Source organism: Dipteris shenzhenensis, chromosome 19 (genome assembly GCF_047967505.1).
Source record: "Dipteris shenzhenensis isolate YYH24624 ecotype China chromosome 19, Dip_SZ_1.0, whole genome shotgun sequence".
NCBI classification, from domain to species: Eukaryota; Viridiplantae; Streptophyta; class Polypodiopsida; order Gleicheniales; family Dipteridaceae; genus Dipteris; species Dipteris shenzhenensis.
The window spans coordinates 28,796,527-28,868,615 of record NC_141614.1 but is presented as its reverse complement, the minus strand read 5'-3'; the positions used below and the strand labels follow the sequence as shown (position 1 = coordinate 28,868,615).

The 72,089-nt window shown below is 43.2% G+C and overlaps 1 protein-coding gene across 2 annotated transcripts; it reads left to right on the top strand.

Moving 5' to 3' along the window:
- Nucleotides 1-15,131: 15,131 nt before the first annotated feature.
- Nucleotides 15,132-68,735, top strand: LOC147890309 (uncharacterized). Of its 2 annotated transcripts, none has more exons than XM_087391077.1 (8): nt 15,132-15,974; nt 42,437-42,721; nt 66,882-66,941; nt 67,077-67,292; nt 67,444-67,604; nt 67,700-67,797; nt 67,959-68,083; nt 68,247-68,735. In XM_087391077.1, the coding sequence occupies exons 1-8, from the start codon at nt 15,669-15,671 to the stop codon at nt 68,403-68,405; spliced, it is 1,410 nt and encodes a 469-aa protein (XP_087247203.1). In that variant the 5' UTR covers nt 15,132-15,668; the 3' UTR covers nt 68,406-68,735. The 2 variants fall into 2 exon arrangements, with proteins under 2 accessions (XP_087247203.1, XP_087247202.1); XM_087391076.1 differs by having other exon boundaries at nt 68,244-68,734.
- Nucleotides 68,736-72,089: the final 3,354 nt, after the last annotated feature.

Here is a 72,089-nt window from a genome sequence, read left to right as displayed (position 1 = left end):
ACAGCACCTTTATGAGTCAACTCAAATATGTTGATAGTCTCCTAAAGAAGTTTCATATGGCAGATTGCAAGATTGTAGCCACTCCCATAGAGCAAAGTTTGAAACTTACAAAATATTCAAAAATGCCTACAGTCAATGACAGATACTACAGGCAGCTCATTGGATCTCTCTTGGATCTCTTATATATTTGACTATCACACGGCCAGATATTTGTTATGAAGTAAGTTCACTTGCACAGTTTATGGAAAATTCAGAACAGTCTCACTGGAATGCAGCCAAAAGAGTCTTAAGATACATCAGAGGTACAAGATAGTTTGGGATAGAATACAGAGAAAGTCATCCACAGTTGGATGGATACTATGAAAATGACTATGCCAGAGATCATGAGACTAGGAGATCCACATAGGGGTATGCATTTTTCCTTGGTCAAGGTGCTATATCATGGTTGTCAAACAAACAACCAACTATTTCTTTGTCTTTGATAGAAGTAGAATATAGAGCACTCACTACGGGTGCATGTGAGGCTATATGGCTCAGAAGACTATTGTTAAAAATAGGTTACTTTGATGAATCAAAGCCAACAACAATATACTGTGATAATCAATTGGCTCAAGCATTGGCCAAGAATCTAGTATATCACTCCAAGACAAAAAGCACATTGATGTTAGAGAGCACTTCATCAAAGAAAGAGTGTTACTTGGTGACATCACACTATAGCATTGTGATAGCAAAGAGAATGTTGCAGACATCTTTACCAAACCACTCGGTAAAGAGCTTTTTGGGAAACACCGACAAGCTCTTGGTTAGGAATCCCCTAATTGTCTATTTAGCCTAACAAAGTGGATGTACTCTACATCCCTTTAGTAAGGCTAATTTGTAAGCAAGTTCTCCGATTCTCTTAAGTAGTATAAATGTTCCGTAATATCTCTTTTGAACCACAAATTTGTAAGCAAGTTCTCAAATTCTCTTAAGTAGTATAAATGTTCCGCAATATCTCTTTTGAACCACAAATTTATCAGATCGACGATTGAACGGAAAGAAAAAGAAAGTTGATTGGGGCTCAACAAAGCAAGCAAAGATTTGGAAGGACAAAGGAGATACGTTTTTGTTTTCCCATATTTTCAATTTTCTTGCTCTCATAGAAGTACTCATATAGAGACAAGAAAGAATCGTATGGCGACGGAAGGGAATAATTGAATCTAAAGAACAGTGATAGATCATATTAAAATATCATGAAAAGGAGAATAAAATGTGATAGCCTATAACATCTAGGATAATTTGGGTGAGCTAATATTTTTTTATGATTAAATAAGCATGATTATGTGCATTGATAAGAATGAGAAGATGTATATCATGTGGTATGTTGAAATAAGAAATACAATTACTTAGAGGGCTTGTATCCTCATAGCCTGATTGAGTAGATGCCAATCCTAGCTTAGTTGTTGATAAAAAAATTATTATTGTGTGATACATATGATATGCTTCGATAAAGTGGTTTGTTAAAGTGAACTGAATTGGAGAAAATTAAAGAGAAGATAAAGCATATGACATTTTTTGCTAAGCGAGAGGGAAGGCATGATTGTTCACTAGGCAAGTTTTTTGCTCTGGTAATCTTTTCTTTTTATAGATAATGAAAAATAGTTAGTCTGCCATATAATATCTTCTATGTATTTTCTAGTAGCTGAAGAAAGTACATATTGGATCATTACTAGGAGGATGTCCATTTCACGAGTGACTAGGAACAAGCCAAAGTCTAAATCGAGCAATTGGGCTATGAAAAATGTCTATCTAAATTTGTTTCATGATAACTAATAAAAGATAAAAAATATTCCCATGCATTGCTAGAGCATGGACAAGCACAGGTTTAACAATGGAAGAAAGCTCCAAGTTAAAAAAATTCACCCAAAAGCATTGAAAGATGCTTACTTTACATTGTGTTTAAGGAAATATACATTTGGGATTAATAGTGCATCCTAGGTATGAAATCACTAGCACACCAATCTGCAAAATCTCTTCCACTAAAAGAAAACTCTACTATACATTTTGGTTTGATAGTACATTATAGGTACAGAATCACTAGCAATGATCTACAAAAACTATTCCACTAAAAGAAATCTCTTACTCTAGATCCCTTGCAATTTAAGAAAAAAAATTATTTATGCATAATTTGTACCTTTTGGCACTTGAAATGAGCTCAGAAGGCCCAAAAACCCTAGAAACGACTTTAAACATGGGTACCTTTCAATGATGTTTCAAAACCCCCTCTGGAGAAGAAGTGCATCTATTTCTAGCCAAAGCAGCCCATGCCAGCACTTCTTCTCCAGAGGGGGTTTTGAGAAATCACCAAAAGGTACCCATGTTTACAGTTATTTTCAAGGTTTTTGGGCCTTTCTGAGCTCATTTATGGTGCCCAAAAGGACAAAATATGCATCAATCAAAAGTTTTGTTTTAATTACAAGGGATTTAGAGAGTATATGTGTATATGTATTTACTTGTTTATTTATTTATTCATTCATTCACTCATTTATTTATTCATTTATTTATTTTAAATCTCATATGCAATCCTTGATATCCCAACCATGGGATATATGAAGACATTTATAGACACTTTTTTTTGTATGGCAAAATTATAGTATGATAGACCACCATTACTAAAATACATATGCAATCAACCTAACCTCTTTTCCCATAAGGCTTGAGGGTTAAAACTCATCTAGTCATACTCGCAAGAGTGCTGCTTTGACCATCTCTTACAATTTGGAAGACAAATATTTAACTGAGTAAACTTAAAGGTGAGTAATTTGAGTACATTGTCAAGCAAATGATGGTGGGAAAGCTTCCCAACAATTGGCTAGAAATGGATTTGGTATTATAGTAGATTATATTCAAGAACTCCTAATGTTCGATTAGAAGGAAGTTTGACAATCTGTAGGATGCCTCTTACATCTACATTAGATATAAGAAGACTGATAATTTTTAGGATGCCTCTTATGTCTACATTAGACATTGTAGTATCAACACAAGAATTGGCTAGTCAATATGGGGATACAATTTTTTCTTGCTTCTTATGTACTCTTAGCTATCCTATGCTATATTGGTTAAGAAGAGAAGGCCTACTAGATAAATTTTAGCAAAAAACCCAATAGCTACCACAAAATTATGTGAAAGTCCCTAGGGTATTATTGTTTCAAGCAATTGTGTGTTGCTTGATTATTATGAGTATGTGAAGTAGAAGCATGAAAGTACATATTCCTTTTGGAGGCGAGAGGCCTTCCCTTTATAGGGGAGCATTGTGCACCACCCAGGCAGTCATAGTGGGATGTCCTTATAGAATATCATTTTCATTATGGAGTTGCATTATATGCATCAACTCTCTTGGATGCATTTCTCCATTTCCTACATAGTGTATCAAAATGAATTTATGCATCAACTCTCTTGGATGCATTTTTCCATTTCCTACATATTTTATCAAAACAAATTTGAGCTAAAGGGGTCCATAATGTCACATAGCAATGTATAAGTGCTTTCAGAGGTTAGAATGTGTGATTTCAATTATATTCCTCCTTGTTTGGGGTGCCTCATTACTAGCTACCAAGTTAAATAAAAAACTTTGACATGTGATAGACAATGATGTACATATACCCTTTTGCTGATCACATAATAGTATATGTCACTTATTGCTACTGAGTCTCGCATCATAAAGAAAAAGAATTATGCTTTGTATTTGCTATTATTTCTCAATATCATACTGGTATGGGATGGTATAGATATTGAGAAATATGACAAATATAATGCTTGGACCTATACCAAAATAACATAAGAAATGAATGGATGCGGTATAGTACTTTCTCTTGCTATAGGATAAGAATAAAAATAATCTTTCATAAGATTTGAATTGGATAATTTCATTATCTCTTGGTTAATGAGAGCTAAGATCTCTTGAAGAAATGTTTTTGACCATGATGATACTTGATGAATATGCAAGAGAGTAGAGAGTACTCTTCACATCTCTACTCGTTGACTCAAAAAGTCAAATACACATCTAAGGTCTTGCAATCCAAGCAAGAGGGATGTTAAGGAATTGTATTTCCAATATTTCTTGCTATGGAAATTATTTTCTTTTAGTAAAGTGTGACTATGGCAAAGTATTCCACAGAAGCGCACCAGGCGCGGCGGGGATCCTAGTGGATGCTTTGTGGGGTTTAGTTGGGGATGCCTAACTACCTATGCTTTGCCAAGCTAAATGGCTGGTATTGTGGGTGATTCCATGTTAATACTAATGTTAGTATTATGGGTGATTCCATGTTAATACTAATGTTGCTAGTGTTGCTAGTGTTATTGCAATTGGTTGCAAGATGTGTATTTTGATGTCTCTATATTAAGCGTACAATTTTGTTGGGATTAGTTGGTGTGATGATTCATCGATTGATTGTAACAACTAACACAATTTGGTAGCTTGTATACAAATGATAAGTTGGATAACGAGGAACCGAGATGGTGAAGGTGATTTGGATTGATTGAAGTATCTAATGGTTGCCAAAGGCCATGGGCCATATTGTAAAGTAATGAATATTAAACCATAGGGCTAATTTATTGTTATTAATCATGGATGAGGGCATATTAAGCCTTGTGATGCTTTAAGCTCATGGAGCTATTTTGAGCACTTGCTCTAATTGTGGACAAGGGCTTCTTTTGGATGTACCATTATTGGCTCTTTGATTTTTGTAATTACAATTATAAATACTCTAGATAGGAAGCAAGAGCCACCATCTAGGGGGAGCTAATTGGACCCCATTCAGTGTTGCTCTCTCTTTCTCTTCTTTCTCCCACTTGTTTCCTTGTTCTTGGTTTCTATGGTTTTGGTAAATCATGAATTTGTGATCATGTCTAATTTCAATTTTTGTAATACCACATGAGCACCAAATAAGACGTGTCATTGTATGTCACACTTTCCAAGTTCTTCAAGCTTGACATATTATTATCAATTCTAATCATGACATTGGCCATAGTCATAATGATCATATGCCATTTTTCCTCTTAGTGAGACCTACTATGGTCCTCTAAATCATATTTTCAAACAATCCTCTATAATAATGTAACTACATGGTGTTTCTCATACAAAAGATTTATCTTTTCCATAGTCAATACATTTTAACAACACTACAAAGCATGTTGATTTTAAATTAATACCAGTAATAAACATGGCTCTTTGGTTCCATATAATTGTGTCACCAAAACATGTTACTTTGGTGGCAAAATTAGATGGCATAATGTTCAAAACAAGGCACTTTAAGATGCACAACCATCTCAACTCTTTACATGCCTAATACAAGCTCTAGATCTATGCCAGCAAACCATTGTGAAATCAAGTTATGATTATTTATGTAGGTGTAATCTCCCATTGACACATCTACCACTTTGATAATAAAAAAATTCAAGATCAATTTCATTCTAATTTCACATCACATTTGAGATTATTTGAATGACTTTGTTAGGAAAGGAAACGTTGAAGCATCTTTGCTTCCTCTCCAACCATATTTTTGCCTAATTTCTCTCCATCAACAACTTAATTAAGAGGGGAAACTAAGAACTAAAGAGCATATGAATTTCTCATTTTTGCACTTTTCCAAGCATATTAGTGGCATTTCCAACAAATTCTTTGAATATATCTTTTCTTGAGACTTTCATTTTGATAAAATTGGTAGCTATATTTGAAAAGTGAAAAATGTTGCAACTCTATGCTCATCTTACTAAGTGCATTATAAGAGGAGATGTTGAGTAGTCAAGGATCTCAGAGAGGGGGTATTGAGTAATGTAAATTGCACGCACAAGGTTGAGTGGTAGAAATTGTATGTCTTACTGTAGATCTAGGAAATATGCTTAAAGGAAATCCTAAGGGGGTTTGGTATATAAGGTATGCTCTCTATATATGATCTCCTATTTTCATTTCTCTATGTGTGTTGCCTCCTCACCTAACTCTCTCTTCCATCTTCTCCTCATCTTCTCCAAGATAATATCAAATCTTTGTGTGTTGAGAATGTAAATTGCATTATCCGTGTGTGCATAAGCATGTTGAAATGGATGTCATAATGTAGATCTTAGACTATTATGAATATGCTTAAGGAAAACCTTAAAGGGTTTATTATATAATATGTGCTCTCTTTGTATAATGTAAAGGAAGACCTCTAGTTTTTATTTCTCTTTGTATAATCTAAGCCTCATTGGTAAATAATCACTTGTATATAATCTTCAAATTTTATACTATTTATGGGTTTTCAAATACCTCTTTGTATAATGTAAAGGAAGACCTGTAGTTTTTATTTCTCTTTGTGTGATGCCTCACTTTCCCCGCATCTTCTCCAATGTTATGTCTGATCTTTGTGCACCTCTCTAGCATAAATATATGCTTGCATAATAGTGCACAATAGTGGGCTAGTACATGATCATTGCAGAAGCAATGGGGATGTATTGCTACACATTGATAGAGAAAAAATATTATAATAGTTTTTAAATAGCATGAAAATATTGAAGCAAGGACATTCCTTAATATATTTCTCAAGTTTCTAATCATATCTTCAGTTGTACTTGACAAGATTTAAAGGAGGATTTAAATTTTGTAGAGTACTAGTTTTTCTATTGTTGGATGTATTCGGAGGAATAGATATTAAACCTACTACATCCTAGTTGGGGATGCAGTTGTACATGTAGAAATAGACCATAGAAAACCATAATTTTAAGATGTACACAAATTTGACAAACCTGAAGATTACAACATACAGGGAAAGTTTATGTCTTCCTGTCATTTCTTTGGTTTGTTTCTCCTGCTACTTTAAATGTAGCACAGCCTCCTCCAATTTCCTCGCCTTGCTATAGATGCTTGGTGCCAGCAAGAAGCTATCCTTGGGAATGAATAATTTGGTAGCTACTTTGACTTGATGTCTCTTTTGGTGGTTTTGTTGCTTGCTTGATTCTCCCTCTTTTTTTATTCTATCTTTGGGCTCATTTTCATAGCTTTGCACCGTTCCATTTATGCCAATCTATGTCTAACTTGCACACTCAACCTGCTCTACATGCCTTAGAACTGCTTCATTTGTGTAGCATTCCCTTGGCTTATTTTGGATCCTCCTCTACTTTTCCTCATGCGTAACAAAGATGAGACCCTCCTTTGTCTCCGTGCTTCCAAACTCTTCACTTCTTCTTTGCTTTGAAAGAAGGGCTATTAGCTTTTCTCTTGTAGTTGATTTGGGCTCCTTTACCACAAGATGTCTCAAGCCACGACCTTCCATTGACTCCTATCTATCTATGCCTACCTTTTCCATTCCTTTTACCTAGCCTACTCTCCAAAAATAACTCTCTGTATATCCTCTCCATGCCCAGTCTTAGATGCTCTCCTTATTCAAGCAAAGCATCAGCCTACGTAGTACGAATCCCTAATAAAATTTCTGAACGTTAATAAAAAAATCCATCTTCACACTTTGGTCTTCTAATTTCTAGACTTGTGGATAGGCGTTGTGGTTGCTAAGGTAGAGGAGACTACAAATTAGAGCAAGGTGAGAGAGAGAGAGAGAGAGAGAGAGAGAGAGAGAGAGAGAGAGAGAGAGAGGGAGCTGCATCCTTTGTGTGGCGGGAGTCTCATAGTCTACTTGTGCAATGAAAAAGAAAACTGAGTTATAAACATTAGATGCCTTTCAAAACCTCTATTCTACTTCCCTTCAAGCAGTCAAAAGCTTTACAACTCGGGGTTGGGCCTCCAAGCAAATAGAGATCATACACCTGCAACACATCTAACCCCTCACACACACACCCAAATCAACAATCGTTATATCGGCTTCCATCTAGATATATAATCTATCTCCCATGTGACCCAATAGGCCCCCGCAGAGCCCCTGCAATGGAAGAGGGCATGCCCTTCTATAGCACTTTGTCCGTGAAATCCACATGGATTCCCTCATCCACTTGTGCTCTCGTTTGGATTTCCTTGGTCATCCTTATCCTGACATCCCCACCAATAGACATCATGGCCGTAGATCTCAATTTCCAAGCCCTGCTACGCTCTATCATCATCTCAGAATCCCCATCCTTTTAGCCTTGCGACTTGTTTGTTGGATCTTCATCCTTTGACTTTGCTTGTTTCCTTTTCCTTCATCATTGGTGTCTCATCTTTGACCTTTCACCTTGGCTATTTGCCTAGCCGTTTTGCCCATTTGGGTCAAGAGCTCATCATCCCTTAGCCAGACCTTCACTCTTCATCCTTTGTCCGTTGAGCTTCCTCCTTCATCTTCGTTCATCTTATATGGCTTCACTACTACTAATGTTAACACTCATTCCTCTTATACAACCTTCACTACTAATGTTAAATTAGGTGTTAACATTTGGTACTCTATTTTTAGTCAGTGTAATGACACATTCCTTCTTAACTATGCTATAGGTCGCATTCCTCTGACTTCCTTCTTCATCTATCATCAATCCCTTCCCATCTAGTGCCACATTCCTTAGTTTCTTCACCTTCCTCCTGATGCACACAGCCATAGTGACTTTATGCATGATTCATCCTTGCCGATTGTGGACTTGCATCTAGTACATGATGTTGATAGGTGGATTCATGTTGCTCTCCTCTTCACTAAGTCCTTTAATGGTCATATCCCTTCACCCTTCATGGGGGAGATGTATTTGCCTACTTCATCATTTGGTCTGTAAACTCCATCTCGGCCAAATTTGAATCCCCAAAATGTCAAAAATGGGTCCCAACACAATTGTAACCAACCATCAAGCTATTTGCATTCAACATGAACTCTCCCTTGACTTGTAATAAGGATTTTTTTTTTAATGGAATTACATTTTCTCTCTTGTGGAAGAATTCATCTATTAATCTGAATGCAAAGGTAGAAGCAAGCTTTAAGACTCATAATCGTGTACAATTACTTAGAAAAGTGATGATGTATCCCACAAAATAACACTTTTCACCTGGAATGTTGAAAAAAGAACTAAGACAAATGCCCTTCAATCAATTGTAACTTAGCAATGATATGTTGTATGTGCAAACTCTTTAAAAGATTAAGACATAGAAGAAACAATTCCCTAATGCATTGATTCCTAATTTGATAATAAAATGGATTCCTGAACATATTATATATTATTACTTTTACCTTTCTAAAATTAGTAGGCTTGAATTATAAAAATTTAGCTCAATATCAAATCCTTCATAGAGATAACTATTTAATAAGCTCAAAATCAAATCCTTCATAGAGATAACTATTTAATAAGATACATCTAAGTCTATTTCTTTAAGGAATGTTAGATGCCCTTTGACATTGTTTACCTTACATGTACTAATCTAAATGTGACAATCGTTTTCATTTAATGACTATATGAAGTACATGTTTTTATGTACTCATAGCTCCTCTGATGTTGAATTGTTTCTTTTGGACAAGTTGGGCTACATCAATCTAAATGGAATAGAACTCGGTAAGGACATGTAGGATAGTTCAAACAAGAATCCTACCAATTCTTTCTCATTTTGACATACAAAGAATTACCTTTTAATAGATATCATCACTTTTTGATAGATGTCATTACAAAGGTTTTTTAATAGATGTCATTATGTTGTAATCCATGCCCTAGCTACACACTACGTTGGGATGCATCAAGGGCAAGTTGGCTACATATATCAAACTAGAACAATACCTATAAGGTAGTGCAACTAATATTCGCACCAAGTTTGCTCCCGTTTATTCCTACAAAGCCTCACATTTCAATAGACATTTTTGCTTTTTATCCATACCCTAGAAATGTACAAGTTGGGCTATATTGATCCAAATGGAATATAACATGGTAATCATGGGGTGATCATATATAGTATAATGCAACCAAGAATCCTACTAATTTTTGTCCAATTTAGACCTACAAAGGCTCACGTTTTAGTCAATTTTGTCACTTTTAATCCATACTAAGTCAAGGGCAAGTTGGGATACATTGACTCAAATGAAATAAACTTAGTATGGATCTCCCAAATAGTTCAACCAATCATCCTACAAAATTTGCACCCATTTAGACTTACAAAGGGTATGTGTATGTCTACAATGGGTATGATACTTTGCCAACAAATTAATTTGATTAATATCAATATTTTTGCAAAGCTGATGTCGTTCATATATCATTTGCATGGTTGGTCATGAGTACTTCCTTGTTTTTAATGAGGCATCATGCATAAGTGTTAAAAATTGTGTTCATCAGTGGGCTTATATCATATGTCTATGCATCTACTAGGTATGATACTTTGAAGAGGATTGCATGTGATTTATGTGAAATATATATTGTTTACATGGTTGGGCATGAGTATTTCTTGTTTTTTAACCATGCATCATGTATGTGTTTAAATTTGTGTGTCAATGGGCTTCTTCCATACATATATGCATTAAATGGGTATGATACTTTATAGAGGCCTTAATTTGAGTAATATCCATGCACTTGAAAATTTTGATGTGGTTCAAATATCATTTGCATGGTTGGTCACACGTATTTCTATGTTTTTAACCATCCCATCATGCATAATTGTTTCAAAAATATGCATTGTGGGGAGTCTACCATTTTTATATGTGTTTAGGATATAATACTTTGTAGAGAGTAAAATTGTTCATGAAAATGCTTAAGAACTAGATTTTAAGCCATAAAGTTGAAAAAGTTGTTGATATTTTAAACTCTTGTAAACAACTTCTATATCGACATGTTTTATGACACTATGGTCCTTCATAGGCATCTTTTTGACATTTTTTCACTCTTTTTTAGGAACCCCTTGTTTGACATGTTTCTTCCACATTTATGTTGTTTTTGGCTCAATTGTGTGTGCTCATTTTAATACCATCATGATGCATGGGTGTTCTTGGTTACAAAAATCTAGTAATTGTTTGATTATTGATTTGCCTGTGTATCTTTTCGCCACCATTTTTTGCATTTGAGTTGCATGCATAGAGTTGATTTTGTAATTGTGTCGCTAATTTTTTGGTCATAAATTTTTTAAGATGACCTCAAGCTCATTGAATTTTGAAGAGAGACTATGCAAAGGAGTCTTATATATTCGTGAAAGCATACCTTGTGATTGTGCACGATGCAAAGTGTGACAATTAGACAATAATTTATAGCCATGATACATATTGAAGATTATGGTTGCTTCCAAGATTCGCCTCCTATTTCTTTGAATGACTAGATATGAATTTTTTTTCTATGCTTTTTTCTCTTAAATAGTACATTTTATTGACGATATTCTAGTGTTCAGTAAAAGTATTACTGAGCATCGTGAACACTTGAAAATAGTGGTTACAAAAATGTATCTACATTTTGCCACACCATCTCTGATCATACGGAAAGGAGATAGTTCTAGGCACTATGCATGAGCATGCTATGCAATTTTATCCCCATTTTCCTAGCCCTACTAGTGAATCATAAACATCTTCTAAGGGAGGTCCATGTTGCCTAAAGGAGGTGACTCTCCTTGCGTGGATGCAATGGAGAAGATGATGCATTGAATGAAGAAGAAAAGCCATGTGCAAGGTTAATTCATGCATACTTTGACCTACCTTTCATCGAGGCACGCGATGACTATCCACCTAGGATGAGCTACTATAGTTGATTAATCCCTACATATCCTCAATCTCAAGGAGGAGAAGGTATAAGAAAATGTGACCACAATGCTCTTGGAAGGGTGCTATATAGGGAAGATACATAAGGTTGGGAGGTATCTAAGAAAGTTTATCTCAACTTATGGAATGGCATGCCATAGCTATTCCATGGATGGAACATTAAGGATACCATGTGGCAAAAATGCATGGACACATGTGGGATTGGATTGGCAATGGATGTTGTGAATCCGTTTGGTCATCAATCTACATACTAATCTACTTGGCCAATGGTATTGGTGAACTACAATATTCCTCCATGGCTCACTATAATGTATGGGAAATTTGATGTTCGCAATTTTTGTACCAAGGGAAGCATAAGGCAAAGAATATGGATGCTTATCTAATTTATTTGGTTGAGGAGTTGCAAACTTTGTGAATGGCTTTCAAATGTATGATATCTCGAGCCAATTGACCAACAAAATCGTCAACTAAGAGGAAATTTAATGTGAACTATGCACAGTTATCTTGGCTTGCATGTTTTCTTAGGTACATTACAAAACATGATTGGTTTGGTTTTCAACTCATGGATCACAGATGTTGTATAATGGCTCACATTTGTCATTTTCAGGACTCACAATCTCAGGACATTATGCTTTCCCTTCATGTGGAGATAGTTTACATAATTGCCACTTCAAAAAGCTAGGCAAGGTTGTGTATAAAAACCACAAGACATCTCTTCCCATGGGTTTCCTATACAATGTCTATCCAAGATCTGGCAGTCTTGAGGAGTCTAATATTACTCTAGTCATGAAATTGGGGGATTGATTGAGACTTTGGATGGATCCTGGCACCTCTTTTCCATGGAAGATTTCTTTAGTGAACATAGAGATGGAAGGGAACTTAGGGAAGAGATTTCTAACATGTCATTTCAAGGATCCACTTCCAATCAAATTGTGTGTGCTCGACATGTCAGAAGGTTTTGCCAAAGAGATGTCTGGAAAAAGGATGCATGTGGGAAGTTGCTCTTACTTATTGGAAACATTTGATAGTCACATATCTTTTGAATATAATGCATATATTCAAAAATGTGGCTAAAAGTCTATGGAGTCATATGATTGGTGATAGAGATAGGTTAAAAACCCACCCAAACTTAAAGAAGAAGGGCATTAAGAGGAGCCTGTTGCCAACAAGAACAAATGGCATGACGATGTTATTGAAGGCACCATGGGTGCTTACAAAATCAAAGGAGAAGTATGTGAAAAGTGTTCTAGTATTAAAAGCCACTAATTATATGCATTTCTTGAAGGGTGCATTTACTACAGACGGGAAACTTGGTGGTCTTAAAGCCACATGATTGGCACAAGCTATTGCAATTTCCAATGGTTTACTTAAACCTTGTCTTTGCATTTGACTGATATTGTTGGGCTCATAATTGTTGATATTGACTATAGACTTCATGTATAGTAGTATGTACTCTCACTTGCTTTATGAGGTTATAAAAAATTGCCATCAATGACTTGAGTTATTTTGTAAGATATGATGTCAAAGTTATATGAGAGTATAATTTTATTTATGAAGAGGACTCGTTCTAGTTACATTAGTTAAAACATTTATTTTGAATGCAAATGGATATGCTCAAAAGAAATTTGAAAATCTTCCATCGTGTTGATCGAGGTGTCGACTAAGTATCCAAGCCATTGAGCTAATATATATTTAATTGAGAAAACATCTCTCTCTCTCTCTCTCTCTCTCTCTCTCTCTCTATACACACACACACGTGTGTGTGTGTGTAAATATATATACATATACATATACATATACATATATATACATATACATATACATATATATATATATATATATGTATGTATGTATGTATGTATGTATGTATGTATGTAGACATACACATACACATACACATACATATACATATATGTATGCACACACACGCACACACACACACACACACACATGTATATGTGTATGTATATATATGTATATATGTATATATACATATATAAGAAAGAACGTGGAGATTACAATACAATTACTGAAGACCATGACCGAGTGTGTCATAGGGTGTAAAGGATCATACTCCATCCTAAGAATTTGCAAACTTCAATGAACTTTTATGCTTACTATGTGAACAACAGATAATTTTCACATGATATCCGTTGTCAATGATTTATATTGTTCCAGAACATATTTCATATACATATTACTATGCCACTTTTTGCTACACGTGTTCAAAGGGTATAATATACGCTAGCTCTTTTGAGTGGTTGGATCACTATATTCCAACTTAAGGTAAGAAATTTATGGTTGTTTCTTTTTACTGCCTACTGTCAACGAATTGGTAGAAGCAATCTTTGGATAGAAAGATGAATAGCCATGACCAGAGATGACTTAATCTTACGGCATGAGGATAGAAAGATTCATAGCAGAGCCTCTCTTTCCTAGTGACCTCATCATATGCAACTTAAGAAAAGGAATTAAGTAAAAATAAAGAAGAAGGATAAAAGATGTATCTAGAGATGCCTTGGTAGTCTCGTCACAACGCTTGTATGCTTGATTGTGTCTTTTAGGCTGACAAGAGAAATTGTCGATTGTTGTCAAAGCAATAACATGCATATAGTGCATCTGTTTATCATTGTTTCATGTGCAGCTCTTGATTCTTGATTTAGTCCTATTGCTTTCTTCCAAATTAAATAGCTGTGGTCTCTCACTTAGGAGAGCGACATCCTTGTTGCAATTTTCATATGACTTCCATTCTTGAAATCGCATGATGCTACTATTACTTTAAATATCATTCATTCTATAGCTCCGACTCATTAACACGAGATGGCATTTGCCATGGAATGGAGACTCTATGCTTTAAGAGTGATGCTATTTAGACTCACCAATGCTCCCACAACATTCCAAAGGCTGAATAGTATTTGAGGGATGTTTTAGAGGTATTCATCGATAATTTGTGCGTACATTTTGCATGGGATGACCACCTCAGAGAGCATTCCTGTGTGAGAAAGGAGAGAGGGAGCGAATCAAGGCGACAATGTAGCAACTGTGCGAGGGAAAAATCCTTGGCAAAGTTTTTCGTCGTCTTCTCCAATTTTGAAGCTACTCACAGGCGAAGTTTTACTCCAAGGTGATGTCCCCATTTGGCGAAAAACAACCAAAAATTTCGTACTCCCAATTATCCAATTTCACGATGTTAGCGGGTACCCTAAGGCTACGACAAATAGACCTCCCAAAAGTAGATCATCTGTGAAATCGAGAGCGTGGGAATGCTCTCTTACATCTGTCCGACCAGTCTTTGAGAGGTGTCGTCTCGTAAGAATTTCCCTCAACCCAGTGAAATGTGTGGAAAGAGGACCTAATAAACTCGTTCAACTCTTCCCACGTGGCACACTCGAATGAAGCATTGAGGAATCTAGGGTGACGTGGCAGAGTGTCTGTCATCAAGATTCATCGTTAACGAATCTTTTAGATTCCAGGCTGCTTGCTGGACTGTGTGGTTGCAAATCACGGGGTGTGAGAGCTCCACGGTTGGGGTGGCGATGGTGAACGATGTTCACTCCTTATGCCCACGATGGGATTGTCCCTTGTCCACCATTATTCTCGCGGCTGCATGCGTCCCAGTCGAGTGTATAACGGAAATAGCACGAGAAGACGAGGTGGATCGACTGGGTTGCGTGCATTTTGAAAAGCTGGGCTAGGAGGATTGCTCTGGAGCGGCAGGGCAACCAATTAGGAGCCAGGCCATTTTTGGACAGAACAAATTGGAATTTTGAAGCGAGGAGGGGAAGGTTGTCAGAGGGAAGAAATTGAAGGAGCAGTAACGAGCAGCCAGCGAGCGAGCGAGCCAGAGAGAGAGAGAGAGAGAGAGAGAGGTTCAGTGCTTCCTGGACACCAATTCCGGCATGCTCTTGACCTTTAGCATTCTGTGAAGCTACAGCGCTTCGATTTTGTAATTATCAGAGTCGCCCATTTCTTCCAATGCTCCATACAACCCCGCAGACAATCACACCCCCCTGACATCCAGCCCTTTCACAAATGGCTCTTCAGACGGCACACCCTCACCCTCCTGCCTCTCACTCTTCCCACTTTGGTCCCTCTGTGGTCTCGATTCGATTACCTGCACACTCGCTTTGCTTTCCTGGCGCACGTGGGAGTCCATTTCAATTGGCTACTCTTAGATTTCCAAACCTAAAGCAGAACCCTTTGGATCATTGCTGCTCCCAATTCCATACTGGCGGTGGTGAGATCAGTAGCGACAGTACTGCGAGCTCGGACTCTCCTTTCGGCTTGTTTCTCCATGACCTTATGGATCATGCCGGCATTGATACAACCCACGCAAGGGTATTTTCTTCCCACCGATGTATTTGTGCTGGGACCCTGTGAGTTGTTTATTGGCTAGATTATTTGAGGCTTTCTATAAACCTGAGGCAATAAGAAGGGCCGGCTTCATAAATTTTGCGACTTTAAAGGGATGTTTTGAACGTTGAAGAATAATATCAAATCAATGACATAGAAATCCAAAGAATGTAAAGGAACGAACTAAGATATTTGTATCACATATTTAGCCGTCAGTCCACGTCCATTCGTGCAAAATTTTGAAATTGAGGATCTGTATGAAGCGTGGTGTGTCCTCTTATTGTTCAAGAATTTGACGTATAGAGAAGCTGGCGCAGAGCGAATATCTTTGTAGTTGGATAATCCGGGGACTAATTCAAACAAGTTCTTTACCGAAGAGAAGAATCAGTCTTTTGGAACTAAGTGGAGGAGCAGAGATATGGCCCTCTACCGTGTGAAAGTTATCCTCTTCCGAGGAGTTCTCCTCATCCTTTGCAGGGATTTTGAGGCAGAGGGCTAGACGGGTCTTTTTATTGTGATGGTGAGCAAGGGCATCTGTGGTCCTACAGCTGAACCATCTCTGATCTGGCGAACAGAAGGCTGAACGGGAGGATGGGTGGGGGGGGTGTGAGAGGATGTCTTTGCCTTGAGCGTTCAGTCCTCTTGGAACAGTCACATGCAAAGTGATCAAACTGCTTGCAGATGTAGCACTGATTGTAGTACCCTGTGGATGTCATCCTCTGCCTGGAAAGAGGACCATCAGGTGTCAGGAGGTGCATGCAATCAACCAGTTTGTCAAAGAGCAGCAGTGGCAGTCCGGAGCTTAGGATCTCCAACATTTATCCAAATGCTTGCCAAGCTGCCTGATGAAAACTTTGGGGAGGTAAGGAAATGTAAGGTGAGAATGGAACTCCAGACGGTAAGGATACAGAAAATTCTTCCTATAGCCTGACAAAATATGAAGAGGGGAGAGGAGAAGAGTGGAGATGAGGAGAGAGGGCACAGCTAGAGAGCACACCACAAATGACTAACTGTACACTAGAATTAGTTGAAAAAATAGAATATATACAAACCCTTTTAGGGTTAGGGTTAGGGGATCTAACCCTTTCCTTTATAGCACTCTATAAGGTTAGTGCTATGCACATATGATCACGTGATGGTGCTATGCACACATGATCACATGATGTTGAGCGTGAACTCTCAACACCTTCCCTCAAGATCAACATCATGAAGTAGGCCTTCCCTCAAGATGATGATTCTGGGGAATCGAAGAAGGACTGAGCATTACATTCCATCACACCCCTTTAATGGGAATGTCCTTCCTCTGCGTCAAACCAAGAGCTAGAGCTAGTGTACAGTTAGTCATTTGTGGTGTGCTCTCTAGCTGTGCCCTCTCTCCTCATCTCCACTCTTCTCCTCTCCCCTCTTCATATTTTGTCATGGTATCAGAGCATGGTTCTGCCTTCCGTTGAGGCGCCATCCTTCTTGTGAGAGTGATTGAGAGATTGAGAGATCGAGAGATCGAGAGAGATTGAGTGTTCCATTCTCTTCCGTTGAGAGAAAATTCCGTCCACTTCCGTTCATTGAGTGTCCATTTCTTTGAAAGATTTCATTGCTTGAGAAAAAGAGTATTCCTTGTTTATGAGAGAAAGAGAGATCTAGATCTTAGTCTTTGATAGAGAGGTCTTCAAAGGTTTCGTGAGAAAGATAGGGAGACTCTCTTCATAATGTTTTGATAGGAAAGACAATGGTGAGGGAAAACGTGAGTGTGAGGCAGAAAAAGAGTGTTTGCTGCTGCATGAAAGTGTAAGAGAGATAATGTGTGAGATAAAGAAAGAAAGAAAGATTATTGAAAGTCTTAGAAAGACCGAAGGGTCTATGAAACTGAAAGAAGCCTGATGCAATGAGCTGAAAGGGTGGATTGCATCATCACCCACAATGAAAACAACATAATCAAATCAGATCAGACCTTATACGTGAGAGAATCGAAGCAAATGTGTGTGTGCGCGCACGCATGTTTGTGAATGTGGAAATGTGGCTTTGTGAAGAATGTGTGTGTGTGTGTGTGTGAGAGAGAGAGAGAGAGAGAGTCCAAAGAGGGCTGTTGCTGGTGCACAAAAAGGATTGAGGATACCATCTGAAGGCAAGGAGAAGCTGGAGCAGAGCAAGGATCTACTGAAGAAGTTGAAGACTCCCCCCACAATGGGCTGGTGAAAGGCAGAGGGGGACCTGGAGGCTGAGGGCGAGGAGGTGCTGGGTTTGAGTGTAAGGAAGGCAACTGACGGAGGGGACAATGCATGTTGTGGGGAAGGTGAAGACAGCCCAAGAATCTGCTGGCAAATAAAACAAGGAGCAAGACCGAAGGAGCAGTGCATGATATGGCTGTAGAGAGAAAAAGAGGGCTAAGGAGAGCCCATGAATGGCAAAGGGAAAACGAGGACAGAGGGGGAGCTGGTGCTGAGGGAGCAATTAACAATTGGGCAACAGAGGGAAGTTGGGTTCTTCTCCCTACGAAATGGCTGATGAGCAGAGGACAGGTCCAAAAGACAAGCAGCTAGACAAGGGAGTGAAGCGTGCAGCAGTAGCTCGGCTAGCTTAGGACCATGACAAAAAATTCTCATAGGTGGAGTCGTAATACATTATTCATGATGTCATATAGATGGGAAGCATAGAGTGCGCACTTGTATAACAAGTACGCAATAATTATAGCGTACATCATGTATACCCAATTACGTAATTTTACAACTTATATGAGTCTACCTCTAGACTCCACAAACTTTTATAAAGATCAAGACATGTTGTTTGCCTAATATGTTTTTCAGTTACATTAAAAAATAATAATATCTAAAAATAACAATGAGAGTGGTCAGATGTTGGTTTCTTTCAAATTGAAATTTAGGGATTTTTTTCATGTTGAGGTTCAAATTCTTAACTATTGATAGTTAATATGTTTTAATACAATTTTTGGAGTAAAAGCCAACATCCCCATTACAAGTGTCTCTAGTGCTTTGAAAATAAACTCTAATTTCACATATCTAGGGCATTTGCAACCAAATGGCATTGCTTAAAACTCACACTGCCATAGGGAGCAAAAAAAACTATCTTTGGGCACTTTTGTCCTAATGTGTATACAATGATATCTAAATTATAGGTCTATTTTAGTACAATATTTTACTTCGTGCAGTTGATCAAAGAGCTTACCAATGCGAGGGTTTAGGTTCTTATATGCAATTGTGATGTTGTTATTGCTTGGCATTGTTTGTGCATAATTGCATAGCACATTTAGCAAATGGTTTAGCTCTTTAGGATTGAAAGGTCTATATTTTTTGCGAGGATTCCCACTAGCTGTGGTTGACTTATGCTCTTATGTTTCAAGCTTCAATGTGAGGTCCAAACTATGTCTTCACAAAGTAACAGAATAACAATATTGATCTTTTCATGTGTTAAACTCTTCTCTTCACTATGTATCAATGTTTGCATATCAAAGGCAAAAGTATCTTTGGCTTGGGAACTTCGTATATTTTGATTCGTATACGATTTTCTCCCTATGTGATTTTCTTGTGGCAACAATCACATCGAAGATATGTTGTAGACCCAGAACAAGAAGGTGAAGCTGGGTATCCCTTTATTTTTTCTAAAAGATAATAAATCCTTAACTTGAGTGTGAGGTAGGTATGGTCTACAAGTTTGATCAAAGAATAGCCCAGATGTGGGACTTTGGAAAGGGCATTTTCTAACTTTAGCACAATATCCTGAGGGAAAGAGGCAGCTGTGGATCTCTTGTGACAGAAACTCAATGGCTAATTAAGGAACTTAATAAATCATTTGAAGGTTCCAGAGAGTTCTCGTTTTTTATTTACAATTCTTTTTTGGTTATGATGTCTAGGGTCTCCTCTTGTTAATTGATCAAGTTAGGTTATCAGGTTATCAGGGACAGCTTCACCCCTTAGTCACTCATGGACCAATCGACATTTTCCTTCTCCAAGAGCACGAACTCATCGAGAGACATTGTGCCAGGGCAAGCAAGCTTCTACCAGGGCATACCTTTGGGTCTAGTGCTCTTGGAACGTGAGGTGGTGTCTGCTCCTCAGTTTCGGCCGCTTTTCATCTACTTGTTACTGCACATGCTGTATTGGGCTTATTCAATCATCTTACTTTTGGGGGACTCTCCGATTGGGGTGCTTAATGTGTATGCACCAAATTTGAGAAGAGATCAAGTTGCCTTTTGGAGAGAGATTTACGACATGCTAGCTCTAGGGGGGACTTTAATATGGTAGAGCAGCCGACCTACGAAAGGAAGTTCTCCTCTTGAGAGAGCAGCACATGAGGGTTTCATCCTCAGGATCAGAGGCAGAGGCAATCAGTTCGAGGATGAGTTCTAGATCAATGAGCCCAGTCTCTGATACTCTTGGTCTAACAAGAGACTCAAGGGAACCAGGATCAACTACCTCTGCATTGGTAACGGGGCCTTGGACAGAGGAGAATGCATCCTCATTTCAGCAAGCACCACCACATCCGACCATCTTCCTATTGTCCTCCTCATCAGAGACTTGGTACGCACAGATCACCTGCCAGAGTTAGGATATCAAACTTGAAGTACTTGGATGAGGATGTTACTGAGCAGATAATTGATATCTGGAGCAGTCAGGACAGTATCAACAGGCCTCTCTACTGCACTTCAGCTTACCTTTGCTCTCTTACCATCAGATTGCAAGAGAGAGGACAGAGGTAGTTCTCTTTGACAGGCCCACTTCATGTACTTGGATGAGGATGTTACTGAGCAGATCGTTGTTGATATCTGGAACAGTCAGGACAGTGTCGGCAGCGGCTCCACAGGCCTCTCTACTGCACTTCAGCTTACCTATGCTCTCTTACCATCAGATTGCAAGAGAGAGGTAGTCCTCTTTCAGGAGAAGATAGTGAGATGCAGATTGGCTGCTCCTTCAGAGAAAGGAGGAGAGGCACCCTACAGATCCATGGATACATGAGACCCATGGCTGCTCCTTCAGAGAAAGGAGGAGAGGCACCCTACAGACCCATGGATACATGAGACACTCACAGTCGCACAACAGGAGCAGCAGCCACTTTTTGACCAGAGAGAGATTTTTGGTACCAAGCTCAAGTGGCCCAGATTGGGGGAAGATGCAAATAAATATTTTCTTCTCCATTAAGGTACAAAGATTATGGCAGAGACAGTGTTAGACAGCTTCAGGATCCTCATGGAGTCCCTCACACAGATCCACTAATAGTTAGACAATTGCCGCAGACTTCTACTCCTTGCTCTATTCAGCCGAAGCCTCCAAACCAGCCAGCTGCAGAGTTCAACACAAAGTTTGGGTGCAGATGCCCAGTTAGAAATGAGAGGTCAGTTGGATGACACAAGAGCTCTAGACAGCCTTTCTTGCCTTTCCGAAAGGTACTGTGTGGGGGTTAAAGGTCATTGTGCCTTTACCCCGGTTATGTACAATACTCAAACACATATATAAATGAATGAAAACGAAGATTAGGGTGTTCTGCACCCACCAAAACTTGTGTGGCTCTCTGTTTCTCTCTCTCCCTCTTCCGTTCTTGCTTCCGTTGAGAGCACTCTCAACTGGTATCAGAACCCGGGTGATCTAGCTGAGCGTGCGTGAATGCGTGGAAGCTCAGTAGCTCTGTGGGAGGAAGGAGTAGCTCTGTGGGAAGCTTTGTGGGTGATTTTACTTGCATCCGAGTGCGCAGAGACCTTGGAGGAACCTTTGGAAAAGTCACTTTGGTTTTGCGAAGTGGTTTTGAGAGCCTGTTAAATGTTTTCAAAGAAAAAGTCGTTTTTAAAGCTTTTCCCTGTTCCGTTCGACGACAGAGACTCCGTATTGATTTGTAGAGGCAACTATTGCTTGCTTTTGGTGTCCATTTCACTTCAGGAGCTTGGAAACACCTTCATTCTTGAATTTGGGATCATTTCATTGGATTTCTGACTCACTGTGTCAGTTTCTACGTTTTTCTACCCGGGTGTTGGAACTCAAGTTTGGAGCAACTATTTGCAGATCTGTCAGTTCCGGTGGACTCAGGAGGTCCTAAAACTTCTATGTTGCTACTCCATTGCCTCCATATGTGAAAGTGAGTCATACAAATAGTCCCAAATCAGATGAGGAGAGGGCCATGATGGCTAAGGTTCCTTATGCATCAGCGGTTGGGAGTCTTATGTATGCTAGAGGCAGTTAAGTGCATCATGAGGTACATGAAGGGTACCAAGGAGATGTGCATATGCTTTGGTAGAGGAGACATGCGTGTACTTGGGTACACAGATTTAGACTATGCAAGGCATGTGGATAGTAGGAGATTCACTTCTGGTTATGTGTTCACCTTTGCAGGTGGTGCAGTGTCATGGATGTCTCGTGCACAGAAGTGCGTTGCTTTGTCTACCACAAAGACTGAGTAGCCACAGAGGGTTGCAAGGAGGCTATATGGCTTGATCGGCTAGTGGGAGATTTGGGGATTCATACAGGTGTACCGACATTGCATAGTGATTCCATGAGTGCTATTCAGCTAGCACGGAATCCGGTCTTTCATGCAAAGACCAAACACATTGAGGTCAGGTACCATTTCATCAGGGAGGTACTTGAGGACAAGCGCATAGAGCTTGTCAAGGTTCATACAAATGATAACCCTGCAGATATGCTGACGAAGAGTCTACCTAGTCAGCGGTTTAAGTATTGTTGTGTATTGATAAAGGTCACTGTGCCTTTACCCCGGTTATGTACAATACTCAAGCACATATATAAATGAATGAAAAAGAAGATTAGGGTGTTCTGCACCCACTAAAACTTGTGTGGCTCTCTGTTTCTCTCTCTCCCTCTTCCGTTCTTGCTTCCATTGAGAGCACTCTCACACTGCTTATAAAGTCCGGCTATAGCAATCAGTCTCATACTCCAACCACTCCTACCTGGCCTCATAGATCCGCTTTGCAATGAAAGGGGGAAGGGCAGGTTAGAGAAAGGAGTAGAATTGGTAGGAGGGAGAGGGAGAGAAAGGGGTAGAGGGAGAGAAAGGGGTAGAGGGAGAGGAAGAGAGAGAGAAAGAGTGAGGGGAAGAGAGAGATCGGGAGAGAGAGTAGGCAACACGTAGGAGGAAGGAGGAGGGAATAGATAGGATTAGATGTCACATCAAAGGTACATAGTAGGGGGTGGATGGGGACTTATATAGTCCCTCCACATTTTCCACCTAAAGGGCCTCTAACTTGGCCCTTTTCCCCCTTCATTACAGCCATCCCTTCCCATAGAATTTTGCCCTCAAAATTTCACAGCATGGCTGTCCAAAAAGTGCAGCAAACAGCAACTACTAATCTAACCGGTAGGAGATAGGGGTGGTCCTGGACCATGCTTTCTGGCTGCCATGAATTTTCATCCTCATGGAGTCCCTGCCACTTGATGAGATACTCTACATAGGCCTTGTTTTAGAGTACATGGTCTCTGAAACCCATGATGTGCTCTGGAACATAGAGGATGTGGCACTCTTCATCCATAGGTGGCAACTCAGGAAGAACATGGACATGCTGTCCAACATGTGGTTTCAGCAAAGACACATGGAAAACATCATGGATCTTGGAGGTACTGGGTAGCTCCAACTGATATGCTGCCTCTCCAACCTTGCAGATGATCGTGTAAGGACCGTAATACCTATGAGCAAGCTTTTTGTTGGTCTTACCTTTCAGCGGGGCATAACGGCTCTATGGAGACACAAATGCACATAATCTCCCTCTTTGAAAGACAAATATCTGCATTAATCTGCATATTTCTTCTGCTTGGCTTGGGCATCCTGCATATTCTTTTTTGCCAACTGCAGAAGGGCATCCATCCTCTCCAAGTCATTCCGTGCTTGCTGATTTTTCACAGCCATGTCAGCAATTGAAGAAGGCATCCCGATCTTGCATCCGTACATTGCCTCAAATGGGCTCATGCCAATGGAGAGATGATTGGTATTGTTCTAGCAAAATTCAGCAAGTGTTAACCATGACTTCTGAGTGTCATGACAAAAGTGCCTCAAATATTCCTCCACCCATTTGTTCACCCTTTCTGACTATTAGTCTCAGGATGGTAAGCAGTGCTAGGTGTGAGTAGAGTAGTACCCACTGCTGTAACTATCTCCTGCCAAAAGTGACCCATAAATTTTGCATCTCTGTCAATGACAATTTCCTGAGGGAAACCATGATGCTTAAAGACATGCTCAATGAATTGCCAAGCAACCTGTGATGCTGATTTCCGAGTCTTAGTGGGTTTGGGTATGAAATGGGCTTGTTTTGTCATTCTATCCACCACAACAAAGATGTTGTCCCATCCCCTCTCTGTAGAAGGCAATCTTGCGATGAAATCCATTGCTATGTGCATCCATTTGCCCTTTGGAATGGGTAATGGCTGCAAGAGACCTATGGGTAATTTGCTATCCACTTTATTCTGTTGGCAAGGCAAGCATTCAACGACGTATTTAACCACATCTCTCCACATGCCTTCCCAGGTAAAGCACTGCTTGATTCTTTCATATGTTTTAGTGAAACCCGCATGTCCAGTCATGGGAGAGGAGTGTATTTCTTGTAAAACCAATTGACAGTATTTCAATTCTGGTACTAAATAAATCCTGTCTTGGCACCACAACAGCCCATTATGCAATTTGAAATCCGGATGACCGACTAGAAGGCTTCTGAAAATCTGAAAATATGGGAGCTGCCTTAGAATTCTGCATATACTCTACCTAAATGCCATGAATCCACTCCTGATATATGGTAGAGATAGTAGACAAATTGCAAGACCAGATCCTGGACAAGGCATTTACAGGCCACACTTTCCTTCCCTTTTCTATACTCAATGTCAAAATCATAGGATTGGATTGCAGCCAACCACCGCTTTTGCTTATATGGCAAATTTGGCTGGGTGCGGAAGAATCTGAGTGTCCTCTGATGTGTTTTCACCTTAATTTTACTTCCGTATAGATAGTGTTCCATTTCTTGAAAGCATGCAAGATAGCCAGCATCTCTTTATCATAAACATGGTAATTGAGTTCTTTGGCATCAAACTTCCTGCTTTGAAAGGCTATTACCCCGTGTTCCTGCCTCAGAACAACCCCCAATCCTTTGCCACTGGCGTCTGCCTCCACAATGAAAGGACGTGAAAAATCATGGCATACCAAGACAGGTGCATGAGTGAGAGAAAATTTCAGGTCTTCAAAGCTATGTTGTGCTTTCTTTGACCACTGAAAAGCATCAGTAAGAGGAGCTGTCCTCTTGGCAAATTTGCGACTAAAGCGCCTATAGAAGGAAGCAAGACCTACAAATCCTCTCAACTGGGTGGGATTTTGTGGCTGTGGCCAATCTTTGATGCATTTCACCTTTTTGGGATCCACCCGAATGCCACGTCTACTCACAATATGCCCCAGGTACTCAACCTCCTTTGCCATAAAAGTGCATTTGTTGGCTTTTGCATAAAGCTTATGCATCCTCAAAATTGTTTCACATGCTTAATGCGCTCTTGTCTATCCTTGTTGTAAATGAGGATATCATCAAAGAAAACTAGCACGCGTCTGAAAAGAAGTGGCTGCAATATATTATTCATCAGTGCCTGGAAGGTGACTGGTGCATTAGTCAATCCAAAAGGCATCACCTTGAATCCATACAAGCCCTGTTCTGTGTGGAAGGCCGTCTTGTGCTCATCTCCTTCTTTCACCCTGATTTGATGGCAACCAGACCTCAAATCTATCTTCGTGAAAAACTGAGCACCTTTGAGTTCATCCAACAGGTCATCTATCCTGGGGATTGGAACCCTCTTCTTGATAGTGGCCTTATTTAGATCCCTGTAATCAATGCACATGCGGTACAATCCATCCTTCTTCTTCACCAGAAGCACTGGGAGGCAAAAGGAGAAGTGCTATGAGAGATGAAGTTCTTCTCAAGCAATTCCCACACTTGTACTGCCACTTCCTCCCGCTCAACCTTTGAGAGACCGTATGGGGTTTTGTTTGTGGGGTTACTGCTAGGCTCTAGAACACTGGCATGATCCACATCCCTCTTGGGAGGCAATTGGGATGGCATATCAGCAAATACATCAGCAAAGTCCAATAGCAACTGTTGCATATCACAATCCTCAACATGGGGAATGCCACCCCCTTGAGATACTGACACATTCAATGTGTAGAGGGCATGCTCCTTCCTGAGCTCTCTGGCCAACTGCCTTGCTGAAACGACGTGCAATTTAGGAGTTGCAATGCCATGCAATGCTACAGTTCTACCCTTGTGGACAAAGCTGAGTAATAGGGCATTTAAATCCATGCTGATTTTACCCAAAGATTTTAGTCAATCGCAGCTCAGGACAGCATCTATTGGGCCCATATCCAATGCCAAGAGATCCCGAGCGAATTCATAATCCTCGGAGAGCTTGATCCTTGCATCTTGGCAACAACATTTAATGACCAAATGGTGTCCATTTGCCACCTCTACTCTCTGCCCATGATCAATCTCAGTAGCAATCAGTCCCCCTTTCTGTAAGGTCTTAGAATTGAGGAAACTATGAGTGCTATCACTGTCCACAAGCATGTGAACAGTCCTGCCATTAATTTTTCCTTTCAATCTGATAGTTTCAGCACTTTTGGCACCCATCAAGGCATGAAAAGAGATGGCATAAATTGTTTGTTGCGCATCCCAATAGATCTCCTCCTCGTCCACAAGAGCATTTCCATTTGCATCCTCTTGCGCAAGAAAAGGCATAGCAACCTGACGCTCCACATGAAAGACTTTAGGCCAACGGCCTCGCATGTTACATGTGGGCCGAGTGTCATCAGATTGTATACCATGTGCATTATGTTCATTAGCACCACGAGGATCAAAGGGAAAATCATCCCCCTTTGTGGCTCCAACATTTGGAGCTTCTTCCATGACGTGTGCACCCTCTGAATCATCATGAGTGGCATCCAAAGTCTTAGAAGCATCCATTAAATCCTCATCATTCAATATCTCAATAATCATGCTGAGTTTTGCAGTACCACTGTTACGCATCTTGCAAACTTCCCGATGCTCAGAAGTCCACTTCTCACCACACTTAAAGCATAAGTTTGCCCGCTTTCTACTGTCCATAATAGCCCTGGTGTGTTGTTTAAATTCTGATTTTTCATTTCCAACACTTGGCTTAGCTCCTGGATTAGCATCAAATGACATGTATGGCTTAGCATATGGCATCTTGCTGCCTGTAACAGTGGGAAACCTCGGAAATGGTGGTGGTGGTGCTACTGATTTTCTTTCATGCCAATCAGTCACCTTAGGCTTCTTCTCAGCCTCATTTGCATTCCCATATGCGCTTCCCTATGCCATCTTACACTTGCTAGCATATGGGCTCAAATACCTCTGCCAATTGGGCTGCGCGTTCAATTGTATGAGGGTTATGTGTCTTCACATCTGTAGCGAGAGAAGGACTCAATCCTTGGATGAAACACAACAACTTCCCTCTCTCAGATACGTCTTGTACAAACAAGGAAATTCTCCAAAAACGTTGCAAGTACTCTTGGACAGTACCAATCTCCGATAATGCATAGAATTCAGCCAGATATTGCTCGAGTATGAGCTGGGATACAAATGTGGTGATCATCGACTCCTTGAACTCTTTCCATGTGGCTGGCCTCTGAGGCGAGTCCCTTATATAACACCACCAAGTATGTGCATAGTCCTGCATGTGCATACCCGCAAAGATTATGTGATCCGCATCCTACTTTGGGTAGGAGCGGAAATAATCTTCCAACTTCGTAAGCCACTCCTCCAGCTCATTTGGTGTGCGAGTATCCCCTTTGAACCTATGCACTGTGAGTTTGTCCTTGATTTCCTTGGCTGCATAACTCTTGTGTGTGTAACCTCCGGATGTGCGGGCGTCTTTATGCTTGAGGTTCACATAATCGCAGAAGGACATCTCAAGTTTGATGGCCTCAGGTAGGGCCTTATACGAACACAAAGAATCTGCAAGCATGTCATCAAAAGTGACTTACTGCCCACCACTGACCCCTAACTGCGTAGTAGCTGCTGCCATCTGATGCACTATCTACGTCTGGCTATATGTGCTCGCTGGCGGAGTGATAGGTGCATGAACCCCTGGTTGGGTCTCTTTGCCAAATGCATCTCTCCGAAATGATGGCATACTAAAGGGCTAAGAAGAGGACTGACCTCTCTCCCAAGGATGTGGGCTGCCGTATAAACCAAAGCCAGCTCTAGGCATACTTGTTGGTGCGGTGAAAGGAGCACTAACCAGATGCACACCAACGGGTCGGCCCAAAAGAGACGGCTCAGCCTGCATAGATGCAAAAAGCTGTGAGCCAAAAGATGGCCTGACATCTTGCAAGATGGTGCTTTGAATTTTGTATGGGGTTTCCCTGCTAAAAACTGAGTGCCTCTGAGATATCTGAAGACTCTCTTCACTGCCTGCCAATGATGTGAATTGGGCATGTGCATGAATCTGTTGAGCTGAGATACTGCAAACTGCAAGTCAGGTCTGGTGTGACATAAATAAATAAGGCATCCAACAGCCTGCTGATAAAGAGTGATATCACATGGTGGGCTCCCATCATGAGCTGATAATTTGAAGCCACTGGAGTAGAGATTGGCTTGCAATCCTCTAACTGAAAACGATCAAGGAGCTGTCCAATATACTTGGACTGAGACATCATGATACCCCCCTCAACATGAGCAAACTGAATGCCCAAATAATAGTGGAGCCATCCCATGTCTGACATGTCAAAAATCTGCTGCAAATCAGCCTTGAAAGCTGCAATTTGCTGAGTATCTGGGCCCATGATGAGCATATTATCCACATATAAAATCAGCACAAAAAAAATCAGATCCACTCCCACGGACATAAAGAGTGGGTTCTATGGGACTATTCTGAAAACCAAGGGATAGTAAGTGTGCATGAATTTTGGCATACCATGCCCTGGGTGCCTGCTTCAAACCATAAAGGGCTTTTCTAAGCCGGCATACCTTATTTTCAGAATTAACAACCTCAAAGCCAGGAGGTTGTGTGACATAGACTTCTTCCTGCAGATCCCCATGAAGAAAAGCGGTCTTGATGTCAAGTTGGTGCACTTGCCAATGATGATGGGCTGCAATGGCAATGATACATCGAATGGTAGTAATCCTCGATGTGGGAGCAAATGTCTCCTCAAAGTCAATGCCTTGTTATTGGGCATACCCTTTTGCAACAAGACGGGCTTTGTATCGATCTATGTTGCCATCAGATTTCCTTTTTAATTTGTAGACCCACCGCGTTCCAATGGCATGCTTGCCAGGTGGGAGATCTACTAATTCCCATGTGTCATTTTTGGCAATAGATTGTAACTCAGCTTTCATTGCATCCATCCACTCTTTGCTGTCAATAGCATCTTTATGGCACAAAGGCTCTTCATTGCAAGCTGTAGCAAGGAGTGCAAACTCAAGAAAGTGACCATGCTGTCTATTCCCTGATCTTGTCAAGGCAGCAAAAGGCTAATCTTGTTTGCTGTCCCTCAATGTATCAAGAAGCCATCTGGGAACTTGCCTTTGCTGTCTATTGACAGCTCTTTCTTCAATGACTGCATCATGAGTAGTGGGATCATTTTGTGCCGGAAGAGAAACCTGCAAATCAGCATGAGGTTGTGGCTGATTATTGCTTAGTGGAGGGCCTGCAGGAGGCTCATGTTGCTGCTCAAAATCCTCTTCTGATGATGGCAGAGGTAACCAAGATTCAAAGGCATCAAACATGTCAACATCTGGCTTTGCTTTGCAGTCCACAAGAGGAGAAGTTGAATGTTCAGCAAAGATCACATCTCTACTGACAATAATCTTCCCAGTATTTTGTTGATATAACCGATACCCTCTGCTCTCCTGGCTGTAACCAATAAATATGCATTTGATTGCCTTGTCATCAAGCTTATGTCTCAGCTGAGATGGTACATGAACATATGCAAGAGACCCAAAAACTCTCATGTGTGAGAGTGAAGGCTTCCTGCCTTTCCATGCTTCATAAGGTGTAATAGTCTTCAATGCCCGTGTAGGTGATCTATTCAGCACATAGTTGGCACACATTACTACATCAAGCCAAAATTTATTGGGCAAAGACTTGGCGTTGAGCATGCATCTGGCCATCTCCATTGTGGACGTGTTTTTCCTTTCAGAAACAGGATTCTGCTGAGGAGTGTAAGGAGTAGCGCATGAGTGAATAATGCCCCGTGAGGACAGAAATGCATCAAACTCCTTTGACATATACTCACCCCCCCTATCTGTGTTGAGGGTGACAAGCTTGCTTCCTGATTCATTCTCAACCATATTCAGCCATCTCTGAAAGCATAAGAAAACTTCAGATTTGGCCTTTAAAGGATATACCCAGCAATATCTTGTGAAATCATCAATGAGAGTCATGAAATACTTATACCCCCCAATGGCATTTGTCCTCATTGGGCCACAGACATCACTGTGTACTAGCTGCAATTTCCTTTGTGAGAGTTTTGGACAATTCTTTTGAAAAGGAAATCGATGTATCTTACCCAAAAGACAACCCTCACACACATGTTTGGAAACTGTGTTAGTCTGAGGTACATCATTTGCCATCTGCTGTGAATGTAGCTTTGCAAGAGCTCTGTAATTGAGATGGCCCATTCTCTCATGCCAAAGATGAGTTTCAGCAAGTTGTGAATCTGAAATAGCCAATGCTTCAATAGAAAGTGCAGCTGGATGATGATCAAGGTGATAAAGCCCTTTTTGCAAAGTGCCAGTGAGAACTATGGCATTGTCATCATGAAGATCATATACTAGGCATCTGTAGCCATCAAAAATTACTCTGAAACCTGAAGTAGCAATTGCTGAAATTGAAATCAAGTTGACTTCAATGCCAGGCACAAAAAGAACATTTGTCAGAGTGACAGGATGGCTGGAAATGGATGTGAGCTGCACATCTCCAACTCCTTTTATAGCATATGAAGCATTATTAGCACATGTAACAGTCCCCCCTCGAGGTGCATCAGCTAGAGTATGAAACAACTGTCTGCAAGATGTGACATGCTTGGAAGCACCACTATCAAAGTACGAGGACTGAGCATCATTAGCAGTAAAGAGTGCATCAGCTTTGGAGGGATCAAATGAGCAATGGACAGCCCATGCCCAATCATCCTGAAGAGCATGTGCATGTGAAGCATCTGCTAGCTCATGGGATTCAATAGCATGTGAGGCATTAACTGTCAATCCTGCTTTCTTTTTCTCCGAAGCAATGCGCTTCCTGCATTCTGAAATGTCATGTCCAGGCTTGCGACAATAGTTGCATCTTTTCTTCTTTGCCTTATCTGCTGTATTTTTAGATGCATGGGAGGAATTGCAGCTGCTATGCGCAGATTTTGGCTTGCCCATAGGCTTGGAAGCCTTGCATCTTCCTGTCTGCTGTGAAGCAAATGCATGATCAGGAATAATGGCTTGTCTGTTAGCTCTACTTTGCTCTTCGTGCAAAAGCAAAGTAACTAGCTGATCAAAAGAATAGTGGTCTGGATTACCCATGGCCACTAATCGAAGGGTTGTAGCAAACCCTTGATATGTATCTGGCAGTCCATTCAATGTGGTACTGACAAGCTGTGAATTTGGCACCACCTCATCAATGTTGGCAAGCTGTTCCATGAGGTCCTTGACCTTTGTCAAGTATGCATCCATTGACTCACCTTCATTCATATTGACTTCCTGTAATTGCCTTCTCAAATATGCAACACGAGCTTCATTGTGAATCTGATAGAGAGAAGCCAATTTATCCCAAGCATCCTTTGCTGTCCTGCAAGACCAGATGTGTGGAATAATAATTCTCTTGCATGATAAAGCAATGCATGAATGTGCATTTGCATCTCTTGCATCCCATCTTGACTGTTCTTGAGTTGGAAGAGCAGCAACAGGAGTGCTAGAGGAAGAGGCATCAGTACCCCCTGCAGAAGGACCAGCAGTAGAGACAACCACTGTAGCATTGGCTGGCCTCAGATCAGCCCCTGAAACAATATTCCACAAATGCTTTGCAACAAGAATATGTTTCATGAGATAAGAACACATCGGATAGTTGGTGCCATCCAACTTATCATCTTCACGAAGAACTCCAAATAAATCTTGATTGTTCCGAGCCATAGCAAATGTGATACCCTGAAAAAGACTTGAAAACCCAAAAGCCTCAAGGCTATCACTGCAAAAAGCTGGCTGTCCCAAAAAATGACAGCAAATATCTGCAAATTTCAGACCCAAATCAAAGGGCAAATGCAGATCTGACCCAAATGTGACTGTGACAGGCAATGTTCACTGCAAAAAACAGCAAATTTGGCAAAAGCCCCAAATTTATTGAGGGCAAATACAGAAAAGTCCCAAATTTTGCTGAAATTTTTTGCAAATGTGACCCAATGTATGCAAATCTGAATCAATGTCCTGCAGAAGTGACTCAATGTTTGAAAAAATCTGACTCAATGTCCTGAGTGATGACATGGCACAATAGGACAGTCCTGAACCAAATTCCGAAACAAGTACAATGTACAGTGTAGGTACCGTACAGACGTACGGAACAATACAGGAACCAATGTATGGTTGTACGGGTGCGAGATGCACAACTATACGAAACCTGTACGGACCCTGTGCGGTGACGTACTGAACGGGTACGCTGTACAAAAACTGTACGGAAGCTGTACGCTATACTGTGCACAATGTAGGTACGATGTACGGACGCGCACAGGTACGACGATGTACGTGTGCAAGTACGTTGTACGGACGCGCGTAGGTACATGCGATGTACGTGTGTAGGTACGTTCCCACGCGCAGGTACGGCGATGTACGTGTGCAAGATCTGTACGTCTGAAGCTGGACGCCTGGATCTGCAGCACAAAAAATGGTGACTGATGGCCACGGGTGCTGAAGGAGACCTCGAAAAAGCTGCAGCAGCTGGAGATGTGTCGACCAGCAGAGCAACAGACTCCCAATGAGCAATGGAGGACTCGGGGGGCTGAGGAGAGCTGGAAGACAAGAGCAATACCTGCTCTGATACCACTGTAGGATCGGATAGAAGAGAGAGAGAGAGTGCAGGTAGCAAAAGTTGTAATAGAACAGCCGTCACGTTAAAATCTTAGATACTCAAAAACATACAAGTACAAAGTACTTGTACCTAGACCTAGGACTAAGTGTCCTAGGTGTCACATAGGACTAAGTGTCCTATGTGGCCTAAAAGGCACTAACACTATAAGTGCCTACACTTATGCCTACAAGGCACATACCATGGCCTATAGGGCATCACTAGAACCACCAGAAGATGGCCTACAAACCCCCCTCCATCTGTGTTGAGGGTGACAAGCTTGCTTCCTGATTCATTCTTAGATAGTCAAAAACATACAAGTACAAAGTACTTGTACCGAGACCTAGGACTAAGTGTCCTAGGTGTCACATAGGACTAAGTGTCCTATGTGGCCTAAAAGGCACTAACACTATAAGTGCCTACACTTATGCCTACAAGGCACATACCATGGCCTATAGAGCATCACTAGAACCATTAGAAGATGGCCTACACTTATTTCTTTAGATATTTAATGTTGAACCATGCGAGGCATAAAAAGGCCAAGTTTGAATCTATCATTTTCATAATCAAGCTATATCAAAAGGTTTGTCCAAAGTGATGGCCTTCTTGTGCCTAAGTTTTGCTTTGATCATGGCATCAAGCCAAAAATGTAATCGATGGTTCCAAGAAATAATTGGTCTAGGATTTTTTTGGGCAAATTCATGATATATTTGTATGCATTTTTTGCTATGCAATGTTTTTATTCAATCCAAGCAAGCCCGCCTTTCTTACTTCCTCTCATGGGAAGATCTTTGGACATTCGCACTGGAACTTGTTGGCATGTTGGAGGAGATCGGCGATAGAAATCTAGATGTTTAAAGAAGGCACATATGTAGTACCGAAAAGAGAAGTAATGAGAGAGATTCGTATGCAACTTAGGAAAGTTACACAAAAATCATCCCTGCCCACGCTTCAATAATTTGGGTGTGGGTGGGCACGGTTGCATACACATCGCCACCGCAGCTTGGTGGTCAATAAAATTTATTACATGGCGATAGATGACAGGTTTGTGTCTCACCACGCATAGCCAAGTTTATGGCGCATTAAAGTTTTTGTGTGGAGAAAACCTCTGCCCGAGTGCTTGGGCGGAGGGTCTTCCCTGCCCAAAGTTGGGAGAACGCTGAAAATCACGCGACCAACCTCTTGCTACCATTTGGCGCATCGCATTAAAGTTTTAGGCAAGGTGGGCAGCCCCTATGTATAACCAGCCTTAGTTTAAACTAGGTTGTGAAACTTCATGTAGTAAGTCCAAGGCTTGGATATTCATTCTAAGGGATGACATGGCTTAGCTTCAAGATGTAAATTGGAGCAAGGATTGTGTAACCTGGCGCTGGAAAATCCGTACACATCTCGAGATACGTGTTGGAACTGTGGAAGTTGAATCGCCAATTAGATAGAATGCTGGGAGAGAAGGATAAGAAGCGAAACACAACACTAGGGCCTAGAAATAAGGGCTGGACCCCCGAAGTTTTTTATTGCAATAGAATAATCTTTGTACAAGTGGCTCTTGAAAGAGCATAGAACTGAGTACAATTTTGAATACATGTGGGAGGTGAGAGGTCTTTCTTTTATAGACTAGGCCTAGCAAAAAGCTAAGGCTTGCTTAAAAGCTGCTTTTTCATAAAAGCTAAGCTTTTAGCTTTTTAAAAGATACTTTTTCATAAAAGCTAAGCTTTAAAGGCTTTTCTTCCTAAGTTTGAGGATTCAATTGCCTTTTTAGTCTTGTGGGCCCTCTTTTGAAGCTGTGCCTCCTTGTCCTTGCTTAATAGCCTTGTGGGACCTGGTTTTTGTGCTTTTCTCCCCAATCTTGGGTCCTTTTTGCACTCTCTTGGGTCCTACACATTGCACAAACAAATCCTAACACTTTAACCCATTAGAGGTTATCGAAATGCATGCATTCCTAGTTCTTGGACTATTTCTAGTCCCTTGTGGGCGTCCCCACAGTTCTCTTTTTACCAATGCAGGGCAAAAGTAAAACAATAAAACTTCTTCCTGGTTAACTAACTTCACCATTCTTTGACCGAAGTCAATTCTAATAAAGATCACTCTTTATTTTCTTGGGAGAAGTCCCAAATGGTGACATCCCCTCGGCTTCTAAATAGTTGTCCTCAACTGAAAAGCTTCTTGATAAAACTGTAAAACTTAAGGATACTCTGAGAAGAATTCCTCATCTACCAACTTGGCATCAAGTGCCGAATAATTCTTAAACTTGACAAGGTATCTATGGATAACCTTGCCTCTTGGTCCTTTCTTCTCTGTATGATATACAATTTGTTCTGGTTGGAGGATCTCCTCCATCTCTTCCACCTCAAGTGGCTCTTCTTGAACTGGTGTGGGTTTTGGTCCTCGATACTTCTTTAGAAGACTCACATGAAAGGCATTGTGAATTTTCCAAGTCTCGGGCAGCTCTAGTCGGCAAGCGACTTCATTTATGACCTCACTAACTCTACATGGTCCATAATACCTAGGAGACAACTTTAGGTATGCTTTCTCTTTTCCTTTCATCTTTCTAAGTCGTGATTTTTCAAACTTTAGTAAGACCCAGTCTCCTTCTTGGAGATTTATCCCTCCGGTGCTTGTCTACTTCCTTCTTTTGCTTTTGTTGAGATCGTTCAATTGTTGTTTGTACTTGAGAGAAAGCTGTATCTAAGTCTTGGACATATTAGTCGGCTGCAAATATCTCGTTCTTTGTTCTGAGGATGGATGGTAGAATCACCTTTTCATAAATAACTTCGAATGGGGCTTTTCCTATGGAGCTATGAACAGATTTATTGTATGCAAATTCCACAAGAGGAAGATACTTTTCCCATTCGACCTTCAGCTCGGATGCATAACACTTCAAAAGATCCAATACTGTGGAATTGGTATTCTGACCTTGTCCGTCTGACTAAGGCTGAAAAGAAGATTAAAAGTCTAGCTTCATTCCCATATTATCAAATAATGCTCTCTAGAATAAATTAGTCATCCTGGGGTCTCGATCACTAACAATCGACTTAGGCATCCCATGGTGCTTGAAGATCTATGCCAAAAACAATCGGGCCATTTGATCTGCCTTAATAGTTTTTCTTACTCGAATGAAATGGGCCTGTTTGCTGAACCTGTCAATGATGGTCCATATCCCATCATTCCCGTATCTGGATCTAGGAAGATCAAAGATGAAATCCGTGGCGATGCATTCCCATTGTCCTTGCGGTATGGGCTGCGGCATGAGAAGTCCTAGGTTTACCTTTTGGCATGCAAGACATTCAGTTACAAACTTGTGAATGTCTTTCCGCATCCCTGGCCAAAAGAAATATCTCTCAATGGCCTGTGTAGTAGACAGAATACCTCGATGCCCTGCATAAGGATGAGGAACTGGGCCTGATAAGTCCTTTGGAGAGCAAATCATGCACCTATGCCATAATTTCTTCAATCTGGGCTGCGCTCACACGATAAGGTGGTCGATTTGGGGGCTCACTTCCCTGGAAGGAACTCTATAACATGATCTTCAGGTTGTTTTGGAGGAAGCTCTCTTGGTAGAGAATCGAAAAAACAATCTCTGAAAGATTCTAGAAACTGAAATTTTTCTTTTTCTAAAGGACTTATTCCCACTTGAGGTTCACCACCTTTCTGACCATATACGCAGAAATTCCAGACTTTATTGATTTAGCAATGGAAATATTTGATACAACTGGAATGGTCTCGCCTTTTCCCTTGGCCAAAATCTTGTGTTGCTTATTCCAATGCACAAATCTGAGGGTTCTTGCTTTCTATGGAACCACGGCATACCCAAAATAGCATCATAATGCTTGAGTGGGGAAGCATAAAACTCTTCTTGGTCTACATAGGTGAATTCTGAGCTTTCCAATGTTGTGACTTTGACTGGATCCCCTTCAAAAACATGCTCTGCATCCAAAGATAGATAATCCCAATTCTTCCGTCTTAATTCCTAGCCTCAAAGCTAGGTCTTCAATTATCGGTAGCTCCGGGATCAAAAAGAATTAAGGCATTATGATCTCTTACTTTACCCCATGAAGTTCTCAGTTTCCTGGTTCTGTGGTTCTGCCCAACATGTTTGGGACTCCTCCCACCACAAGCTTTGGCGGTTCTCTTGGCGTTTGCTGCTCCCTTGGACCTGCAGGCCTTCGTGGCACTGGGCAGCCATATGCCCTTCTTTTCCACAATGGAAACACTTACCCTCCTTTCGGAAGGTTTCAATCTGTTCTGGAGTAAACTTTGACTTCCCTTTGAAGGGCTTGATGGGCCCCTCGGCTTCTGAGGCTGAAATCTCTTTGAACCTTGGGTTGGTGCCACAACCCTCTTGCTAGTATCCACACCCTTCCCTTTTTCTGCCATAGTGTGAAGGAGGTCTTCCCTTAACAGTTCAACCACGGAAGCTGAATGCATCAAATCTCGGAGCTTCGTCTTCTTTGAATCAATGCTTACTTGAGTTCGTATGTTAGGGAGCAATCCCGCTCGATACCTCCGAAGCTTCGTCTTTTCTGAAATTTCTTTGAAGGGTGTGATTTGAAGATAAGCTATCCAAAACGTTTGATTATATATCTCGATGGTGTCAAAGGCTTCCATGCACACACACTTTCCTAGGCTGTATGAGCATCATCAAAGAAATTCTTGGGCAAAAATTGCTCATAAAACTGCTTCTTAAAGTCTTTCCATGTCTTTGGAGCATGTTCTGCAACTAGAAGAGCTCCCCACCAAGCACTGGCACTGTTTGTCAAGTGAAGACTTACAATCTTTAACTTGGACTTCTCGTGATAGTGCCTATTTTGAAGGCTATATCAAACTGACAAATGAAATGCAAAGCATTTTGAGTGGCTCCAAACTTTTTATTAAAAGCAGTGAACTTGACTGACTTATCACCTTCCTTGAAGTCTCTGCTTCGAGATCTGGGTCTCCTTCTTTTGTGCTTATGACGAGGGCATCCGTGGGATATAGAAGAAGATGAGGAAGAGAAAGAATAAGAAGAAGAAGAAGAAGAAGAAGAAGAACTAGAAGAGGATGAGCTTGAACTGGGAGATCTCCTTCCATGCTTTCGGCTTCGTCCATGAGGCTTCGAGCTCCTCCCTCTTTTTCTTGAAGTATGATGCTCCTAGTGCGATGCAGGACTCTGGGAACACTTCCATGAAGTATGTGAATGCTTAGAGAGGTCTTTTGATGGAGGGGTGAGAGAAAGCTCTTGATCTCCCTTTTCTTTTGGCAATATTGAAACTTGCTTGGTCATCTCCTCCTCAAATAGATGCTGAAATCGAGGCTTTTGCTTCAGAGATTGAAGCATCCTGATCTTTGCTTTCACAAATCCTTCACTAAGGGCGTCTTCAAATCCCTTAGAATGCTTCTTACTGGATCGTCTAGAGGCTGAACTGGGCCTTTTGGTAGCTGAACTCCCATGCTTTGAAACCATGATGTGGGAGATGGAGAATTGAACCCACCGAATCAACTTAACTGGGCCTAAAGCAATCAACTGCAAAGCCCCTACTCCTTTCAAGGAGGTAAACGCTTACGGGTGAAGATAGGCGCCGACCCGATGTGCGATGTAGTATGGGTGGGTGTGGCTCTTGGTTGTATGGTTCAACCACTAGTCCGGGGTATGGCCAAAATATAAAATATAAAATATTTGAACCACTAGTCCGGGGTATGGGCCAAACATAAAATATTATATGTACATTTCTGCATACCCTACCTTTACAAGCTTACTCTGCGTTCCACTGGTTGACCACTAGTCTGGGAAATGGGCCAAACATAAAATATTATATGCACATTTCTGCATACCGCAACTTTGCAAGCTTACTGTGCGTTCCACTGGTTCGTGAGTCCGCCTGCGGATGATGTTCCATCCGTCTGTGGTTCTGTTCGCTTGCGCGCTTGCAAATGATGATGTTCAGTCCACTGCGCGCCTACGGATGATGATGTTTCGTCTGTCTACGCCCTACGCCTACGCGGATGTATTCCGTCCGTCGCCTATGGATGTTCAATCTGCCCATCCGTCTGCGGATATTTCGTCCACCCGTTTGTCTGTGGATGTTTTGTCCATGGGATCTCCGATTTGCGCCTACAAACCGGTGCGATTTCTGAGGTCTCCCGATATGCGCCTATCGGACGTCTTTACCAAGGTTTGTGGACCATTGCTACAAAGGAAAGTAGCAAAACCACGCTATGATACCACTGTAACCTGGCGTTGGAAAATCCGTACACATTTTGAGATACGTGCTGGAGTTGTGGAAGTTGAATCGCCAATTAGATAGGTGTTGGGAGAGAAGGGTAAGGAGAAAAACACAGCACTAGGGCCCAGAAATAAGGGATGGACCCCCTGAAGGTCTTTATTGCAATAGAATAATCTTTGTACAACTGGATCTTGAAAGAGCATAGAATTGAGCACAATTCTAAATACATCTGGGAGGCTAGAGGCCTTTCTTTTATAGAGTATAATTCTAAATACATCTGGGAGGCTAGAGGCCTTTCTTTTATAGACTAGGCTTAGCAAAAAGCTAGGGCCTGCTTTCTATAAGCTACTTTTTCATAAAAGCTAAGCTTTCAGGCTTTTCTTCCTAAATTGGAGGCTTTAGGTACCTTTTTAGTCTTGTGGGCCCTCTTTTAAATATGTGCCCCCTTGTCCTTGCTTAAGAGCCTTGTGGGACCTACTTTTTGTGCTTTTCTCCCCAATCTTGGGTCCTACATATTGCACAAACAAATTCCAACACTTTAACCCATTAGAGGTTAGCGAAATGCATGCATTCCTACTATTTCTACTCCCTTGTGGGCATCCCCACAGTTCTCTTTTTACCAATGCAGGGCAAAAGTAAAACAATAAAACTTATTCCTGGTTAACCAACTTTGCCATTCTTTGACCTAAGTCAATTCTAATAAATATTACTCTTTATTTTCTTAGGAGAAGTCTTAAATGGTGACAGATTGTGAGCTAAGAAACACCACTACATTGACAAGGAATGTGGCATTGCTATTTAGAGCTAGCCATATTCTTTGGGGATCCCTCTTGCCCACTATCAAATAGTGTTTCATTGAGATTGTGCCGCATCTATGTTGCCATCCGCATACAGAATTTCTCCCAAGTCCTTTGGCCTCTTGACAATATCTGGATCCTAATAGATTTACAAGGATTGTGAAACAAAATGACCAGTAACAAGTTCAATAAATGGGATAATTTTATAGCCAGAAGAAAGCCCATGATGTGTCCAAAACAATACACGTGTCTCGAGTAAATTGGTAAGCCACACTGACTTGTCATTCACCATTGCATCTGATAGGGTGTCAAGAGCTTTTTGTCTGTGAAGTAAGAATTTGTGGCAGATGTAAGTGATCAAAGGACTTCTATAATCTAATGACTACCCACAAATGGTTGTAGTAAAGCTGATTGAGATGCATTTTGTATGCTAAGTTGCAGTGCGAGAGCACATCCAAGAACATGGAATATATACTTACCAAAGTCTGCTGATAGATTTTTTGGCTAAAACAGTTCGTTCATATCAAAATCCTATATTTTTTTTCAAGTATGCTGATAAGGGATGGTGTATTCATGAACGTGGGGTTACCATCAACCAGTTTCAGGACTGCTGTACCTTCTGTATAGATTGGGCAAAAGCAGCTTGGAAAACAAGATTCAGCATACCAAGAGTTTGAAGAGGTCAACATCACACTGAAGGAGACCTTTCTGGTGTGTTTGAGCAAATAAAGGAAACTTGGGGACTCGACTAAGCCAGAAAAAGGAGTTTATCATACTGAGTGCTGAAAAAGAATTGTGCCATATGCTTCTAAAGTCTGATCTTAAAATCAGTCTTGTATTGTGTGCAGCTTATTTTTTGCACTATTTTGGGAAAGGTGCAGCACAATGATCTCATTAATAATGAGGATAACTGATAGCCCTTAATACTCAAGAGAGGCATAGGTTGAAGGTGAAGAATAGCAAAAAGGCATAGCGGATGATAATTTGCATGCCAAGACAAAAGGTTTTGATTGATGGGGAAGCAAGGATACGGGTGAAGGCATATGAGTATGAGAAGATGAGGTCAAAGAAACTGTCCTCTTGTACGGCAAGAACTTAGGGAGGAGGCTAAATCAATGAGAGAGTCTTGAACCTTAAACAATGGGGGGATGTGATGTGAGAGCATAGGAGATATACAGAAATCAGGGGAGATGTAATGTGAGAGACAAAAGAGATGTACAACAAAGTATCTGGGCAATCTTCTTTCAAAGACCCCTAGCAAGATTCTATACAATGCAGGGTTATGCTATTGTCATAGCATGTAGATGAAGGATATGTAGAGGTAGCCATACCATAACACCTTGAAGTCCACTGTGTGCATGGTAACATTTATGGTTTGAAGCTTTGTGAGTGGACTTGTGCCATGTCAACACGTGTTTTGTGGGTATTTATGATGCTGAGTTTGGGAATAAATCCAAACTGTTGCTGATGTTTCTTGAATGAGCACGAGCAACCTTTCTAAAGTTAATCTCCTTTCAGTTGAGCTTTCCCTTTGACGTACAATTCTGGTTGTATCTTTTTGAGGTCTTTGTATTCCATGATAGCTCTTTGCTAATTATTTTCATTTTAAAAAACGGTTTTTCTTCAGGCCTACTTGTAGAAAATTGTAGACTTCCCTAATTTTAGGTTTGGATTTTTGTGCTTTCCAATTGTCCCTGTTCGTTTAGATACAGGATCCCTTCTAGCCTTTTGTTCACCTCTAAGGTCACACTGCATTGGATGATTTTGTTTCTCGTTTTTTTGAAGTATTAGCTTGGATAGATGTAAGCAGGTAAAGGTAACGGTAGAAGAAAACAAGGAACAAGCATGTAGCACGCTGCAATAAACATACAACAGCTTTAAGAAGACATATTGGGCCACTTGTTTCATCGTTGCATTTTAATTCAATGTTTAGAGCAATGCCACCCATTCACAATGGTTGTAATGCAACTAGGAACATGGAAATGTACTTGCTGAAGCCTCGCACTTCAACAACCTAAACCACATTTGCTTAGTTTGCAGTTCCAGTGACCACCAAGCTGGCACAGATTATATAAGGCAGTTGACGAGGCTGATTCTTTCTTTGTCTTATAATAATCAATTTTGCATCAGATGTACACCTTTTGAATAGATTACACTTTGTATCACTGAAGCTCTTCGCATTTTGATCTTTGTAAGGAACAGCTAAGTAAAACATATCCGTACCCTTCTATCTCTTAAATACGTAGTACCTGGCAACCATGCCTTTCAAAAGTACAAGTCTTAGCCAATCAAATAAATCTAGGAATTGGGTTATGGTTGAGGTGTCTAGTGAACTTACGATGTGCAATAACAATGGATTCATTACTATTTGTTGTTAATATTCTACTTAGTTAGGTCTCTGTTCTTTTCGCTGGCAGGCTGCACGGCAAAGCTTTGCAATGCAGGTGTGCAAACTCTCAAGTGATGGCAAAACTATTTCGATCAGTGACAGCTGCTGCTTGGACCTTGCAAGGGCTGCTCTAGAAGTTTCAGCAGAAGATGATGCTCTTGTTTCCCACTCGCCAGTGGCCCTTCCTGTCGATTCTTATATAGAAAGGCTGAATAGTATGGCAATGGAGTTTGCTGGACATCATATGCCGGCTCAAGATCGAACACCAGAAGCAGTGCTTCATTGTTTGGACAATTATCTTTATGGTTACAAGGTGGAACCGAACTGCACATCTTGCATAATTTTGAGTTTGATTTCTTCTTGTTGCCTAATATAGATCATCTTTCAGCTTTACCATATCATGAGCACATGCACAGTGGAGAGAGGCATAGTATGACTGCTGTAGAAAGATGATTTGAATGAGTTTTTATTTTGAAGAAAGGTATAATGTCATACAGCTTTTTTACTTCTGTGCAAATCGATTCTTTATTCACGGTGGAATTGCCACATTACAAGTAGATGGACAAGTGCAGGTAGTTCAGGTAATGGATTAGCAGCTAATGCAAACATTTAGTGCTGCTGTAAAATTATATCTTCATTCTCAGGCTCTTTTCACCGTGCATTTCCATCCCACACACACACACATTTTTGTAAAAAGCAGTATTCATTTAGAAAAATTGTACATTCATAGCTGTCCCAAAATGAGACAGCTACTACTCAAAACTAAATGATCAACATCCAAGAAAGAGTGCTCATACAGTCGAATGTTACGAGCATGATGTAACGACCACAAAGCCCAGTAAACTGCACAAATAGAACTGATCATAATATGGCCTAGAGGCATCTTTGCCAAACAAGCAAAATTGCTTACCAAAGGAAGTCCCCTCACACACACACACACACACACACACACACTCTCTCTCTCTCTCTCTAAAATACATACTAACAAGTGCACACACTCCCTCTCAAACACACACTCTCTCAAACATACATACATTTTTAGTGCACACACTGATCATATATGTATGTGAAATTAACCAGTGATGGTGCTATACTAGTAGTTATTTACGGTGATGATCTTAGTATTGCTGGTCGTAACATTGTAATGATACGGAAAGCAAAGTACTCTAGAGAGACTTTGGAATGAAGGATTTAGGACCATTGGACTACTGTTTAGGACCTCTACCTTGTATCAAATAGCATATATCTCACAATACATTTATTAGATCTATGAATAGAGATGATACCTGTTATGCTCTAGCCGAGATAGCATGACCTCGGAAAGATCGGTGGGCATTTTCTCTTAGATGACCGACTTCTGTAATATTTTATGTGCGTAAATTAAATGGTGAAGGGAAGTAACTGCCAAGGTCCTAGGTGAGGGTGTATTGGCATCGACTAGGTGGTTCTGAGTGCTCAGGCCTAGGTGCACCTAAATGTGTAAAAATGCCAAGGGAAAAATGTTTTAATTGTGCCCCAAGAGAGGGGTAAATGGTGTACCAAGCTAAAGGTCTAGAATGATGACATGTGGCAGAGGGAACCATCTAGGGAACTGAGGGCTTGTGGATAGACATGAAGGAAAAAAAAGTTACGTATCTTTGTGAGCATGCCATCCATGAGATAGGCTAGGAGGATATTCGGGATGCCAACGCCTGTGAATTTCATCCGTGAATCGACAGAAAGAATGTGAGACCAGTTGTGAATGCATCAATACCACTGGAAAGCTTATTCAAAGAGGTTTCAGCTAATACCCTATTTTTGCCGACATCAGCATGCCACACCGAGAGCGAATACAAAGGAATCACCAATATTTTTGGCAATCTTGGTGGGGAATCACTAGGTGTGCAAATCAGTGAATGGGATTTCTCTCAGGAATTCATGAGGAGATTTTATGAACTCCTGACCAAAATCCAAAAGATAATCAGCACAAAGGTGCAAGAAGAAGCCAAGCCAGCATGGAAATTCAACAAATACGCATATACATACGAGATCAATGCCACTACGCTAGCCTTGATTTGTCATCCTCGTTGTGTTTCTTACCTTGTTTCTAGGCCGAATTGAGTTTCAGGCCTTCCTGAAATTCTAGAATGGACACTACATACACCCGACAAGCTACATCGACCATTCCTTGGGACAACTACACAGAGAGGATACTGGGGTATTGGAGATACTAGGAAAATGAACCAGGAAGCAAGGAGGAGCAAGGTCATGTTCTTAGGACTTGATTCATTCTGGAGATGCATTTCGGAATTCACCCAAATGAAAGCCACCATCCATGTCCTATTGGCACATCGGAAAAGATTGTGGATGCAAAAGTTTGATGGCCAAAATTATTATGTGTAATAGGCAAGGGGCCTGGAGCACTTTCTCACTAACGAAGCCTGTCCTAACTATTGAGTGTGGAAGCGTGGGATGTTTGAGAGAGAGAGAGAGAGAGAGAGAGATGATGATGATGATGATGGACTATGAACATCATGATATATGCTACCTACTAACTTCATTGCTTGTGCAATGTGGACATCACGATATATTCTTCCTGTTTACTTCATTGCTTTCTGTTGGAGCTTGGCAATAACTAGTTATACCTCCTGTTGATATGTGAGTCTTTCTCGTTGAAGAGGGCTTATCTGAGGCCCATTGAAGGGCTATGCTGAGGCTGTGAAGCTGAGGCTATGGTTGAGACTGCACTGTAGAGATCTGTCCACATGATAGGGTATGGTCCTGTGGACACTACGGTGTCTGCTGCTGAGACAGCTGCATGGGCTATTGGGGCTGGTGCAGGGCCATTTGGAGTGGACTGCAACTATTGTGGGTGAAGGTGTTATTGTTGTTGACACTGCTGGGGGTGCTGCCACTGCACTGAGGCATGCTGCTGGAGATGGAACCACCACTAGAGGGGCTGCCAGTGTGGGGTGTGGGAGAGGGTCCTGCTGAAGGAGGGGCTGTTGAAGATGGTTGAATGAGGGAGGAACAATAGATTTTATATGAATAGCTCTACTGACTGGACAACCCTGGTCCGATGGTCAATGCAGACCATTTACTAGTTCAGACAAAATTCCATGTTGGCCCAAAAGTCAACGTACTAACTTTTGATTGGAAAAGTCAGCTCTACATTTTTTGACCACCTTCGTCTTTTGCTGAATTCTATGCTGCTGGATTCGTCCTGCTGTGCTGCTGGTTTTGTCCTGCTCTACTACTAATGTGGCAGCATGTGAAAGGAGCATGACATAGGTTAGCTACAACAGAGGGGTTTTCCAAGTCTATACAGGCCCACATGGAGACTCCCAAGAAGCTGTCTATCCCATCAAGGCTTTCCTACTCGACTGTTGCAGGTTTTGTCCTGACTCCTAGTCCATATGCAAAAACTTATTAATGAATGAAGCTTACTTTAGATCCACAAGAGCGTATTTATTACCTAGAGCTTAAATTCCGAGACTCAAGCTCTGGCTTGTAAGGAAAGTTCATGATAAGGAGGGCAATGAAGAAAGAAGTCATCCATGAAGTATTACACAAATGTAGTTCATCTCCACCAACACCACAGCTGGTTTCTAAAGCATAGGAAGTGGTCACAACTAAAGTGAAATCAATGAAACAAGAGATAATTGCTGATTTTAACAGCAAAGCGAACAAAGCTGATCTTTACATGGAAGTAAAGAGCAGGAAGCGAGAGAAACTAACAAGATGATCTTACACATGGGGGGATTACCAGATGGCTGTCTTGGCACAGGGGAATATACAGAAGATAAAATCAAACGCCTCAAGGAGCAGATGCCAAGATTCATATAGTATTTGGGCACTTCCCTTTTTGGGATAGTGACTCTGTAATATAACGCAAAAGAAATTTCACCCAAAAAAAAATGTGTGTGTGTGTGTGTTTTGTATATATGTATGTTCACACATACACTTTTTTTGTGTAAAGATATACACACATACACACACATGTATGTTTGTGTGTGTGTGTGTTGGTTGGTGTGTGTACCGCTCCGAGTGTGGGTGAGTGTGTGGGTGTGTGCGAGCGTCATGAGCGTTGCTGCTCAGCCTCCCCAAGCCTCCGTACAGATTCGCGTCAGGCCTCCGTTCAGCCCCGCGTTCTATCTGTACAACTGTACGGACGCCGTACATCTGTACGGATGCCCTATAGACAGGTGGCCTCTTCCCTGCGCAGCTTCGCCACATCTACCCATCCTTCGACCTGTATATTCGCTGTATAGCCGTACCCTCCGTCCTTTTCCGTACAGCCTGCCTTGTCTTTTTGCGTCAGCCGCCTCTTCCATCTTTGCACTCCGTACAGCCTCTGCACTCCCTGTCTACTTTTTCGTACGACTCAACCCCCTCAGACTTTCTTCCGTACATCTGTACGATTTGTACATTCCGTACAGCTCGTACTTTCAGCCTGCTCCTTGTCCGTACAGTTCTGCTTTGATTCTGCCACTTCATCTATCCCGCCCTGTTTCTCTTCATGGAGGATCAATTCAAAAGTTACTCTCGCAAGGAGTCGACCCGGGACTCCAAAAGACAACAAGTTAATGTCTCTGTTGCAGATTCTGTAGACGCTCACTATGTTTTTGATATGCTTAAAGATGAATTTCATCACAGCCGGAAGGAGTGTGCCAAACCTCCCCCGGCCATCAAATACAAGTTAAAGCTGCCTTCATTGGTTGCTCCTTTTCGAAAGTTCTCTCAGCAAGCAGTTATCATTTTTTTCCCCAGGAAAGTTACCTTCAGCAAATGATGTGGCCCAGTGGGTTCAGGCATTGTTGGGAGGCTGCTTTGTTGAAGGAGTATACTTTGCTTCTAGGGGTTTTTATGAAGTGCACTTTTTGGATGCCTCATATCATCAGCAGATATTGGAGATGTCGCCCTTATTCTATGGCAGAGAAATGGTGCATGTCATGCCATGGTCGCCAAACAAGGATTACCACAGCCTCATTCGACATCACTGCCCCATATGGGTTGAGGTAGTGAATTTTCCGGACTATATGAGGGCTGAGTTACCAAGTTTGGCAGCCACTTTGGGGCAAGTTGTATGCCCTCCCCGTCCTTCGGGTAATCGCAATCGCTTTTGTATTCTTTGGGATATAGATCACCCAACCCCTCCTTCCATTGTGGTAGAAGTGGAGGATGTTCCCCTTGGTGAAAAATATTTTGATTTGAAATGGGGAGTTTTTGCAGGTGCTTGTTTCACATGCCATAAGTTTGGCCATTTAGCCTCACAGTGTCCTGCAGTCCTGCATCAGCTCCCACCCACAGCTATTGCTCCAGAAAATACCCCCCCCCCAATTTATGCCCCGGGGTCTAAGGCAATGCCTACCAAACTGGGTGATGTGGCTCCCAAATCTGTCCCTTCCAAAGAAAATGTGGTTCAGGTTTCAGCTAAGCAAAAGGATAAGGGGAAGGGCAAAATTTCAGAATCTCATGCCTCTCCCCAGGCTGTCTGGCAGCAACCCAAAAAGGTATTCGCTCTTAAACCACGTCCCTTACAGTCTCGCCATTGGGATGCTTCAACTTCTACCCCTGGTCAGACCTCTACCCCCGCTGACAGCCTTGCTTCTCAACTATTTTTTTTGCCGAAAAAACAGTGCTGATTATATTACTTCGAAAACAAGATACATGAGGTCAGCTTTGCAGCTGACGGGGCTGCGTTCACAAATCGGACGCAGCCCAAAAAGGAAACAAAAAAGTAAAGCTCTCTCTCACGGAGGGATCAGGCGAGTGTGAATGAACAGCCAGAGAGGTGGTGAGTAGCGCCACTGAAGGCCCTGCGAAGTATGCTCGAAGAAGAGGCCATGTGTGTCCCAATCACGGAGGAAACGTCTCCGCTTCTTTCGGCCAGCCCGGGAGTCTCCCTGTATCTGGTCCCACTGGCCTTTGAGGGTGTGTATAATCTCACTCCAGATGTCAGTCATGACCTGGGCAGTCGAAAGGGAGGTGCCACCGAGGATCTGCGCGCAGCGCGAGGTCCAAATGTGCCATCCTACGATGCTGCTAATAATCTCCCAGACTGGCTGCCTCTCCTGAGATCCTGTGCCAGCCTCTGTCAGTTGCGGCGGAATGCTCTCGAGCGGCCCCCACGTCCCTTGTGTGATAAGGAACGTGGGGTCCTACGGACATGCCTCGAACAAGTGATGAAAACCAGGTGCGGTGCTGCACCAGCAGAACGTGCCCCAAGTGATCAAACCTAACTCCGGTGCTGCGCGAGTAAGGATCCCGAAGGTCCACCTCCACACTTCCTGGGCGCGAGTGTAGCTCCACAGGCAGTGTTTTGGTGACTCCTCGTCCTCATGACAGATCTGACAACGTCCATCCTGACCAACCTGCCGCAACCAGCTCCCCACTGGAAGACCTTTGTGGGCGAGAAGCCAAAGGAAGTAGGAGATCTTCCGTGGCCGCCAGCTCTCCCACAAGGCCTTCCAGAAGGCCTGCAAAAATAGCCTGGAGATACCCTGAGCATACCAACTGGGCCGCTGGGTGGGAGGGCGGCTCTGCATCCTCCCGAGAACTCTCTTGCCCAATGTCGTGCTGTAGGCGAAGAAAGAGGTCGGCCCCTGACCTGTCACAATCTCTGGCCATCTCCACTCTCCTGGGTCCCAATCAAGCTCTGACAAGGCCCGCCCCTCCCAGAGCCAGAGTCGCCATAACTGCAGCTGATCCTGCTCTATACTGGGATCGGTCCGCCAAACCTTCCCCACGAGGCCTACGACCTGAACCCTCTGCCATGGGAGTAGGGGGTCGATGAGCACATCCTCTCTCCTGAGTCGGCCGTCCCCCATAACCGCGAAAAAGGAAACAGAGGTGTCATCCATCCGACCTGTAACCACCAGTGGGATGCCACGGGGGGTGAACTGTCCCAGCCAACGGTCATCACCAGGCATGAGGATCTGAATCTCGGGTGGAACCAACCAATCAGCTAGAATCGCTCCGTCTATCTCCGTGCGTCTCACGTGAGCTCCACGGGCACCTCCAGCTGCGACTGCTAGAGCAGCGGTCTCCAAGTGTCTGTACGTGTCCCTCCAAACTCGAAGGGACCGGGCTGGCCCCCCCATCCAGCCGTCCCACCTGATGTGTGATCTCTCCCCCAGCTGAAGGCCCTCGACATCTCTGACCTGACCGTTCCAGATGAGCGGCTGGCGATCAATCTCCTCCTGACAGCTAGGAGGGGACTGTATGAGACTGAGACGAAACCATGAGAAGGCTATGAACGAGTGGGGAGCGGGGCTGAGTGAGTGGGGCAGAAGTGAAGATCCACCTGAGGGACGGTAGCCACTCTCCACCTCGGCGCGGGACACAAGAACCGACCCCCTGCTGAAGTAACATCTTCCACGTTTGCCCCCCCGAGGTCAAACCGCGGATAACTAACTTGCCCAGCAGGGCCTGACTCTGAAGCTCTGGATCGATGACCCCCAAGCCACCCTCAGCCTGCGGAAGAATGACTGTCTGCCAGGCAACCCTGGCTCTGGTATCTCTGAGACCGTCCCCCCCAGACCACAGGAAATTCCGGACCAACCTCCTAAGCTGTGCCACGCTGGATCTCGAGAAACACCAACAAGAAGCCACATACCATGCCGTGGCTAGGAGAACCTGGTTGACTATAAGAGCACGACCTGCAAGAGAGAGCTTAGCAGTGCTCCAGAAAGCCAGCTTCCGTCGAATGGAATCTAGCACCGGGAGAAACTGCTGAGCTGGCGTGATATCCAGGCCGACCTAAAAGCCGAGATATCTAGCTGTCTGTCCCCGCGGGATCCACCTGAAACCCAAAAACCTCTCCCACTGTGAGCACGCCCCGGGGTTTGTGAGAAAACCAACTGATTTGTTCCAGTTGATTTTCACACCGGCTGCCGAACAGAAGACCTCTAGGGCCATCCTCACCCTCTCCAGCATCATGTCATCATCCTGGACATACAGTGCTGTGTCATCTGCATACTCCGAATCCAGGAGCTCCGTGTTCTCCTTGATGGGAAGGCGAACACCCCGGATCCCGACCTCGCCCGAAGGTAGTATGTCATAGCCTCGGCGAAGAAGAGAAACAGGTAAGGAGCAAGGGGGCAACCCTTATGCACTGATCTCTCCAAACGAAATCGCTCTCCCATCCTGCTGCCGATGATGACCCTGCTGGAAGCTGTCCTGTATAACGCTGAAATACCCTGAATCCATCCTGCTAGGAACCCTAGTCGCTCCAGAGTACCCTCCAGGAAGGACCAGTCCACTCGATCGTAGGCCTTCTCAAAGTCGAGAAGTAGGATGGCTAAATGGGACCCACTGTGCTGAGCCCACTCCGCCGCCTCTGAGAAGGTGAAGACATTATCCAAGATACTGCGATCCTGGACAAAGCCTGTCTGAGTGTCATGAATGAGGTCAGGAAGTAGAGGCCGAACTCTGGCGCTGATCATCTTGGCAAGGATTTTGTAGGCAGTGGTGAGGAGAGTGATCAGGCGCCACTGACGGATCTTCTGTCGATCTCCTCCCTTCGGGATGAGGCAAATCAGTCCCGAGGAGAGGCTCTCTGGCATATATCCGCTGCTGAAAATCCTCTGGAGGGCTGCTAGGAGGGGCTGATGGATCTGATCCCAGAAGGAGGTGAAGAAAGCGCGAGATAGCCCATCCTCGCCAGGGCATTTCTGCCCATCGATGGCCATCAAGGCCTCCAACATCTCGTCAGTAGTGAACGGTGCCAACAACGTCGCCTGCATGCTGGGCTGAACCAGGGCTGGAATATGCCTCCACACCTCCTCGCAGGAACGTCGAGTGCGAGGGGCAAGCTGCTCCTGCTGGAAAAGAGTCCTGTAGAAGTCGGTAGCCAACCCCAAGACCTCACCCGGATCAGTAACGATGTGCCCCTCCGCTGTCCTAAGACTCCGTAGTTGATCACCTGCTGCTCTCTGGCCATGCGTCCTGAAGAACTCCCTGCTCATCGGGTCGCCCTTCCGAGCCCAGAATGAGAGGGAGGCGTGATAGGAAAACTCTGAACGGCGCTGGAGAGTCTCCTCAAGAAGGGCTCTGGCTCGAAGGGCCTGGATCTGAAGCTCCTCCGAGCCCGGGGCTGCCTGCTGGAGTCGCTGAATGGAAGCGAGGTCCCTACGAAGAGCTCTCTCTCTGCCCCACCACTCCTATCGAACCTGAAGGGCTGCGAGCTGGCAAATCTGGCTGGACTCCTGCAAAGCCTGCGCCACCGAATCAACCCCCAAAGGCTACCGATACTACTGCGCACGTCCTCCCTCAAGAAGATGGAGTCGGGAATCTGGCACGAACGGGGAGGAAGGGACTGAGCTGCCGAGTCTAATGATAAGAGCACAGGCGCGTGGTCGGAAAGTGTCGTCCCTGGCACTATACCCGCCTGACCGCCTCTGCTGATGGCCCAATCACTGACATAAAATCTATCCAGTCTCTCCAGAGTCTGCCTCCTTCCCTGCGGAAGCCCCACGAGAAGTCCAAGCTCCCGTGCCAACGGCGGAAGGACGGGTCTCTCCAGTTGTCCCTACCTCCTGTCGCGAAGATAAAGGAGTCCCAAGCGGACTGCTCTTCCTGAGCCATACCTGTAAACTCTGGTCCTCTGCCCTGCTGGTCCTCCAAGGTCTCCAGATTGTTGAAGTCACCTCCAACAATCCAGGAATCCATGTCTGGGAGAATCCCTGTGAGTGTCCTCCAGAAGGTGGCTCTGCATCGGAGGTCTGTGGGAACATAGATGTTGAGGATTCCTATTTTGGAACCCTCCAACTCTAGGCCTACCCAAAGGGCACGGCCTGGGATCAACGTACCATGACCAAAAACTCCTTGGGCTAACTGCTCGCACACGGAAGTACAGACACTGCCACTCCTCCCCTGTGCGCCGATCGAGGGCTCCCAATAAGTGTGAGAGCGTCCAGGGAGAATCTTCCCGCAGCTACGGGAATGAGCCACAGAAAGCTTGTGCTCCTAGAGCAGAAGTAAATCCAAGCGACCAATCACTGCTAGCTGAAGTTCCTGTCTCAAGATGAGCTTCCTAGGACCACGGGTGCCAGAAGAATGAAACCCGTTCACATTCCAGGAGACAAGGTGTAGGCTCATGGTGAAGACTGGTAGGCTGCGAACAACTGTCTGCTCGCGGCAGATGTCGATGAAGAAGCTGACATTTCGGAATGGAGGCGCTGACGCTTATGAGAGGGTTTGGAGGGGGAGGCGAGGTCGTCTTGCCCGTTCTTCAACACCTTTAGCAAAGGCGTAAGGCCTTTAGTGCCATGAACAAACGCTTTCTCGAGCCAACTCGAGATCTCTGAAGTAGTCACCCCGTAGAAGGCTCGGAGTTTCTGAGGGGTCCAGGCTCTGACATCCTGGGGGAGGGGCCACGACAGAGGGGGCCTGAGGATCACAATCAATCTGAAGCGTTTGGCGGCGCAACGCCACCGCAGGCGCACGTCACCCTTGGACCACTGAGTCTCGAGAAGCTGTCCACCGGACGGGCCTATCCAGGAGCAAACCTGAGCGTGCGTCTGCTCTCTGAGAGCCTCCCAGACCGAGTCGTCTGTCCAAGTCTCGGTGCCGTCGCTGAGGAATGTGAAAGCAAAGCTAGGGCCATCCCTCGGGGCCAAGGCTGCGATCTTCCCATCCGCCCCTTTACGAAGCAGGAAGATACTGATGTCGAGACAAGCAGGGAAGGTCCCAAGGTCGGCCACATCCAAGTAGTCCCAGGGGCCAGATCTGTGGAAGTCGCGAGGAAGCTCTCTTCTGAAGCTGAGGCCCACCAGAGTCTGCAACTGAGGGGCTAGCGGACAGGGAAGACTGCTCCAGTGATGGTGTAGATTCAGGGTGTCCTGCCTGTGGAGGGGAAGGGGGAGGTGGCTGGGGGGTAGGCAACTCAGCCTCCACGGAGGCGACTAGCGGGGGGGTGGAGGAGGGGGAGTGGGGGCTGCCCGCGGTTGAGGAACCATCGGTACAGCTGACACTGCAGGAGAGCTGAGAGAGGCGGGGGGGGGGGGATGGGGCTGCACCTGGGACTGGGGCTGAGAAGGAAGAGGAGGAGACTAAAGAGGAAGAGGCGGGGGCTGATGCTGCGGGTCGGGAAGAGGGGGGTGCGACTGGGGAAGGGGCTGGGACTGAGTGGAAGGGGGCTGGGGAGCGGAGGAGAGGGGGACCTGAGGCTGTGGAGGGCGGGCTACCGTCGAAGAAGAAGCTCTCCCAGGACCTTGGGGCGGCTGCCTATCAGGTCTCTGAGACGCTGCTGCAGGTTGGGTAACCTCTGCCTCCTTGCCTTTTTCGGAAATCTTCTTATTCTTTCCTCTTTTCCTTCTGACCTCAGTCCAACCGCCAGCTATCTCTGGACCGGACTCCGGCTGCCTCTACTCCTCCTGACGTGGCTGCCCGGAGGGGGGGGGAGGGGGTGGAGGGGGAAGGGGCGGGGGGGGGCCGAGAGGAACTGGAGAATCGTGGACAAATAGCAACCAGGTGCCCAAAGCCGTGACACCTCAGGCACTAGCCTGGCTGTCTTGTGACTACCATGCTCTGGGTAATGCTGCCGGCATCTGTCACGATCTCAATCACTGCAGGGAGAGTCGCAGGGTCCGCCACAGCCACACGGACTCGGGGGGCTCCTGTCGTAGTAACCGCGTCGGCGAAAGTGTCATGCATAACCCAGCCAAAGTGGGAGCCCAGGTCCCTGACAATCGGCCGCAGCTCAGCAGCAAGGCCTGGAAAAACTAGCGTCACTGGGTGGCGAGGTATGCGGAAACGAGCATCAAAATCCGCTGCACTGAATCCATGGTACCAAGGGACTATCATAATGATCTTTCCATCCACAGATGTGGGGGAACCAGCAATCAGGTTGCTCGCAGACTTCGCAGTGGAGAGTTTGAGCCAGAAGATGCCCCTTCCCATAAGGGCCACCTCCTCAATGTGGCTGTCCTCTAGCATGAGAGTGGACTGGAGCCAATCCCTGATGGCTGATCTGGAGGGGGAATGTCCAATGACTCTGCCATAGACAGAGGTAAGGGCAAAGTCATTGGCAACCTCCTGTACCCGAGACGATTGTTGCTCTGTCAAGATAACGCGGTAGGCATCTAGAGAGGGAGGGTCCGACTAGGCCTCCGGTTCTGGGTAGGGAGCCGCCATACCACCAAGACAAACTGCGAGACCTCCGATGAAGAAGAGGCTGCCACCCAAAAAAGGGGGGGGATAGATGAGGGGGGTGGAGCCTGGGTGTGATGAAGACGGGTGAGGCGAAATGGGACGACGCGAGTCGGGTGGGGGAAGTGGAGGCACAGGCGAGGGCAGAGGCGGAGGGCGGGAAGGTTGGAGGGCGGAGGGCAGAGGCGGGAGTGGAGGCGGGGGTCGAAGGTGAGGGGGAGGGATGGCGGTGGAAGCGAGGGCGGGAGGCGGAGGGGGCGGGGGTGGAGAGCGAGGGTGGGGGCTGAGGATGGAGGGCGGGGGGGGGGTGAAGAGGCGAGGGCGGGGGACGGAAGGGCGGGAGGGGGCGGGGCGGGAGGGGCGAGGGGGCGGGGCGGAAGGGCGGGAGGGGCGGGCGGGTGGGGAGCGTGGCGAGGGGCGGGGGAGGCATTGTGAGGGCGGGGTGGAGAGCGCAGCGAGGGGCGAGGGGGGGGCGGGTGGAGAGCGCAGCGAGGGGCGAGGGGCGAGGGGGGGGCGGGTGGAGAGCGAGGCGAGGGGGGAGGGGCGTAGCGAGGGGCGAGGGCCGGGTGGGGAGCGAAGCGAGGGGCGGGGGAGGGCGTAGCGAGGGGGCGAGGTGAGGCGGAGGGGCGAGGGGGTGAGGGCGGAGAGGCGAGGGGGTGAGGGCGGCGAGGCGGGGGTGAGCTAGGGAGGTAGAGGCTGCGGGAGGGAGGGAGAGGGCTCGCAGGAGCTCTGAGCTAGTTTGCTTCTCAACTATGGGTTGATGTGTTAAAAAGAGGAATTCCTGTATGTGACAATGATGAGGATCATAGAGCTAATGATCCAGGAGCCCAGGTGGATGTTGATGTCATGGCTGAGGCCTGACAGCTTATACTTTACTCTGCTTTTTGGTTTGACTGTACATATCTTCTATGTCTACTTCAATTACTTGCATCACTTACAATGTTCAGGGTCTTTGCAATGTCAATAAGTGGAGACTTTTCTGGCATTATGTACATAGAATGCATCCCGATGTGATCTCTTTACAGGAACACAACCAACACTTCTTGGTTGGCCAGCAAGGCCACTATGCTGGTTATGATATTTTTTATGCTGGTACAATGCACTTTTCGGGGGTTTGCATGCTGGTAAAACATGATATACAGCCCACGGTTGCTTACAATGACCCTCAGGGTCGATGGATGGTGATCAGGTGCACCTGGCAGGCTGATCTCTATGAAATTGCATCTGTTTATGCCTCACAAACTTCTGCGACTAGAGCTCAAATGTGGGCCTCTCTCAAACAATATCCATGGCTGTCCAATGCTTTTTTGTGTGGAGACTTTAACAACTCGCCTGCCACTCAAGACAATACCACTCATCGTTCTCACATGATCCCCACCGAGCTTCGACATTGGGAAGATATGCTCTCATCTCAGCATGCAGAAGATCTATGGCTCTCAACAAGAGACACAGATATGGGCTATACATATCATCACAATGCCTTTACTCATTACTGGGCTCGACTTGACAAATGGTATTTGCTGCATGCTCAGCAGTATGCTGATTTTACTTGTACATTACGGGTTGATCACTCCCTCTTGCTATCTGATCATTTTTCAGTATGCTTGACATTATCAATAGCACGTCTGACAGATGATATGCCTTCTTTTGGTCGTCGCCTGCTCCATGTTAATAGTGCTTATTTGCTTCATCAACAATTTCAGAACATGGTGAGAGTGGCTGTCCGTCCCCTCCTCTTACATGCTCAGGAAGATATGGATTTTGCATGGATCAGTTTTGCTCACCGCTTACAGGCTGTTATTCAAGACTATGGACGGAGTTACATGGGAAACCTCAGGCTTAAGTTGAAATGGGCTCAATCTCACAAGCAGCAAATGGATGCAATCAGTTCTCATAGGCAGCTTACCCCTTCTGAACAGGATTCTTGCGCTTATGCGGTTCATATCATCCACCAAAATGATCTTCGCAAATTAAAGAAGTGGCAAATCCGAGCTCGCATGAAACCCCTTTTGGATAAGGGCTGCTCCTCCAAAGCCTTTTTTAAAAGTCTCCATGCAAATAGGCGAAAGGAGGATATTTGCAGGATCAAGAAAGATGATGGTACCTGGACCACTTCCAAATCAGAATTGGAATTGCAATGTTCTAGTCATTTCCAGCATCTCCTTTCTCTTCAGCCTGATCATTTGATGCAAGTGAATGCAGCTAGGTCTCAATTTCTTATGCATGTCCAGCCCATATTGTCTCGGGAACAGGCCTATGCATTGGAGCAGCCTTTTATGCTTAGTGAACTGGATGATGCCTTGAGTCATCTACGCAAAATCAGCTCTCCTGGTTGGGATGGATTGACTGTTGAATTTTTCTGTGCATTTTGGGGTGATCTCAAGAACACTCTTCTTCTAATGATGAATCATGCTTGGGCAGAACAATCTCTTCTTCCATCCTGGAAACATGGCCTAGTAAAATTGATCCCCAAAAAAAGGTTGTGTGAGACGATGGCTGATTGGCGACCTATATCTCTCATGCCTGTCATTTACAAACTCATTGCTAAAATGATTGTCCTCAGGGTTCGCTTCTTTTTGCAAACAGGACTTCATCCTAGACAGTATGGGTTTGTTCCCAGAAGGCAGATCACTGACAATATCTCCAATGCCTTGCTTGCGATTGAGTATGCCAAATATTCTAAACAAGATGTTCTCATTCTGCAAGTAGACATTGCGAAAGCATTTGATACAGTCCATTGGGATTTTATCTCTCAGACTATGCATAAATTGGGATTTGGCCCTCGTCTCATCTACATCATCTACTGGCTCTATTCTCAGGCCATGGTGCAGTGCTTGCTTGGTGGTGGGTTGTCAAGAACCTGGACTATGACCCGCTCAGTGAGACAGGGTTGCCTGCTTAGCTCCTTACTGTATGCCATTGCTACCCATCCGTTACTGTTGCATATGGACTATCTTGCAGACACAGGACAGCTTCATGGCTTGCAAATTCCAGGGGCACAGTCATTTCTTGCACAGGCATATGCTGATGATTCATACTTTATGCCCAAGAATTCTCAAAGTGACCTTTCTCACTTGATGCATACACTGAATGACTTTGGCATAGCTGCTGGACTGCATATCAATTTTCAGAAATCAAAACTTCTAGCTTTGAAAGAAGCTGATTGGCATGCACTTCTCTGGCCAGGCCACATTATCTCTTCCCATACTATTGTCAGGCATCTAGGCTACCCCATTGGCTGGAATATTACCCCGCATCAACAGCTCAAATGGGTGCTTCAAAAGATCAACAAGAAGCTGGAATACTGGCATTTGTCCACTTGGCCTCTACATGTTTGACTTCGGATAGTACAGTCCATCATTATGGCATATGTGCAATTTTATTTGCCTCTTCTTCCCTGGTCTTTCAAGCATTTGGCTTCCTATATGTCCCAGGCTATGGAGATATTTTGAAAAAGCAAATCTCATAAAAAGGCCTTGCGACTACTACCTATGCAGTCTATTTGTTCACCTAAGACTCATGGGGGGCTGAATATTCTCTATCTCGAGGTTCATATGTTGGCAAGAAAGAGCACTATGATTGCTGATTTTCTTCAGCAAAAACAGCCATGGGCTATTATGTTAGCAGCTATGTGTGGAAACATGGCGTCTCATGCATATGGGCATTGGATTACAGATCACTGGGAAGCAGTCATGTCCACATTTCAAGGGAAAATTCCTGGTTGCCCTGTTTCTACTGCTTTTATTCATGATTGGAAGAGAATTCTCTCATATGCAAAATGGACAGGTGCTTCTTCTCATCATGGTAATTCTTTTCGCTTGGAAAGCATTCATTGGAGCAAGGTGTTTGAATTGCCTCTTGCTCTACAGGCACCTATTAAAGCATACAATCTCATGAAATTGGGTATCAGATTTGTTGGTGATGTTGTGGATCAACAAGGTTGTATGCTTTCATTTCCACAAGCTTGCAGGACATTCTCCTTGGGTCTGCATCATAGGTCCATTTGGAGAACACTTTCAGCTATGTTGCAGCCATTTGTTCCGGTTCCTCCACTGTTTGCACAGGACAGATTAATGGACTGGAATTTGACTTCCTTACATCTTGCTTCCCATACGCTCTCAATGCACAATCTGACCTCCTTGAAGGTCTACAGATTTCTTCTTCCACCGCCATGGATTGACAAGCATGCCAACACTCTTTGGAATTTGGATAGGCCTTTATCTTGGTGGCAATCACGACTCATGAAAATCTGGAAAGCCAAATTGCCATTGAAATAGAGGCTTTTCTTTTGGAGATGTATAGTGGGAGCTTTTTCCATTGGGGTGAAATTGGCAGCACGCCACATTGCTTCCCCTTCCTGTCCCCGTTGCTCTCATCATTGCGAGACAGTTCCTCACCTATTATGGTCTTGCCCACACTCTCGCATACTGATCACTCATGTTTCTCATTTGCTGCGGCTTCGGTTTCCCTCTATCAGATTTGGGAAACTCTTCTGGATGTTTGGATGCCTCTCATCTCAGATGTCTCCATTCCTCCTCTTCTTTCACTGGACTCGCTTTTGGGTACTATGGACCATTTGGACATAGAGACTGCATTCTAGGATGGGTCAACAGTTTCCTCAGGCATATATTTTCTTCAGAATGTCCCTCAAGCAATCCTTATATGACAGTTTTGCTGCAAGGGACTTGGATGCCACTAGCCTTGAAGTGTTCTCTACCTGTTTTTGAGTTCTTCCATTGGGCTCTCTTTTGGAATCTCATGTCAGTGAGTGGGAGACTTCCCACCTTGTAAATTTATGATAATATAAATACACTGGATTTTACCAAAAAAAAGTGTGTGTGTGTTGGCAAAGCTTGATCTCGCAGATGGCCCTTCTTCTTCCCTGCAGCTGGATCTTTTGCGTCTGTCACATATGTTCCTTCATCGGGTTCCCTGTTTGTTTGTTCATTGGATTCTGCCCTTCTGGTTTCAGGTCTTCAACAGGCTCAGCAGTTTGGAGTTTGTCTCTACTTTATGGACAGGGTTCTTTCTGCCGCTCATCTTCGTCGTTGGGCTGAAGCCACAATGGGTCCGGATTGTATTTCCTCCTTTGTCTTTCTAGGCAAAGGATTTTATTATGCCCACGTTTCTTCGACTGATGTGGTGGAGCGGCTAGTCAGTCGTGCTGGTGTTCCTGGGGCTGGTTTCCTCGCTTATGTGATGCCCTGGGATCCACTTTTCGATCCTTTTGCTATCCTTCTGACTCACTATCCGGTTTGGATTACTCTCAAAGCACTGCCTATGCCTCTTCTTCAGCATCTTTCTACTCTTGCAGCACTTTTGGGAAGACCTCTTCCTTTCCGCTTCAAGAGTTCTTGCAAGCTTTCCGTGATGTTCGCCTTTGCGTTTTATGGGATATGACGCAGCCCATGCCATCTACTGTGGATCTTGATTTGGGATTTGCCCATCCGATGCGCATCAGGCTGCATTTTGCCTCTTTTCCCACTGCATGTTATCGGTGCTGACAGGTTGGTCATTTTGCACGTGATTGCCCTTCTACATCCAGGCCCACTCCTCCTGCTCCTTCTTCAGCTGTTAAGGTTACTCTCCCTTCTCCTCCGGTTTCTGCTATGGCTTCTTTGGAGAAGCCTTCTACTGCTCCGAAGCACTACTGGAGGAAGGTAGATAAATCACAGGCCAATCTTCCTCTTGCTGAAGAAGCTCAGGATTGCACCCCTGTTGAGCACCATCAGCCTCCTTCTCCTCAGGATATGAATGTGCCCCTTGCAGAGGGGATTTTACAGGATGATCTGCATGCACTCTCTCAGGATGCTGCCCCTGCTCTTTCTCAGGTTGATCCTCAGAATGAAGCTGAAATGCTGAGTCCTGCTTTATTAGATGCAGCTCTTTCGTCGGAGGCTTGGCATCAGAATGCCCTACTGTGCTCCATAGACCTCCTCCAACAGCTATGCCTCAAAATAATGCTCAGCCCACACCTCGCAATGGAGGACAATTCCCCAACTCCTCGAACCCTACTTTGGATAAGGCATCTAAATCGGTAAATGAGCACTCCATGAAGATCAATACTCCTACAAAGGTCAAGGATAAAGGTAAAGAGAAATTGAAAGATAAAGATGCTTCACAAAATGAAGGGTGGCAGCAACCCAAAAAGGTGATTCCCTCAGACAGCGACCTCTACAATCCATACATTGGGAAGCCACTTCTCCCACTCCAGGAGAGGCTTCTTCTTCTCAAGTTTCTCCTGCCACTAGACTATGGACTGATGTTCTCAAAAAAGATATTCCAATCTTTGATCTAATAGATGCTTCTCCTCCTTATGGGCATGGGTCTCAGCAGGAGGCTGAGGATATGGCAGTTGCTTGATGCTTTGTCACTTGTTTGTTCATATGTATACAGCTATGAAATGTCTTTCCTATAATGTTCAAGGCCTCTGCAATGTCAATAAATGGAGGCTTTTTTGGCATTATCTACATTCTATGCATCCATATGTGATTTGTTTACAGGAACATAATCAGCATGATATGGCTGGACAGCAAGGACATTTTGCAGGATATGACATTTTCTATGCAGGCAATTTGAGTTTTTCTGGAGTGTGCATCCTAGTCAAGCATGACTTGCATCCTTTGATGGCTTTTAATGATCAGCATGGCAGATGGATGGTGATACAATGCATGGTTGATGAAGATATTTATGAGGTTGCTTCTGTATATGCTCCCCAAAGTTCAGCTTTGCGTGCAAAGATGTGGGATGCTATCAGTCATTATCCTTGGAGGTAAGACTTTAATAAGTCTCCTCATCCTTAGGATAACACGGCTCATAAATCTCATATGATACCCTCTGAATCTCAGCAATGGGAGAATATGCTGAATGCTCTTGATGCAAAGGACTTGTGGCACGTTTCTCAGCCTGAAACATTGGGCTTCACATATCATCATAATGCATTCTCCAATTACTGGGCGAGATGGGATCGCTGGTATTTATTAAATGCCCGACAATTTGATGCTTTTACCAGTAATTTGTGGGTTGACTATTCTCTTCAACTGTCGGATCATGCTCCTTTATGGCTGGAGCTATGCTTTGCTCACGTAACAGATGACTTGCAGCCGTCAAGTGCTAGAATGCTTCATGTAAATAATGCTTATCTTTCGCACAAGGAATTTCAGGAAGCTATCTTACTCACTATCCGACCTCTTCGATTGCATGCTTATGAGGACTTGGATTATGCCTGGGAGAGTTTTGTCTATCGGGTCAGCTAGTTATTAAGGATTATGGCCGGTGGCATATGGCTGACCTATGACATAATATACAAAAGGCAAAGCAACAATGTCAAAGCCTCACTTAGATTAGTCATGACAGACATCTTACTAATCATGAGTTGGATACTCTTTCGGCAGCCCAACATTTCTTGACTCAGGATGACCAAAGAAAGCTGCGTAAATGGCAAATTCGAGCCAGGGGTAAGCCTTTTTTGGACAAAAATTGTTCTTCCAAAACTTTTTTCAAAAGCTTGCGTACAGGAAGACAGAGACAGTCAATTCAAAGAATTAAAAAACAGGATGGTTGCTGGACCCATTCTCAATCTCAATTGGAAGATGCCTGCGTACAGCACTTCAAAAACGTTTTCTCCAAGCCTTTGTCTTCTTCAGATCAGTTACAAATGCAATGCAGATTTCTGGATCGTATCAGCCTGATTATGAATTCTGATGTTTCTACAGACATTGAAAAGTCATTTTCGGCAACTGAGCTTGATGATGCTTTGGCACATTTGGCAAGAGGGAAATCCCCAGGCTGGGATGGTTTAACTGTGGAATTCTTTGTGGCTTTCTGGGCTGGGTTAAAGATATTATTTTGCAAATGATTAATTTAGCCTGGCAAGAGCAGCACCTTCCTCGCTCTTGGAAGCATGGCATGGTGAAATTAGTTCCAAAAAAACGCTTGTGTGAATCCTCTTCTGATTGGAGATCGATCACTCGGATGCCTGTCATTTACAAGCTTCTTGCTAAGATGATTGTGCAAAGGGTTAAAGGATTACTGCATGAAGGGTTACATCCAAGGCAATATGGATTTGTACCTCGCAGGCAAATCAATGACAATATTTATAATGCTCTGACTGCCATTGAATACACAAAGTATACTTCGCAGGATGCTTTGATCATGCAAGTGGATGTTGCAAAAGCATTTGATACTATCCACTAGGACTTTATTTCTAATACCATGTCCAAGTTGGGATTTGGACCTAAATTTATCCAAGTGATCTACCTTCTATATTCAGCTTCTACTTCTCAATGCTTAATTGGCAGACACTTGTCTAGGCCTTGGACTTTGTTCAGATCAGTGCGGCAGGGTTGCCCTCTTAGTGCTTTATTATAAGCCATTGCTACACATCCCTTGTCCAGGTTGGGATTTGGACCTAAATTTATCCAAGTGATCTATCTTCTATATTCAGCTTCTACTTCTCAATGCTTAATTGGCAGACACTTGTCTAGGCCTTGGACTTTGTTCAAATCAGTGCGATAGGGTTGCCCTCTCAGTGCTTTATTATAAGCCATTGCTACACATCCCTTGTTGTTATATATGGATTATCTCACTGGTTTGGGACAGCTACATGGTCTTCAACTCCCTGGAGCTCAATCTTTCTTAGCGCAAGCATACGCTGATGATTCTTTTTTCATGCCGCATAATAGCCCTGCTGAACTTAGACTTCTTATGAGGACTCTTTCTGATTATGGATTGGCAGCTGGCCTGAATATTAATTTTGATTAATCCAGACTTTTGCCGTTGAAAGCTTGCAATTGGCATTCACTTATTTGGCCTGGTCAGATTTTACAGCCAGATTAGATTGTCAAACATTTGGGCTATCCTATGGGCTGGAATATCACTATAAAACAGCAAATGGTATGGGTGTCTGACAAACTTTTTCAGAAATTGGATTATTGGAAATTATCCAGATGGCCTCTACATGTTCGACTCAGGATTGGTTCAATCTATTATTATAGCTCATGTTCAATTCTATCTACCACTTTTACATTGGAATTCCAAAGACAGAGATGCTTTCATGTCGCATGCGATGGAGCTTTTTTGGAAGACAAATCTTGCAGGAAGGGCTTGAGGCTGTTAAGGATGCCTTTTGTATGTTCTCCCAAGCTGCATGGGGGTCTCAACATACTTAACATTCATTTTCATATCTTGGCTAGAAAGATCACCATGCTTCCTACCTTTTTCATAAAAAACAGCCATGGGCTATCATGCTAGCTGCTATGTGTATGAACATGAGGACACTGGCTTATGGGGATTGGATTACAAATCATTGGGAGGTGGTCATTGGCAAATTTCAAGGAACCGGTTTGGGGATACAATCTTATGAAGCTTGGGATTCATTACATTGCAGATGCAGTGGATGATCACGGAAATATCTTATCATTTCCGGATGCCTGTCGTCGTTTTCCTCTTGGCTCTTACTTCTATGCAATCTTAATAGGCTGATTTTGCCTCCTCCATGGATTGTCCAGCATGGGAATGCTCTTTGGCATCTACACAAACCTCTTTCTTGGTAGAAGTCAAATCTCAAAGTCTTGTGGAGAAATAAGCTGCCTTTAAAGCAACGACTGTTTCTTTGGAGATGTTTGGTGGGCATTTTTTCAGTAGGGGTCACTTTGGCTAAGGGCAAGATTGAAGCTTCTCATTGTTTGAGATGTTCCAGTTCTTCCGAGACTATTCCACATCTTCTGTGGTTCTGTCCTCACTCCAGAGCTCTCTTGGACCATATTTCACAATGTCTTCATCTGTGTTTCCCTACTCATCGATTTGGAAAATATTTCTGGATCTTTGGGAGGTTGACTTCAGTGTAGGCTCAATACTCTCTCTTTTTTCATTGGTTAGATTTTGGGCACTCTAGACTGTCTGGAAACAAAGGAATCAGGATTTCTTGGGGCAACCATTGCTCCAACCTTACGAGTTTTTCAGAGCCTCATTACAACAATTTCTGTATGATGCTTGTCGTGAGGATGACTTGGATGTATCTAGAGGTGTTTTCCCATTGCTTCTGATTTTTGTGAATAGTCTATTCTCTAGACTATTCTCATTGTAAAAAGCTTTTCAAATATAAATACAATGGTTTCACCCCCAAAAAAAGTGTGTTGTCTCATGGGAACGTGAATTTCTAATTTTTAGGAATTTACGACGGGATTGACTTGGCCTCAAACTGATTAAAACTGTAAAGGACACTTCAGTGCAATTAATTCCATGGGCCATATCAAAGGATCTGAAGGTTAAAGAGGGGTTAAAATCAAGTGACTTGCAGGGCAAGCAAAGGCAGCTATTCTTGGCTCAAGTGGATTGGTGGCTAAGCAAGGGCTGGTCTAGCTCCTTCTCAGTGTAGAATCTCGCTTTACTGCTCCCCAGCTGTCCACACACCTTCCAGGAGCCCATCTTGCTGATTCGCCACTAGCCAGGAGCCCTGTCAGGTCCCAACTTGCAAATTCGCACCTTCAACTGGCTGTTTTACTGATTCGCAGTTTGCCAGGGCAGTTCTAGGAGCCTGTTGCTGATTCACAATTTGCCAGGGAGCCTCCAGATCAGTTACAATCACTGTTGCAGCTGCCAGAGCTGTTCCTAGGGCTTCTAGGCCAATTGCCTACTCAGTTTGCACCTGACAGAGGCCTTTCAGGGCTGCCAGACAGGTTCTCCTGCAAATTCGCTGCTATCTGGGCTGCTCCAGGGTTACCAGATCATGGTGATTCACTTCCAGCTTGTATTCGGAGTGCCAAACAGCTACCAGGTGCAGTCGCCCATCAGGATTTGACTACCAAGATCTAGAGTAAAGCCAGAGGGAAGATGATTTGCTGTTTTCCTCTTGTCCAGGGCTGCTCCTTTTGATTTCCCTTGCCAAAGTGCCAGAGAACTACCCTAGACAGACTCGCCTTCTTGCTTGCTGCTGTCCCAGGTTTCCTAGAGCCTTTAGATCAATCGGCTGCTTCCTAGAAGCTTTCCTACTGCCTGAGAACCTTCAGACCCTATTGCTTGGTTGCAGCTAGCCTTTCGGTGTGCCAGAAACAACCAAGGTTGGTTTTTTACTGGCCTTTGCCCTGCCAGGACTCCCTTGAAGGGTATCAGAGCTGCCAGGAAAGGCTTGGTTGATTTCTTTCCTGCCAGGACTCTCTTGAAGGGTATCAAAGCTGTCAAGTTAGAACTATCAGCCAGAATCGGACGAAAGCTGCCATGGGATATTGCATTGGACTGGGATGCCTTTTGAGACTGAAACTAATGCATAGCAGGACGCGAGTGCCTGTGAACGGATTATTCAGTTGGCTGATTTTGGGCTGATACACGGCAGTTCTTTTCTTGTACTTGGATGCCTTCTGAATAAATAATAAAGAAATACCGAAAGGGGCGCTAAGTTTAGGGCCAATCTGGTGTCTGGTGTGCATGACAAGGGCAATCTAGCTCTTGGGTGTTCTGTTCTAAACTGGTTTGGTTTGCTGTGGAATTTCTAAATGGCTGGCAATTAAGTATTTGCTGGTTATTATCTGTTCACTTCCCTTTGGAGCTCCTGAAGGCGGTTTCAATATATGTAAACATATATATCTATATATATGTATGTATGTATGTATAAAAACCAAAATAAAAGAGAATGGGAGCTGGTCCTATTGAGCTTCCGAGGAAGGAGCAAAATGAATGCATTTTGGTGGCAATAAACTGTAAATTCACTTGGGCAAAAGCCAAGGTCCTCCCAAATTGCTAAAGCAAGACCATCACGAGTTTCTTGTTTGACAACATGTTCAAAAGTGTCTAGTGGAGCTTATTAGGTTCCCATTTATCACACAAAGTCCATTGTCTCATTGGAATGGCTGCAGATAGTGCATGTGAAACCAGCACCATAGTATACCAAAGGAGATGGCCTAGTGGAGAGCACCAACAAAAGTGCCTTGGAATGCAATGAAAAATCGGCTCATGATAGCATAGTAGACTGGGCTGTCTTGCTGCGAGCAACTCTGTTTGCCAATTGTACTACTTCAAGCACATCACTATTTCTCCTCTTTCCTCTTTGTGCTTTCTGAAGGAGGTATGTATATCTCAATGCTTCACTTCGTTGTCAATCATGTGGGAATTGGCAAATTGCCTGCCCTTTTAACTTGTCTCAGGTAATATATATATATATATATATATATAGGATGATGAGGTATAATACTGAACCTTCAGGCTATAACAAAATTTTGTGCTAACTTACACATGCACGCATGCACCCGCATGCGCATGCATATATATGTATGTATGGAGAGAGAGAGAGAGAGAGAGAGAGAGAGAGAGAGAGAGAGTGCTCATATATTTCCTGGTTTGAACAGAGTTTTCAGAGAATATCTACCCGTCAACTTAGAGATGCAAGGGGCTCTTACCTCAATATGGTAAACATTATTGTTTAAATGGTCTGGATTTCTACAGATAAGGCTATAATTTTTACTAAAACAGTTTCACAATTGCTATTGTGTTTTTCCTTGGTGTGTAAATTTGCTGCTCAATCTTGTGAAAACCTATCGCAGGTTTTGACAAGGAGGCTAGGAACATCAGTCATGCTGGCTCTTATTTATAGTGAGCTTGTGAAGATATTGAACTCTTGGGGGGTTATTGATTTCATTGTGGACATGGAGCTCCCAAAGGATGAGCATTCCTTACCTCATCCTGTAGTGATGTTGAATTCATGTGTAAATAGCACAGTCTCTCCTCAAATGCTTACACCCCAAAACCTGCTCGTCGAGGTTAGTTTTCATGCATTTTGCATCTCTGTGACTAATAGCATTTTGTTATTTTTATGACTCAGTGGTTTGCAGTGGTCTAAGCATCAGTACATGCATGCTTGCAGCATAGTTTGCATATCTTTCTGTAATCAAACTAAACTCCTCTCTGCAGATTCTCACAACATTAAAAAGAGTTTATTGGCCATGGAAGCTCCTAAATGGCAGTGTTGAGGGAAGTGATTTTTTGAAGGCAGCGGATGCTGCTAATCATGGGATACATATGACTGCTGGAGCGCCTATCGAAAGCCTTTTTACAGCTCCTAATAACATCAAGTAAGCTAGCAATCATGAGAAATCTACGTTTTGCTCCACAGGTTGCCTTTGCTTTGTTGTCAATATTTCAAATCACGGTCCTCTGGCACTGCTAGGGGAGCAGAAGTAGCGTCCGCAAGGGCTGCTAAGCATCGCCTGCAGCGTGGTATCTGGACCAGCACAAGCTTTGGGGACATGCGTCGGGCTCTTGCAGGTAACAGTCATTGATAAACCAAAGACCTGTTGCTATGAGATTCCTTGAAAGAAGAGTTCTGAAGAGTATAAACGGTCCTACACTCTACAGATCAAGCTTTAGTTAAAGTGTTTCAGTTTTTATTCATGGATCTTGGTCTGAAATTGAGTCCTTCCGGCCAGCTTCGGAAAGACTGGTTCTCCTAGGAGAGGACAAAAAAGAGCTACGTGATTATGGCATTCTTCTATACCATTGTGGATTGTATCAACCATCGTTTGCATATCTCAATGAATACCACACTTCCAAGGTATGGTGATCGTTTCCTGATAATGCTGCTGAAGAGACATGCTCATACCCTGTTACCTAAAGAAAATAAGATCTTTGGAGTCATTTTTAATCCACTTTTTTTCCATGATAATGCATTTGTGTAACCATTTGTAATCGATTTCCTGCTTGTGATTCTACAGCAGGATGATTCTGCAAATGTGCCATCAGCCATCCCAAATTCTCAGGAAATACTTGCTTTAGAGAATGTTTTACTTCGATTGAGACTAATACTGGCCGAACGAAGTTGGGATGTGCCTACTGCCAGGAATGTTTTGGGTGATTCACTCACGGATCCATGGTGATTGTAAATATGTCGTGTAAATACATGAAGTATATCTAATCTTATCGATAGTAAAAGTCATGATTTATTCCAGCAGCTACGACCAGTCTGCAGTCTTGAGGGTCTTTTTCTACAGATTAAAGGGTTGCTTCAACATCTTGCTGGAAAGAACCAATTACATTATGGTTCGAGAGAAGCTACAAGTGTCATTACAACGTGACACTCCTTTGATGAAGTATGTACAAATATTCCAAATTGGCTCATTTGTCACTTGGACTCAATACCCTATACAACATGCCTAGGTTATTGCCTTTCAGGTAACTTCTTGCAAGGGTAGTGCATTGTTTAATATATGTGGTTAGATAGATGATATTTAGTTGTTCTTCTTGCAAACCCTATTCTTAATCATGACGCACCCCTCTTGGTCATCTACTCACATACGGGATCCTATGCCGCCCATGCACTAGAATCATGAATGCATCTATATGGCTCTCCTTCAAAACTCAAGCCACGCCCTCCTTTCTCCCTTATATGGTGAGTCATCAATGAGAATCGTTCTACTTGCATCACATCCAAAAGCATTTTGCAAGTCTGGCCCCCAACCTCAGCACTTGGATTATCTTGTCAATATATTTTTCTCTTTTCGTAGGTGTAGCATCCCTCCTAGCTCCAAATCACAAAGAAAGGATGTCTTTCTTCTGCATGCTCCTCTGGTCCTATCACTACACCTAGTACATTATGCCCCATTGTAGTTGACCAAATGCCCACATTGAACCTGCTTAATAAGGCCCTCAAAAACTCTATGCATCCATGTCGAAGAACTAATAACATTTTATCAAACCTCAATGATGTTTGTATTGGTGACTTGTACCATTAATGCTTTAGGAGGAACCCATTTAAATCCAATATCACAGTCAACTTAGGCTCCTTCAAAGGTGCCACATCTAGATTATCAATGTTGCTTGCTATTGACTCCTCTAAACGGCTGAGTGTTGTGCTATTGCTGATGCTTTCTAAAGTGTCCAATTCTATGCACTCTTCATTACATTCTCTACAATTAACATTTAGGCAATTCGGTCCATTTGTATCTATTTATTACTATTCCTAGTACTTGTGTCTTCTAGAGCCATAACTTGTAAAAGGTCAACTTGCATTTGTTTGTTTTTTTATGTATGTGTTATATCAAAGATTCACAATTTTGATTCTTACATCACCAACCTCAGATGAGGTGAACACATGAGCACTCACAATTATGGAAAATATGCAACTGGCTTGAAAGGTATGCTACGTTCATACAACCAACATGTTTAAATGCGTAGTTGGAAGACAAAGAAAAAGTGAATGATGTCTTATACACAATATGGCAGTTAGAAAGAGCTATAATCATTGTGAGCATATGGAAAACCACAATAAGTAGGAGGCTGTTCTTTCTTTTATCACTTTTGTATCCACAATTTTGTCTAATACGTCTTTCTTCTTGTAGCATCAACCCCTTTGTCTTCTTGGGCATTCTTGTCTTTGCCCTTTCTAAGTACATCTTTGTCTCCTTGCAAGAATCCTTTCATCTTGTTGCATAAGCTTCTCTTCACCACCATTTAGCAATCTCATATTTTCATTTAGTTCGGGTGGTTGAACTTCATTGATCTTCTTTTGCTGACCATCTTTGGGAGGTGAGTGGAGAGCATGTGCACCTATAAAAACACATCGAATATTTTTAAATATTAACTTGGACATAGACTTGAATATTAGATCTTTTTAAATAAACATCTAATCTAGTTTTGGTTAGCATCCAACACTTGCTTCTCTCTCATAGTCATGCTCTTTAGACAAACCGTGTGGGTTTTTTTCCAAATTAGTTCCACCAACACTAGGGCTCTCTCTAGGAATTGACCTACAAAGACATTTTATCCTTGTTGAACATATGATTTCTCTCTCACCACATGATTGCCTTCCAATTGGTCAATCTGATCAATAGCATCTGTAACAAATTGAGTAAGACCTCTAACATTTGTGAAGGATTCAACATGAATAAAACAACGTTTTATCTTTTGATACTAACCATAACGCAATTTAGACTTAGTTTTGATCCAATACCTTTTGATGTTGATGTTATGATAATCTCCATCATCTTTACCTTTGAACTCATCATCATGTTCTTGTTTATCTTCATTTGTTTTTGCATCACTTATCTATAATGACCCTCTTTCATCTTCACCTTGGACTTCATTATCATCTTGTTCATCTTCATTCACCAAATCATCATCTTCTAATGCATTTAGCCCCTTAATATTTTCCTCATTAAGGTAAGGAGCTTCTATTTGATCTTCAATACTTGCAATGGATATACACCACTTAGTTAGAGATGCATCTTGCTCCACCAAATTGGTGCATGATCTTGCCTCAGCATCATCCATAGTCATGGCAATGCATTTTCTTCTTGTAAGTAGGCTTTTCCAAAAGCACAGTCCCTCCATCAATGACATATCTATTTTTGGTCCAATTTCCACGATGAGAGATCTAATAAATCATGATCTTAAAATCATATATAACCTTGATCTTCTTCTCCTCTGGTTGGGTTGAGGACTCCATAAAATGTGCACTTTTTGAGCTTACTCATGGACCTTGTGAATGATTTCAAAGATATCCACGCTTTTGAAAAGCATCACAACTACAACATCAAGGCTCCCACTTGTCCAGTTTTGGGAGTTGCTAGAATCATAACCTCCTGTCTCATAATGGAATGTAGATGCCACTTTTACTACAGCTTCTATGAGGCTTCCAATCCATGCATATGCCATAAACACAACAAGCACATATTCCAACTCCACATTGAGGTCATTCAACCCTTCAATGAGGGATGAAGATGATGCTTTTTTTATGAAGGTGGACATCTTGTGAGCATGCAGGGTTCTTCTTGAGTAGCCTCAGCCAAGAGGGTTATATTCTTTAGGGAATGGAGGGGTTCCCCCTTTTTTTGAGAGACTACAGTAGGGTTGAGGTGGCACTTTTAGCGTCAACCTTGGTTTCTTTCCAGCTCATTTTGAGTTTTCTGTTCCCTATTTTAGGGGGGTTTCCTCATACACATCATGTGTATGTTTGCTTTGAGCTTGCTCACGCAGGTATTTTTCATACTTTTAATAGAAGTCTTTGTCATGGGAAAATAAATTACTACTAGACCAAAAGCAAAACGATGTTTCTTTCTCAACTTTTTTATCTTTTTCATGTGTTGTGATGCTCCATGGAAGTCCTTTCTCTTAATGAACCTGGCCACATTCTTTTCTATACAAGTGACGGACAAGGGATGTCACTGATTTAGGAAGGGATGGGGTGACTTTTGTTCAATTGTGCCTATCTTTGACCCAATCCATAGACCAAGAGGACAGTTTGGCATACTAAATGTCTCCTTTTGATAGGATTGACAAATTTCATCCCAATCTTTTTGCTTCCTTGTAAGATTATAGTAGAACTCTACAATTGCCTACTTGAGGACATGATCTATTTTCATCTTCTTTGCCACTTCATGTCTGTAACACTAGTCACTTCTTCCATTCTTCAAAACAACTGTACCTTTCATCAATCCTTCTTAAAATACTCTTACCTCATCAGGAAAAAGGCCAACAAAACACCTATACAAGGTCGGTCCAATTTAATAGTGCCAGGAGCTTGTCACAACTAGCCGCTCTTGAGAGTACTAGTTGTAGAGCGT

What these genes read in the sequence shown, in the direction of transcription:
- LOC147890309 (XM_087391076.1), top strand. Translation starts at nt 15,669, where the DNA reads ATGGCTCTTCAGACGGCACACCCTCACCCTCCTGCCTCTCACTCTTCC. An exon ending in TTGATACAACCCACGCAAGG is followed by an intron (nt 15,975 to 42,436) that starts GTATTTTCTTCC and finishes TTTCGCTGGCAG; the next exon opens with GCTGCACGGCAAAGCTTTGC. An exon ending in CATGCGTCGGGCTCTTGCAG is followed by an intron (nt 67,798 to 67,958) that starts GTAACAGTCATT and finishes CCTTCCGGCCAG; the next exon opens with CTTCGGAAAGACTGGTTCTC.